This window comes from Bufo gargarizans, chromosome 5, assembly GCF_014858855.1.
Source record: "Bufo gargarizans isolate SCDJY-AF-19 chromosome 5, ASM1485885v1, whole genome shotgun sequence".
NCBI lineage: Eukaryota > Metazoa > Chordata > Amphibia > Anura > Bufonidae > Bufo > Bufo gargarizans.
This window is the reverse complement of record NC_058084.1, coordinates 338,641,085-338,713,173: the sequence shown is the minus strand read 5'-3', so window position 1 is coordinate 338,713,173 and position 72,089 is coordinate 338,641,085.

The following is a 72,089-nucleotide window of genomic DNA, read 5'->3' as shown; positions in this document are numbered from 1 at the left end:
TTGTCACTCTCATTCTACTACTCCCCCCCCCCTTGTCACTCTCAGTCTACTACTCCCCCCCCCTTGTCACTCTGTCTCATTCTACTCCTCCCCCCCTTGTCACTCTGTCTCATTCTACTCCTCCCCCTTGTCAATGTCACCTCTAATATAGCGTGGCCGAGCTCTGTTCGCTCCGCTGTACAGGAGCTTTTGTTTCCTGTACCCGGCTGACAGGAAGTGCTCACATAGTGTGCACTTCCTTTCAGTCCGGCCGGGTACAGGAAACAAATGCTCCTGTACCCCGGGCCGGACCGAACAGAGCTCGGCCACGCTACATTAACAACTCAGTCTGCAGCGCAGGCAGGCTGCGCAGCACTGAGCCGGCCGCTCAGGAGGCTCAGCATGAGGGGCGCCGCTGGCCGGCCGCCCGATCCTTTACCTTCATAACCAAATTTTTTATTTTTTATTTTTTTACCTCAACGGGCGCCCCCTGCTTCTGATAGCGCCCCGGGCGGCCGCCCGTCCCGCCCGCCCCTAGAAACAGCCCTGCCTCTTGGGTATGATAGCGACCTGACATCCTTGACAGATATTCCGTTCTGCACCGCGATTTCATGTGGTGTCAGTCGGTTTTATGTCTGGGTTCAGTATGTGGGCGATCTGTTTTACAGGCTGTCCGTACTGGTCTAGATCGTGTTACCCTGATTAATGGCAGGTTTGATGTGCACATGAACTTTGGGCATTTCTCCAGATTCCAAGATGGCGCTCCGGGACGGGACGAACACTGCGCATGCGCCGCAACACACCTCGGATGTACTGAGTGGCACAGTGATGACGCAAGAGCACAGATCGACCCCGCCGAGGTCCGGCGTCCTCCAGCTGCCACCAGTCCTGGACTGATGTAACGCCTTGCCAGTACAGTGGTATGTCTATATTTTCCAGGATCGCATGGAATGTGCCCCTCTCCGTTTTGATGTGCACACTTGATCGTCCTGCTGCTCCGCCCTCGATTTATTTTAGATACTCTGGACGCAATTATCGATGGTTTATTTTTGTTTGATCGATCGATATGTCCCTTCACTCACTTTATGTATGCAAATGCCATATATATTTGACAATACCATTTGCCTGATCATGCAATTTTCTGATTGTATTTCAATTATGTATCTGTTTTCACTTGTTGTAACACGCCCACTGGGTGGGACTTGGTCACATGATTTTGCTACATGTTCTTGATTTTTTCACTAATTGACTTGCCTATATATTGGTTTTCATTTACTATGCATCTCTGCTTGAAAAAGGCTCATTTTGTGGAGCCGAAACGTTGCACCGTATGGTTGATTAAAGGAACCCTTCACTATCATCTTGTTGGAGTGCCGTCCGTTTTCTGGTTATATATATATATATAATGTCGCAAATAGTGCAGCAGCACAGTCAGATGTTGTGCACTGGGTGCAAGATTCCTCAGAGAGGCTGGCTTCTCCTCCAAAATATATATTCACCGAATGAAGAGGCAGCACTTCCAGTTATTGGTGATAGGGTGACGACCCCAAACTTTATTCCCAGCAACGTTTCGGCCTTCTCACTGAGGCCTTTGTCAAGCTACAACAGTGCTAAAATGTGGGATCTATATACCCACAATTCATTACAAATTCAGTGCAATCAGTGAAACCAAATGTTAACAATTATGTCACATGACCATCAAACATCATAATATCACATGACTTTCTATGTGCATACCTTGTTTATATCAAACGATAAAACTATCATAAAACATCCTATTGCATCAATCCATAGTGTGGATCTTACATCCTAAATATCATATATTTTATGTACGGTGAACAGATATATAATGTTCTAGACCATTACACAGCATCCAATATAACTTAAGTGAACAGAAGTGCTCTAACCATTAAGAGTTAAAATCATCAATTCATTATACAGCTGTATCATGTTACATATTAAAAACTGGTGGGACCAACCGTCATGGAGTAGCCAAGTGCGCCTGCTTCAGCGTCTCCCCATCTGCCAGGCGCATGCGCCGCGCCGTGCGTCACCCGTCCACCTCCCCACGTGGCCGCGTCATCACGCACGCACCCTGGACCGCAACGTCGCCCAGTGGAATGCATCGCAAGTACAGCGGCCCTGGGGGGAGGGAAAGGGAGGACACACGCCCGGATCGCATCACCAGGCGTCTAGGGGCGTGTCAGTGGCCATGGTAACAATGTGGATTACAATCATGGTGGGGAACAAAATAGTGACACTCCGCACAATCAGCAAACCGACCATTGACAAGGTCATGTGACATAATTGTTAACATTTGGTTTCACTGATTGCACTGAATTTGTAATGAATTGTGGGTATATAGATCCCACATTTTAGCACTGTTGTAGCTTGACAAAGGCCTCAGTGAGAAGGCCGAAACGTTGCTGGGAATAAAGTTTGGGGTCGTCACCCTATCACCAATAACTGGAAGTACTGCCTCTTCATTCGGTGAATATATATATATATATATATATATATATACATACACTATGACTGTGACTTTTCGCACGAAAAGATGCACATAGGTTTTACAGGCGGAAAATAGGATTATTATTTTTTTCATCAGGCCACAGATCAGACCCTCAATGTTAATCAGACCTCAGATCAGACCCTCAATGTTAATCAGACTGTAGATCAGACCCTCAATGTTAATCAGACCTCAGATAAGTGTCACTCTGGACAGGATACAAGATACAACAGAAAACCACAAACAAGTGTCTAGGCCAGAAGCTGGGGATAAAGGTCACCTCCATACAAATTCCTATCCAGCTCTCCCTAGACTTCTGTGCCCACGTTCAGACCCTAGAGGTGGGAATAAACATGCCCCCGTGCCTAAGGCTGAAGATTCCCTAAAATCCCTAAGATGGTGACAGGGGGAAAGAGACAGCTTGCTTCCTCAGACCTGGAGGAGGCAGGCGTCTCTCTAACAGCCTAGACAGAACACACACAAGAAAACAAAACCAACTTATCTTGTCACAGAGCAGATACAGCAAATCCTTCTTTCCTTCCTTCCTTCCACTGAGCAAGATAGAAGCTATAACCCGCACAGGACACTGGGAAGGGGCGTAATTTAAACTCATACAAACGACCCCACCCAGTGCACCTGAAGGGAGGCGGATACAGCTCAACTCCAAAACAAAAACAAAAAACTACACACGTGCTGCTAACCTGGCAGACCTCCGCACATAACCTGAGCAGGGCATGACAGTACCCCCCCTTCTACGGGTGACCTCCGGACACCCCGGCCCAACTTTATCCAGGTGGGATCTGTGAAAAGCCCTCACCAGTCGGCTGGCACTAACATCCACAGCCGGAACCCACATCCTCTCCTCAGGGCCGTATCCCCTCCAGTGTACCAGGTACTGAAGGGAACCCCGAAGAACCAGTGAGTCGAGAACCCTAGAGATCTCGAACTCTAAATTTCCATCAACCAGAACAGGGGGAGGAGGCAATGGCGATGGTTCCACCGGTTTCACATATTTCTTAAGTAAAGACCTGTGGAACACATCGTGGATCCTCCAGATCTGCGGAAGATCCAGACGAAACGCTACTGGATTGATCACCGCAGATATTTTGTAAGGTCCAATAAATCTTGGACCCAGTTTCCAAGATGGTACTTTCAGTTTAATATTTTTAGTAGATAACCACACCAGATCACCCACACACAGGTCCGGACCAGACATACGTCTCTTGTCAGCCATTCGCTTGTACCTCTCACCCATCCTCTCCAAATTCACTTGAATCTTCTGCCAGATAGAGGACAAGGCAGAAGAAAATCTCTCCTCCTCTGGCATCCCAGAGGAACTAGTCTCAGAAAAGGTACCAAACTGAGGATGAAAACCATATGCGCCAAAAAATGGCGACTTACCCGTGGACTCCTGCCTACGGTTATTCAAAGCAAACTCTGCTAGTGATAACAATGAGGACCAGTCCTCCTGGTTTTCAGCCACAAAGCACCTCAAGTCAGTCTTCAGGTTTTGATTAGTACGCTCTGTCTGTCCATTCGACTGTGGATGAAAAGCCGAAGAGAACGAAAGTTGGATACCAAGACGAAAGCAGAACGCCCTCCAAAATATGGAAACAAACTGCGTGCCCCTATCAGAAACCACATTCAAGGGAATGCCATGTAATTTCATGATGTTATCCACAAAAACCTGAGCAAGAGTCTTAGCATTGGGCAGACTAGCTAACAATACAAAGTGAGCCATTTTACTGAAACGGTCAACAACCACCAAAATCACAGTTTTCCCAGACGAACTCGGTAGATCAGTAATAAAGTCCATAGACAAGTGCGTCCAAGGACGAGATGGAATAGACAAAGGAAGAAGTGAACCAGAAGGTCGAGTGTGAGCAACCTTTGCCCGTGCACAGGTCTCACAAGCTGCTACGTAATCCTCAACACTCTTACGTAACCTGGGCCACCAGAACCTCCGGGAAATCAGATCAAAGGTGGACTTGCCACCAGGATGTCCCGCAAGGACAGTATCGTGATGTTCCTTGAATACCTTGTATCGCAATCCAGCAGGAACAAACAACCTACCTGGAGGACAAGAATCCGGAGCCTCCTCCTGGGCTCCCAATACCTCCATCTCCAACTCGGGGTACAGAGCGGAAACAACCACCCCATCAGCCAAAATCTGAGCAGGATCCTCTGAATCACCTCCCCCAGGAAAACTACGAGACAATGCATCCGCCTTGACGTTTTTAACCCCCGGGCGAAAAGTAACCACAAAGTTGAACCTAGTAAAGAACAGTGACCATCTAGCCTGTCTAGGATTCAGACGCTTGGCAGATTGCAGGTAAGCCAAGTTCTTATGATCAGTATATACCGTAACGGGATGAGACGCCCCCTCCAACCAGTGACTGCCATTCCTCAAAGGCCAATTTGATGGCCAGCAATTCCCTATCTCCTACATCATAATTCCTCTCAGCGACCGAGAGCTTCTTGGAAAAAAAAGCACACGGACACCACTTGCCAGGAGATGAACCCTGCGACAACACTGCTCCAACCCCAACCTCTGATGCATCCACCTCCACCACGAATGGCTGAGACACATCGGGCTGCATCAGAATGGGAGCAGACGCAAAACATTCCTTAATAGCCGAAAAGGCCTGCAATGCCTCATCCGACCAGACAGAGAAGTCGACGCCTTTCTTAGTCATATCGGTCAGGGGTCTTACAATGGTAGAGTAGTTCAAGATAAATTTTCTATAATAATTGGTAAACACCAAAAAAACGCATCAAAGCTTTCTGATTCTCCTGTCCCATTCCAGAACCGCCGGGACCTTTTCGGGGTCCATACGAAAACCAGAGTCAGAAAGCAGGTAACCCAGAAACGGAAGCTCCTGAACAGTAAACACACATTTCTCCAATTTAGCGTACAATTTATTCTCCCGAAGGATCGACAAAACCTGTCTCACGTGATCCTGATGAGTCTTCAGATCAGAAGAGTAAATTAGAATGTCATCCAAGTAAATTACAATGAACCTTCCCACAAAATGATGGGAAATGTCATTGACAAATCGCTGAAACACTGCTGGCGCGTTAGTTTGCCCAAAAGGCATAACTAGATTCTCGAAATGACCCTCGTGTGTGTTGAAGGCCGTTTTCCACTCATCCCCCTCCTTAATTCTGATCAGATTGTAGGCCCCTCTTAAGTCTAACTTGGAGAACACCTTGGCTCCAACAATTTGATCAAAAAGGTCAGAGATCAAGGGAAGGGGATACGGATCACGGACCGTAATGCGGTTCAATTCCCGGAAATCCAAACAGGGTCTAAGTGATCCATCCTTTTTCTTAACAAAGAATAACCCAACTGCGACCAGATATTTAGATGGCCTAATATGACCCTTTGCCAAACTCTCGAAATATACTTCCGCATGACCTCTCTTTCGGGTTGAGAAAGATTGTATAGCCGAGACTTTGGCAACTTAGCCCCTGGGATGAGATTAACCGGGCAATCATATTCACGATGAGGAGGCAATTCCTTAGCCCCACCTTCCGAAAATACATCCACAAAATCTGAGAGATACTGGGGTAAAACCATAGTAGACACCCAAGAGATAGAGGTACTAAGACAATTGTCCGAACAAAATTCACTCCAACCAATCATCTGCCCTTGCCTGCCAATCTATAGTAGGGTTATGTTTTATCAACCACGGTAACCCTAAGACCATAGGAGCGGGCAAGTTCTTCATGACAAAACAAGAGATGATCTCAACATGTGAATCACCCACCCTTAACTGAATACCATAAGCAATATGAGTGAGACTCCTTTGAGAAAGAGGGGAAGAATCGATTCAGAACACCAGAATCTTTCTTTCTAAGGTGCAAGTACTTAGGCCCAGATTTTGAAGAAAAAGATAATCAATAAGGTTTAACCCAGCACCACAATCAAGGAATACTTCAAAATTAAATTTTCTTGAGTCTAGCGCCACTATAGCTGGAAGGAGAAAACGAGTATTTCAGGGAGATTGCATACTTGCTTGCTCCGGCAGCCCATTCACACTACCAAGAGTCAAGGATGTTTTTTTTTCTCTTTATGTAAACCTCTTTGTGGTTCTTTATCATCAACATGCGATTTAACAAAAGGACAAGCATAAACAAAGTGACCACTTTCTCCACAGTAATAACATAGCTTATGCAACCTCCTAAAGTTCCTATTACCAGAACAGAACAACACCTGACCCAGATGCATGGATTCCTCCCCTACCCCAGAATTACATGTCATAATACTCTGGGGAACTGGTGGGACGAAACCACTCACAGAAGGGATCCCTCGCGTTGAGGGGACCTTACACCTCTCTCTAATGCGTCTATCTAACCGTACTGCCAAAGACATAGCATTCTCCAATGTATCCGGATACTCATGAAAAGCGAGGGCATCTTTTGATCTCTCAGACAACCCCTGACAAAACTGACTACGAAGTTCGGGGTCATTCCACCCAGACTCCATAGCCCATCTCCTAAACTCAACACAATACACCTCTGCAGAATGTTCTCCTTGTAATAAAGTACGCAACTTAGATTCTGCCATCGACACCCTATCTGGGTCATCATAGATTAATCCCAAGGCTTTAAAAAATTCATCCACAGACCGGAGGGCCAGAGAACCGGTCGGCAGAGAAAAGGTCCAGGTCTGCGCGTCCCCTCTAAGCAGGGAAATGATTATCCCTACTCTCTGACTCTCATCACCAGATGAAGACGGCCGCAGCTGAAAATACAACTTGCATGACTCTCTAAAGCAGATAAAATCATCCACACCCCCAGAAAACCGATCAGGGAGAGCAACCTTAGGTTCAAGGCTGGACTGACTCCCACCAGCAGAGCCATGAAGCAAAGAGAAACTGCATTGCGGAGGTCAGCTACCTCCTCAGTTAACTCCTGCATGCGATCAACCAACGAATCAATTGACTCCATCTCAAAGCTGCTGAGAGATGGCAGTCTAGGTTTTGGCGGGTTATAATGTCATGCTGAACAGGATACAAGATACAACAGAAATTCACAAACAAGTGTCTAGGCCAGAAGCTGGGGATAAAGGTCACCTCCATACAAATCCCTACCAGCTCTCCCTAGACTTCTGTGCCCACGTTCAGACCCTAGAGGTGGGAATAAACGTGCCCCCGTGCCTAAGGCTGAAGATTCCCTAAAATCCCTAAGATGGTAACAGGGGGAAAGAGACAGCTTGCTTCCTCAGACCTGGAGGAGGCAGGCGTCTCTCTAATAGCCTAGACAGAACACACACAAGAAAACAAAACCAACTTATCTTGTCACAGAGCAGATACAGCAAATCCTTCTTTCCTTCCTTCCTTCCACTGAGCAAGATTGAAGCTATAACCCGCACAGGACACTGGGACGGGGCGTAATTTAAACTCATACAAACGACCCCACCCAGTGCACCTGAAGGGAGGCGGATACAGCTCAACTCCAAAACAAAAACAAAAAACTACACACGTGCTGCTAACCTGGCAGACCTCCGCACATAACCTGAGCAGCGCATGACAATAAGACCCCCAAAGTTAATCAGACCTCAGCTCAGAAACCCCCAATGTTAATCAGACCTCAGATCAGACAAAAACTCACCTCTTCTGCTCCGGATGCCGCCAGTTGGGATATCCATCGTTCTTCCTGCTGCGGAGTGCTGTGACCCGATGTCGCACATCGAGCAGCGCCGGCAAAGGAAGACCAGGGAGCGGTGAGTGCTGATAGCACAAAGAGCACTGTATTCACCGCTCCCCAGTCCTAATAGAAGTGCTCATTAGTATTTGCCCTATAAAAAGACACACTGGCATTTTTCTCTCACTTTTGGGGGAAGGGGGAAGGAAGCAGTATGTCTTATAGGGTGAAAATACAGTATCAGTTTCTCTAGTTGTACAATTTCTGGCTATGTGTTTGACTAAAATGAACAGTTTTGTTTTATTCAATAAACTGGTATTTCTCCAAAATGTCAGATAAAAATATTGTATTTTTTTATTTTTTTTTATTTAGAAAACGACAACAGGTCAAAATCACAAAATAGTTCCTCGCATGCCGCCAGTCTCTCAGATCTTCTAACCTCTGTCATGGGAGGGACTGTGACAGCAGCTCCGTTTTGTTTGATGGCTTGTGACCATACATCTTCCTGTTGATCACATTCCAGAGGTTTTCAATAGAGTTCATTCTAGAGAAAAAAAATAATCATCAAAGTTGGGGAACATTTTTAGGGCAGAATAAAGCAAGTTTTCTTCCAGGATAATTTTGTACCTGGCTTGATTTATGTGTCATTCACAAAGACAAATCAATCTGATTACAGCTTTGTTGAAACACCTCAACATCATCACTGATCCTGCATAAAATTGCACAGTGGTGATGCACACAAAATTTTTCGCTAATGCAATCCATTTCCTTTTAGCCTGCTACTACAGCAGGGCACACTTCACACTCACCCCCAGCTGGATGATGGGTGTCTAACCAGTGGCGTCGCCAGGGGGGGGCCAGAGGGGGCCACGGCCCCCCCTACATCATGCTCGGCCCCCCCATGTGCCCCCCCAACTAAAATGCGCCGCCCCCCCAAAGTGAGCCGCCGCCGCCGCCGGGCACAGGGAGATGAGCGCTTCCATTGCACTCATCTCCTTACTACTGCCTGTGCCAGCGGCGGTGCAGGGGAGGGAGAGGCGTGTCCCTTCCCCTTGCTCTGATAGGCTGCCGGCACTAGGCCGGCAGCCTATCAGAGGCCGGCGCAGGTGGCGCGATGACGTCATCGCGCTGCCTGAGCCATACAGCGTGGGACACAGGCCTGTAGAGGCCTGCATCGCATCGCTGACACTGAGGTAAGTATAAGTGTTCTTTTTTTTTTTTTTTTTTTTTTTACAATAGTGATACTGAATACTGAATACTGAAGGGGGGGGGGACCTTAATAATGGCACATGATGGGGGGGGACCTTAATAATGGCACATGATGGGGGGGGACCTTAATAATGGCACATGATGGGGGGGACCTTAATAATGGCACATGATGGGGGGGGACCTTAATAATGGCACATGATGGGGGGGGACCTTAATAATGGCACATGATGGGGGGGGACCTTAATAATGGCACATGATGGGGGGGGCCTTAATAATGGCACATGATGGGGGGGGACCTTAATAATGGCACATGATGGGGGGGGACCTTAATAATGGCACATGATGGGGGGGGACCTTAATAATGGCACATGATGGGGGGGGACCTTAATAATGGCACATGATGGGGGGGGGACCTTAATAATGGCACATGACTGGGGGGACCTTAATAATGGCACATGATGGGGGGGGACCTTAATAATGGCACATGATGGGGGGGGCCTTAATAATGGCACATGCTTGGGGGGGACCTTAATAATGGCACATGATGGGGGGGGACCTTAATAATGGCACATGATGGGGGGGGACCTTAATAATGGCACATGATGGGGGGGGACCTTAATAATGGCACATGATGGGGGGGACCTTAATAATGGCACATGATGGGGGGGGACTTAATAATGGCACATGACAGGGGGGGACTTAATAATGGCACATGACGGGGGGGGGACTTAATAATGGCACATGATGGGGGGACTTAATAATGGCACATGATGGGGGGGACTTAATAATGGCACATGATGGGGGGGACTTAATAATGGCACACGACGGGGGGAACTTAATAATGGCACATGATGGGGGGGACTTAATAATGGCACATGATGGGGGGGGACTTAATAATGGCACATGATGGGGGGGACTTAATAATGGCACATGATGGGGGGGGACTTAATAATGGCACATGACGGGGGGACTTAATAATGGCACATGATGGGGGGGGACTTAATAATGGCACATGACGGGGGGGACTTAATAATTGCACATGACGGGGGGGGACTTAATAATGGCACATGACGGGGGGGGACTTAATAATGGCACATGACGGGGGGGGGGGGACTTAATAATGGCACATGATGGGGGGGACTTAAAGGGACTCTGTCACCACTTTCTAACCCCCACTTTTAAAACTATAGTTCTGTCCATGGAGCCGCTGTGATTTCAATGGTGTTGTTATAAGCGAAATCCGCAGGCTCGTTTTGATAAAAAAAACTTTTATCTAACCTGTCAATCATGTGGATAAGGTGCCCAGGGCGTTTCTCCCGGTCTGAACATGCCGCCGCCGCCGTTGGTGCCCAGCTCCTCCTCTGATCCTTTCAGCGCCGCTTGAATGTGAAGAAATACGCCTCCGGCTCTCCCTCAGTCCCCCCTCCTTTTCTAAAATTTCGCGCGTGCGCACAGGCCTGTGCCTGATGCGCCCGTGCGGACTTTTCGATTCAGCCTCATTGAGCGAAGTGCGCATGCGCATGCGCACTTCGCTCAACCTCCCGATAACGCGAACACTGCTGCACGCGCGGGATCTTAGAAAAGAAGGAGGGGGGACTGAGGGAGAGCCGGAGGCGTATTTCTTCACATTCAGGCGGCGCTAATTCAAGGCAGAGGAGGAGCTGGGCACCAACGGCGGCGGGCGGCATGTTCAGACCAGGAGAAACGCCCTGGGCACCTTATCCTCATGACTGACAGGTTAGATAAAAGTTTTTTTTATCAAAACGAGCCTGCGGATTTCGCATATAACAACACCATTGAATTCACAGGGGCTCCATGGACAGAACTATAGTTTTAAAAGTGGGGGTTAGAAAGTGGTGACAGAGTCCCTTTAATAATGGCACATGATTACTGGCACGTAATGGGGGGCTTATTACTGGCACGTAATGGGGGGCTTATTACTGGCACGTAATGGGGGGCTTATTACTGGCACATGATGGGGGGGCTTATAACTGGCACATGATGGGGGGCTTATTACTGGCACGTAATGGGGGGCTTATTACTGGCACATTATTGGTGGGCACTATAGTGGCATCTACTGAGGCAACACAAAGAAGGGGTGTTTTATATGGGGGGCTCTGTACAGTAGCATTTTATACTGGGACACATTATGGTGGGTACTATGGGGAAGGGGGGAGAGGAGTACTATGGAGTCATCTACGGGGGCACTGAGAAGGGGTAATTTATACTTGCAAAATTATGGGGGACACTGAGGGCATCTACTGGGGCATTTTATACTGGTACATTATGGGGGGCACTAGGAGGAAGGGGGAGAGGAGCACTATGGGGGCATTTACTGGGGGCACTATATAGGGGTATTTTATACTGGCACATTTTGGGGGACATTAGCTCAACTGGGGGCATAAGGGGGTATTTTTTGCACTGTCACATTATAAGGAGAATTATTACTACTGGGGGGCATTATGGTGGGGTTTATTACTTTATTAGTGTGGAAGTGGCGACCGAGACCCCCAAGGGCCAAGTCAAGTAACTGTAAGTGTTCATGTGAAATATGTTTATGTTATAGACATATAGCCTACACTGTGCCCCACAATATACAGTATACCGCTACACTGTGCCACACAATATACAGTATACCTCTACACTGTGCCACACAATATACAGTATACCGCTACACTGTGCCCCACGATATACAGTATACCTCTACACTGTGCACCACAATATACAGTATACCTCTACACTGTGCCTCACAATATACAGTATACCTCTACACTGTGCACCACAATATACAGTATACCGCTACACTGTGCCTCACAATGTACAGTATACCGCTACACTGTGCCCCACAATATACAGTATACCTCTACACTGTGCCACACAATATACAGTATACCTCTACACTGTGCACCACAATATACAGTATACCGCTACACTGTGCACCACAATATACAGTATACCGCTACACTGTGCCCCACAATATACCGTATACCTCTACACTGTGCCCCACGATATACAGTATACCGCTACACTGTGCCCCACGATATACAGTATACCTCTACACTGTGCCCCACAATATACAGTATACTGCTACACTGTGCCACACAATATACAGTATACCTCTACACTGTGCCACACAATATACAGTATACCGCTACACTGTGCCACACAATATACAGTATACCTCTACACTGTGCCACACAATATACAGTATACCGCTACACTGTGGAGTCTGTTCTATAAGCACCCTTGTTCTGTGGCGGCGGACAGAAAATAATCTGGAAGTGCCCCTCCCGAGACCAGGCTCTGGATCCGCCACTGGTCTGGACCGCTCACAGGAGTGTACATTTCTTCTAAACTGTAATCCGTATCCTCTGACCTGCAGAAATCAGCGCTTGCTCGATAACAACTAACAGGCAGTACCTGAAGGCTGTAGCCTGGCCCTGTTACCGGAGCTAGCCGAGTGGTGTAAGGTTTAGGTACTAGTAGAGATGAGCGGCTGCTGAATCCTGATTTAAAGTTACTGCAGGATATGGATTACGGTTTAGAAATGTCAAATGTACACTCCTGTGAGAGGCGGGGAGGGGGATCTGTGGATGACACATATAGCATAAGATGCTGTACACTGTATGTGTCATCCACAGATCCCCCCCATAGCAGTGTCATCCACAGATCCCCCTCTCTATAAAAGTGTCATCCACAGACAGCTGGACTTTTCTTCCCTGTTGCGGTTTTAGGTATTGGGTAAAGTATTGCAGCATTTCGAAGCGTACTTGTGTAAATTTATCGTTGTTATAGCTGCCCCCCCTACTTTTGTCCTGGCCCCCAGTGTGCCCCCCCAAATTTTGAAAGCTAGAGACGCCACTGTGTCTAACACATGGCAAAACCCACAGGATGGCACCAGGCTAAGAATTTTTTTGCTGAATGCACACAGACCCATTCATTTCTATGGGGCTGCAAAATCCATGTGCTGTCGGCAAATTATAGAATATGTCCTATTCTTGTCCATTTTGCTGACAAGAATAGTTTTTTCAATTTGTCCCACAAAAAGTGAGGGATGCACACAAGTGCTAAAAAGTGACATGACAACACTATTGTGCTGATCAGTACCATTACAGTAATACAAGTTTTACTACTTAAAAATAAAAAATTACCTTTGGAAAAAAATTAAAAATAATGCTTTGCATTGCCATTTTTGGACACTTGTAACTTTTTTACTTTTCAGTCTACAAAAAGCTGTGTTTAGGTCTTTTAGTTTTTAGTAGGGTTTTTAGTAGAACGAACTGTAGTTTTTATTGATACCATTTTACCCAAAAAATTTTGGGGGAGGACAGGGTGATCAAAATTTTTTAAATTGTACATAATTATTATTTTATTGTTACAGCAATGACTGAGCAGGTAAATTTTTTTTTTTTGCAGCATTATTAAATTGGACCTTTTTTATGGTTTTTTTTTCCCCTTATTTTTTTATGTAATTTGTTAGTCCCCTTAGGGGACGTGTACATGTCATATTCCTATCACTTGCAACACAGACTGCAATAGAAAACTATTGCAGTCTATGGGATTCTGACAGGCGGCTTACTGAGATGTGCCTTAAACACAGCTTTGAAGGCAGTTTGCTATGACAGGCCTAGGAACCCTCACATGGCTACCGGCTGTAATAGTGGACAATCCGAGCCTAGCAATTTTGCCACGGGGACTCCCTCCCTCTGTTTTACCACACAGATGCTGTGGTCGCTTTTGACAGGGGCATCTGAGGGGTTAAATGACCGGGATCAGCAATGACAGCAGTGTCTACTGTATTGAGCCCACTCCATACAACCACTTAACGCTGATCGTGCACATGTACATTTCTGTGCATTAAGGGGTTAAAGGAATTGTCCAACATAAATTTTCAGGGTGGCTGGACAGCATGTAAAATGACAAAAGAAAAAATATCTTTTCACAGTCCTGCCATAGTCCCTTCTGAATACACACGCATGTCCGCTGCCAGCCCAAAAATGCTGCAGTGATGACATTTGCATAAATGGCACTTGACCGCGAGATTAGGTGGGGACAAGAGCAATGGAGCTGGAACAGCAGGACCCTGAAAATGGTTTCTTTTGTTCTTTTACATGTTCAGTACTCTAGAAGGTCTACTGCAAAGGGTTTATTACTGCTATAAGAGCTAATGCAATCTTATTATTAATTTATCTATTAACAGCTTGCCAAATTCTGCTAGGTTGCCAGGGAGATGGACCTGGCCTGCTCCTTAGTTAGTCAGTTTTAGACTAGCGGAGCCACAGACAAGACCTAAACGTGCAAGCTCCTGAAACCTAGGCCCAAGCTGCCAAGGAAATAACTCTACCTCCAGATGATCGCTGAAGAGCAGATAAGTAGGTCCGGCACCTTATCCAGGCCGTGCACTTGATTCAGAATAGCAAGGTATTACGCTTGTTAATGGCAGTAAGACTTTGCGGCTGTGAGAGGGAATATTGCAAAAGCATCCCCCATACTGTGAGTGTTGTACAATCCCTTTTATGCATTTGAGTATTGGGGTATATAGCATATACCAACAGCCCTTTAATCCCCCAGAACTATTAATTATTTTAATACAGGAAAGAAAACTTTTGGCGCCCTGCTTGTTAAATAACGCTGTCAACGGCAGACACAGTTTTGACAAATATATGTGATTGTGTTTCTGTAACATTTATACCTTTGTTTCCCAACTTTCTCATTCATTTGGAACATTAATACAACTCAGACACCTAGAAAAGCAAGTCGCAGGTCATCAATAATAAGCAAGACTCGGGGGATCTTTCATGGTTATCAAATGCATGGAGAAATGGAGAATGTGTTTAAATTGCATTAGTGATTCTGCTGATGTAAGCTGCTGGCGTTACATTTATTTCCATGCCAAGTCTAATAGATGTTTGGCTCCTTCTGAATCGGCCTGTATAAATAAAAGCTGCTGTGATTCAGCTCAATAATTGTCAATACGTTTCTGCTCCCTGCATTACCTTTTAATTGTTAAATGAAGTTAAGAGCACTGATTTATTTATTTTACATGACCGCAAAAATACTCCCCTGGTTCATGTCTAAAACGGGCACTTCAAAAGGATGGCTAAATTTAGTGAGCGAGTTGGCATTCAAAAAGCTATGAAGAATATCTCTGGATAATATCACGCTGTAGCAGCCATACCTGCTGGCATATAACAGACTGTCCGTGGCTGACAGCATGGAGTAATAGTTAGCACTTCGGGATAAACACAGTTTTCAAATAAGTTTTACTGTTAGAATGTATTTCACTGGTAAAAATAAGAGTTTGGTTGCTTCCATAACTCCCCGTAGACTAAGGCCTCATGCATATGAACATATTTTCTTTCCGTGTCCGTTCCAATTTTTTTGCAGACTGTATACGGAACCATTAATTTCAATGGGTCCGCAAAAAAAACAGAAGTCACTCCGCGTGCAATCCGTTTCCGTATGTCCGTTCCGCAAAAAAATAGAACACGTCCTATTATTGTCCGCATTACGGACAAGGATAGGACTGTTCTATTAGGGGACAGCTGTTCCGTTCCACAAAATACGGACGTCATCCGTATTTTTTACAGATCCTTTCTTTGCGGACCTCAAAATACATACGGTCATGTGCTTGAGGCCTAATAGACAGCAGAATAAACAAGTTCACATAATGGAAGTCCTAGTACTGTGTTAGACCCATCGTGTCATAAATCCCTATGCCATCTGATGGACCCCGTGAATTCATAATGGGGTCTGTTAGGGTTTCATTGTGGTTTCCATTGTTTTGATGGCAAGAGTAGCACCGCATATGCAATGAGACCCTGAGGATCTGGAGCAGAGGATGGGAGTGGTAGTGGCCTTGATGATGATGTGTCGCAGTGTACTGCGACACATCCCTTGGGTCACTGCAGTGGAGGATGGGCACCATGGGGCAGATTTATCATGCCTTCACTTCAGAATTCTAGCTTCAAGAAGTCGCAATATAGCGCTTTTGCGACTTTTTACACTTGCTTGCACAATTTTTTTTAGACTTTTTGCTTTTTTACGCCATTCACTCAAGTTTTGAAGTACAGGTGGAAACGTGGGTGTGGTTAGCTATGTTAAGGCATTTCACTCCAGATTTATCACCGGTACTTTAAAAAAAGTCGCAATCTTAAGCAGGAGGGTGGAGTCAGAAAACTGGAGTAGCATTACTAGACAAAAGTGTTAGGTTTAAGGATAAGACAAGTTTATCAAACAACGTGAGACATTTGATAAATGTGGCATAAAATACACCAATGCAGACTCAAGCAAAGCTGACTTGAAATATTCCCCTTATGATAAACCCCCACCTCCCTGTGCTCTCTAGGGGCACTCCCTGTACCTGTGGGCTCCCTGCCTGATGGTGGTTTGGAGGCGCCCATGATGTTAAAGTCCATGTGGGTGCTAGGCAGGGCACGTGTAGGAGATGCAATGGCCAGCTGTTGGTGTTAAGAGACCAGGCCAGATGAAACTTAACAAGTCTCTCTTTACTATATGCAAGATTTAAGTTGTAGTATATCTAGCAGTAGTTTGTTTACAATACAGAGTCCTCCCAGATGTCCCAGCATGAGCTAAGCAGATGAATAGGGCATTGGCCCTCAGATTTCTCTGGCTAAAATATCTGCTTTAGGGATCTCTGGCAAACGTGGCTGTAGTGTCAACTATTATGGGGTGCATAGGGTGCCTTAACTTGTTATCCCTCTGCAGCAGCAAAGTCTGTATTGCCTGAACCTGGGTTACTAATTCACTTGAATATGATAATCTTGTAGATGTACTGCTCAAAAATGATTGTTTACTGCCTATCTGAAGTACGTTAAAAACACTTTATTTGATAATGTTAAAAATAACAAATCTCCACATGAATAGGCTGATAAGGTGAACTGGATTTTTTCAGACTAATTATATGCTGGTTCCAAGTAACACACTACCACAAGAACTCCTTTATATTTAGGAGTATATGGATAATGGAAAAAATCCTCTAGTGGTTTTACAAGGATATTTTTGCACTACATATATGGGGCTGTAAACCCTTTTGGTAAGTGCTGTATAGGATCTCACACTTTGAGGATTAATCCCTAATAGGCTCAGTATGGTAGCGAGAGTCAGTCTGCATGTATTCCTGTTTGCAGTCTAATGCTCGACGCGTTTCCCTATCCGACTGTTGTCGGTATTTCATCAGGAGCATTAGACCTAGTGCTTGGCTGACGTCATGTATTGCGACCCTGATGGTGGGTATGCAATAATTTTGCCAGGCACTTTTCGGTCTGCTGACTAGAGAGACGCTGCACGCTTCTGATATCGTGCGTACAGCAGCGAGCCTCCCGGCATTGTAGTGGCCGTAGCGCGCGCGAGATGTGCACTGTTTAAATGGAGAAAGCTCCTCCCCTTTTCCTGCCAAGCCTCTAGCAGGCCTCCAATCGGTGCACGATCGCTACATGACCGCGCCTACTCCTGTCGTCATCACCAAGGGACGAACAGCCCATTGCACAGTCATCCGCGTCGACTCCGCCTGCTCCTAACATCATTCGTCGCTATGACAAGGGGGAGTGAACGTTTGTGACGTTTGCTTGAGTCCACCATCAGGGTCGGAATACATGACATCGTCCAAGCACTAGGTCTAATGCTCCTGATGAAATACCGACAACAGTCGGATAGGGAAACGCGTCGAGCATTAGACTGCAGTACAGGAATACATGCAGACTGACTCTCGCTTCCATACTGAGCCTATTAGGGATTAATCCTCTAAGTGTTAGATCCTATACAGCACTTACCAAAAGGGTTCACAGCCCCGTATATGTAGTGCAAAAATATCCTTGTAAAACCACTAGAGGATTTTTTCCATTATCCATATACTCCTAAATATAAAGGAGTTCTTGTGGTAGGGTGTTACTAGGAACCAGCATATAAATAGTCTGAAAAATTCCAGTTCACCTTATCAGCCTATTCATGTGGAGATTTATTATTTTTAACATTATCAAATAAAGTGTTTTTAACGTACTTCAGATAGGCAGTAAACAATTAACCTGGGTTACATTGCTGTCTCACTCGCTGTAGCCATGCAAATCCTCCTCCTTTAGTTCTTGGATCTTATGCAGGTGACCAAGGTTCCAGGGCTTAGAACTGGAGTATATGGGAGCACATGAAGACTGTTCTTTCTATCTCCCTTACTCCCAGGGGTACTGCACATACTGTATAATGCATTCTGGTTGTGTCACCGACAAAAAACACAATCATGTAGTAAAGCACACTCTGATTGTGTCACAAAAAAAATAGTTTTGCTTGAATTGTTTAGTTGCTAGTTTAAAAGGGTTTTCTGACTTTTTTTATACTGATTACCTATCCCCTCGATAGGTCTTCAGTATCTGATCAGTGGGAGTCTGACATCTGGGTCCACCTACTGGTCAGCTATTTGAGGAAGCCCCAGAAGTCACAGGAGTGCAGCGGCCTTTTCGCAGCTTATTTTAGGCCAGTCATGTCAAATTCATTGGTCACGTGGCCTGGGACGAGTTCATCCCCATTCAAGTAAAAGGGACTGAGCTGTGATACCAAGCACAACCACTATACAATGTACAGCGCTGTACTTGGTAAGCTGCGAGAAGGCCACGGCACTCACAGGAGCTCCGGTGAGCACCACGGCTTCCACAAACAGCTGATCGGCAGGGGTGCCAGGTGTTGGACCCCCCACAGATCAGATACTAAAAACCCCTTTAAAATACAGCTGAAAAACAATGGCTGCTTGTTGCACAGTGCTCTCTTTAGGACCTAGTCCAAGCTAAAAATGATCCCAGCACAGAATTGCAGTGACACATAAGAGGGATGTGTTATTCGTGACTTGATGTGACACACTACTAGGTGGCTTTTCATTTCTGCTATATGCTGATGGCAAGTCTGCTAAAATTTTGCAGAACCCCTTGACTATCCAGATTCGCTTGCCTCTGCTTATTAGCATATACAGTAGGGTTTCACATCTATGTATCTTAACTGTCCCAAAGATTTATAATTGTAATACAATGGAACATTACATTGCTCTGTATTTTGTTTCAAAAAATATTTACAATTTCATTAGATTGCAGGGAGTTTGTGAATATTTAATTAAACAATGATTCCTACCCCTATTAGCATCAGCAGAACTTAAAAAGGATTGTCTACTTCCTCACTATTAATGGTCTATCTGTCACTCCTGTGACAGGTCTTAGAAGGTCTGAAAGATTATCTGCACATTAGTGATCTGACAGCCTCTTTTGGTTTTACTTTGTCTGTGTGTTGCTGGTATGTCCACACCTCCTGTTCAGGTGTGGATCATGTGACCTTTACCCATCCCTATTTAGTCTGACTTTACCCATCACTCCTTGCTCTGGATAGCTTCATTTGGTTTTGGAAGAGCTGGAGTGTGGTTCATGTTGAAGTCCTGTACATCCATCATCCTCAGAAGCTAAGTGTTCCGCTTGTTGTGTTTTGTATTTCCCCCCTGGTTGTTTACTAGGCCTCAGCGAGACGCTGGTTCCTTCACCGGAGAAGGAACGGGTTGTCTCTGCCCTGTCATTACCTTTAGGGCATCCGAGGGTCACCAGGGTTTTCTAGGTTCCTGTGTATGGGCATCTCTACCATCGAGAGGTGCCCATACGGATAGGAGTTAGGGCCAGGAGCAGGGTTTTATAGGTGTGACCCTTTTCCTTCCCTAGTGGTGAGGCCTAGTGTCTTTCCCCTTCCTTCTTGTTGTCTTTTGGTGTTCTCCCCTATTACCATCCGTGATACTATCTTCAGGATAAGCCATCAATATCCGATCAGCGGGGGTCCGACTCCCAGCACCCACGTCGATCAGCTGTTCTGGCAGTAGCTTCGGTGCTGAAAATAAAGGGAGCACTAAAGGGGTCATTCTATTTTTTGGGAGCACTTACTGGGAATAACTACTGTTAGGGGGCACTAAGGGAGTGTATTTACTTTGTGGGGGCAATAAGGGGGCATAATTACTGTATGGTGAAAATAAAGGGGTATATCTACTGTTTGGAAGCACTAAGGGAGCATATCTACTTTGTAGGGGCATTAAGGGGACATAACTACTGGTAGGGGCATATCTACTATATAGGGTACACTAAGGGGACATAACTACTGCATGGGGGCACTAAGGGAGTATATCTACTCTGTAGGGGCATTAGGGGGAACATAACTACTGCACAGGGGCACTAAGGGAACATATCTACTGTTTGGGAGCACTAAAGGAGCATATCTACTGCGTGGGGGCAATAAGGGGGCATAACTACTGTAAGGGGGAATACCTATTGTGTGGGGGCAATAAGGGGGTATATATACTGTTTGGGGGCACAAAGGGAACATCTACAGTGTAGGGGCATTCACGGGACATAACTACTGTGTAGGGGCACTAAGGGACATATCTACTGTGTAGGGTACACTAAGGGGACATAACTACTGTGTGGGGGCACTGAGGAAGCATATCTACTGTGTGGGAACAATATGGGGGAATAACTACTGTGTGGAGGCAACAAAGATACATATCTACTCTTTGGGGGGACTAAGGGGGCATGGCTACTGTGTGGGTGCAATAAGGGGCATATTTACTGTGTGGGGACAATAAGAGGGCATATCTACTGTTTGGGACCACTAAGGGAGCATCTCTACTGTGTGGGGGCAATGAGGGGACATAACTACTGTGTGTGTGGGGGCAATATGTAGGCATATCTACTATTTGGGAGAACTAAGGGGGCATGACTACTGTGTGGGGGTGCAAAGGGAGCATATATACTGTTTGGGGGCAAAAAGGGGGCATATCTACTGTGTAGGGGCACTAAGGGGAATATCTATTGCATGGGGGCACTAAGGGGCATAAAGGCTGTGTAGGGGGACATAAAGGGGCAGTTAAAGGTGTGGCTTAGAATTAGAAAAAATTTGCTGCAGCACACAACTGATAATGTCCTCCCTTGGGATTTTTAAAAGTTGGAAGATGTTAGACAGAGAAGGGAACACTTACTGGGGCAGATTTATGAAAAATGTGTAAAAGAAAAAATGTCTGTTTTCCACAGCAACCAGTCACAGCACAGCTTTCATTTGTCAAAAGTAGAGATGAGCAAAGTTTAGAAAAATTTGATTTGGCAACTTCGCCGAAATTCACCAAGAAATTCCATTTTTTTATGAATTAATTTGTCACAAATCATAAATAAATCATGTATACCCAGGCCATTCTGCTTTAGGGTACAGCCACACAGAGCGTATGTGCTGCAGGTTGGTTGCGGCCATGCTGCGGTGAAGAACTGCGTGGCCAATTATCCCTCAGCTGTCTTTTATGTAATAATGAAGACCGCACTGTATAGTCGGTCTTCATTGTTAATGGACACACAGCACCTTTAATGCACCTTTAAACAGGGGTAGGGATGAGCGAACTCGAACTGTATAGTTCGGGTTCGTACCGAATTTTGGGGTGTCCGTGACACGGACCCGAACCCGGACATTTTCGTAAAAGTCCGGGTTCGGGTTCGGTGTTCGTCGCTTTCTTTGCGCTTTTGTGACGCTTTCTTGGCGCTTTTTGAAAGGCTGCAAAGCAGCCAATCAACAAGCGTCATACTACTTGCCCCAAGAGGCCATCACAGCCATGCCTACTATTGGCATGGCTGTGATTGGCCAGAGCACCATGTGACCCAGCCTCTATTTAAGCTGGAGTCACATAGCGCCGCCCGTCACTCTGCTCTGATTAGCGTAGGGAGAGGTTGCGGCTGCGACAGTAGGGCGAGATTAGGCAGATTAACTCCTCCAAAGGACTTGATTAACTGATCGATCTGCAGCTGTGGATCATTGAGCTGCTGATCCTCAATTGCTCACTGTTTTTAGGCTGCCCAGACCGTTTGTCAGTCACATTTTTCTGGGGTGATCGGCGGCCATTTTGTGTCTTGTGGTGCGCCAGCACAAGCTGCGACCAAGTGCATTTAACCCTCAATGGTGTGGTTGTTTTTTGGCTAAAGCCTACATCAGGGTGAAGCTGTCACACCAAGTGCATTTAACCAGCAATAGTCTGTTTATTTTTTGGCCATATACTACATCAGGGGCAAGCTGCGCCTGTCACCAAGTGCATTTAACCCTCAATGGTGCGTTTGTTTTTTGGCTAAAGCCTACATCAGGGTGAAGCTGTCACACCAAGTGCATTTAACCAGCAATAGTCTGTTTATTTTTTGGCCATATACTACATCATGGGCAAGCTGCGCCCGTCACCAAGTGCATTTAACCCTCAGTAGTGTGGTTGGTCAAGCTATCACACCAAGTGCATTTAACCAGCAATAGTCTGTTCATTTTTTGGCCATATACTAAATCAGGGGCAAGCTGCGCCCGTCACCAAGTGCATTTAACCAGCAATAGTCTGTTCATTTTTTGGCCATATACTACATCAGGGGCAAGCTGCGCCCGTCACCAAGTGCATTTAACCCTCAGTAGTGTGGTTGGTCAAGCTGTGACACCAAGTGCATTTAACCAGCAATAGTCTGTTCATTTTTTGGCAATATACTACATCAGGGGCAAGCTGCGCCCATCACCAAGTGCATTTAACCAGCAATAGTGTGGTTATTTTTTGGCCATATCCCAGTCTAATTCTGTCACTAAATCCATACCGGTCACCCAGCGCCTAAATACTAGGCCTCAAATTTATATCCCGCTAAATCTCTCGTTACCGCTGTCCTGTTGTGGCTGGGAAAGTTATTTAGTGTCCGTCAAAGCACATTTTTGTTCTGGGTTGAAATACAATTCCCAATTTAGCAATTTAAAAATTTAGTGGTTTCTGCTGTATCAGAGCTATTTGAAATCTATCCCTAAAAGGGTATATAATATTCAAGGTGCACATAGGGTCATTCAGAATAACTTCACACACCCGCTACTGTGCATTTCCAAGTCTAATTCTGTCACTAAACCCATACCTGTCACCCAGCGCCTAAATACTAGGCCTCAAATTCATATCCAGCTAAATCTGTCGTTAGTGCTGTAGCTGGGCGAGTTATTTAGTGTCCGTTCAAGCACATTTCTTGTTCTGGGTTGAAATACAATTCCCAATTTAGCAATTTCATAATTTAGTGGTTACTGCTATATCAGAGCTATTTGAAATCTATCCCTAAAAGGGTAGATCATATTGAAGGTGCACATAGGGACATTCAGAATAACTTCACACACCCGCTACTGTGCATTTCCAAGTCTAATTCTGTCACTAAACCCATACCTGTCACCCAGCGCCTAAATACTAGGCCTCAAATTTATATCCAGCTAAATCTGTCCTTAGTGCTGTAGCTGGGCGAGTTATTTAGTGTCCGTTCAAGCACATTTCTTGTTCTGGGTTGAAATACAATTCCCAATTTAGCAATTTCATAATTTAGTGGTTTCTGCTATATCAGAGCTATTTGAAATCTATCCCTAAAAGGGTAGATCATATTGAAGGTGCACATAGGGACATTCAGAATAACTTCACACACCCGCTACTGTGCATTTCCAAGTCTAATTCTGTCACTAAACCCATACCTGTCACCCAGCGCCTAAATACTAGGCCTCAAATTTATATCCAGCTAAATCTGTCCTTAGTGCTGTAGCTGGGCGAGTTATTTAGTGTCCGTTCAAGCACATTTCTTGTTCTGGGTTGAAATACAATTCCCAATTTAGCAATTTCATAATTTAGTGGTTTCTGCTATATCAGAGCTATTTGAAATCTATCCCTAAAAGGGTATATAATATTCAAGGTGCACATTGGGTCATTCAGAATAACTTCACACACACCCGCTACTGTGTATTTCCAAGTCTAATTCTGTCACTAAACCCATACCTGTCACCCAGCGCCTAAATACTAGGCCTCAAATTCATATCCAGCTAAATCTGTCGTTAGTGCTGTAGCTGGGCGAGTTATTTAGTGTCCGTTCAAGCACACTTCTTGTTCTGGGTTGAAATACAATTCCCAATTTAGCAATTTCATAATTTAGTGGTTTCTGCTATATCAGAGCTATTTGAAATCTATCCCTAAAAGGGTAGATCATATTGAAGGTGCACATAGGGACATTCAGAATAACTTCACACACCCGCTACTGTGCATTTCCAAGTCTAATTCTGTCACTAAACCCATACCTGTCACCCAGCGCCTAAATACTAGGCCTCAAATTTATATCCAGCTAAATCTGTCCTTAGTGCTGTAGCTGGGCGAGTTATTTAGTGTCCGTTCAAGCACATTTCTTGTTCTGGGTTGAAATACAATTCCCAATTTAGCAATTTCATAATTTAGTGGTTTCTGCTATATCAGAGCTATTTGAAATCTATCCCTAAAAGGGTATATAATATTCAAGGTGCACATTGGGTCATTCAGAATAACTTCACACACACCCGCTACTGTGTATTTCCAAGTCTAATTCTGTCACTAAACCCATACCTGTCACCCAGCGCCTAAATACTAGGCCTCAAATTCATATCCAGCTAAATCTGTCGTTAGTGCTGTAGCTGGGCGAGTTATTTAGTGTCCGTTCAAGCACATTTCTTGTTCTGGGTTGAAATACAATTCCCAATTTAGCAATTTCATAATTTAGTGGTTTCTGCTATATCAGAGCTATTTGAAATCTATCCCTAAAAGGGTAGATCATATTGAAGGTGCACATAGGGACATTCAGAATAACTTCACACACACCGCTACTGTGCATTTCCAAGTCTAATTCTGTCACTAAACCCATACCTGTCACCCAGCGCCTAAATACTAGGCCTCAAATTTATATCCAGCTAAATCTGTCCTTAGTGCTGTAGCTGGGCGAGTTATTTAGTGTCCGTTCAAGCACATTTCTTGTTCTGGGTTGAAATACAATTCCCAATTTAGCAATTTCATAATTTAGTGGTTTCTGCTATATCAGAGCTATTTGAAATCTATCCCTAAAAGGGTATATAATATTCAAGGTGCACATTGGGTCATTCAGAATAACTTCACACACACCCGCTACTGTGTATTTCCAAGTCTAATTCTGTCACTAAACCCATACCTGTCACCCAGCGCCTAAATACTAGGCCTCAAATTCATATCCAGCTAAATCTGTCGTTAGTGCTGTAGCTGGGCGAGTTATTTAGTGTCCGTTCAAGCACATTTCTTGTTCTGGGTTGAATACAATTCCCAATTTAGCAATTTCATAATTTAGTGGTTTCTGCTATATCAGAGCTATTTGAAATCTATCCCTAAAAGGGTAGATCATATTGAAGGTGCACATAGGGACATTCAGAATAACTTCACACACCCGCTACTGTGCATTTCCAAGTCTAATTCTGTCACTAAACCCATACCTGTCACCCAGCGCCTAAATACTAGGCCTCAAATTTATATCCAGCTAAATCTGTCCTTAGTGCTGTAGCTGGGCGAGTTATTTAGTGTCCGTTCAAGCACATTTCTTGTTCTGGGTTGAAATACAATTCCCAATTTAGCAATTTCATAATTTAGTGGTTTCTGCTATATCAGAGCTATTTGAAATCTATCCCTAAAAGGGTATATAATATTCAAGGTGCACATTGGGTCATTCAGAATAACTTCACACACACCCGCTACTGTGTATTTCCAAGTCTAATTCTGTCACTAAACCCATACCTGTCACCCAGCGCCTAAATACTAGGCCTCAAATTCATATCCAGCTAAATCTGTCGTTAGTGCTGTAGCTGGGCGAGTTATTTAGTGTCCGTTCAAGCACATTTCTTGTTCTGGGTTGAAATACAATTCCCAATTTAGCAATTTCATAATTTAGTGGTTTCTGCTATATCAGAGCTATTTGAAATCTATCCCTAAAAGGGTAGATCATATTGAAGGTGCACATAGGGACATTCAGAATAACTTCACACACCCGCTACTGTGCATTTCCAAGTCTAATTCTGTCACTAAACCCATACCTGTCACCCAGCGCCTAAATACTAGGCCTCAAATTTATATCCCGCTAAATCTCTCGTTACCGCTGTCCTGTTGTAGCTGGGAAAGTTATTTAGTGTCCGTCAAAGCACATTTTTTGTTCTGGGTTGAAGTACAATTCCCAATTTAGCAATTTCATAAATTTAGTGGTTTCTGCTATATCAGAGCTATTTGAAATCTATCCCTAAAAGGGTATATAATATTCAAGGTGCACATTGGGTCATTCAGAATAACTTCACACACACCCGCTACTGTGTATTTCCAAGTCTAATTCTGGCACTAAACCCATACCTGTCACCCAGCGCCTAAATACTAGGCCTCAAATTTATATCCCGCTAAATCTGTCCTTAGTGCTGTAGCTGGGCGAGTTATTTAGTGTCCGTTCAAGCACATTTCTTGTTCTGGGTTGAAATACAATTCCCAATTTAGCAATTTCATAATTTAGTGGTTACTGCTATATCAGAGCTATTTGAAATCTATCCCTAAAAGGGTAGATCATATTGAAGGTGCACATAGGGTACATTCAGAATAACTTCACACACACCCGCTACTGTGCATTTCCAAGTCTAATTCTGTCACTAAACCCATACCTGTCACCCAGCGCCTAAATACTAGGCCTCAAATTTATATCCAGCTAAATCTGTCCTTAGTGCTGTAGCTGGGCGAAGTTATTTAGTGTCCGTTCAAGCACATTTCTTGTTCTGGGTTGAATTACAATTCCCAATTTAGCAATTTCATAATTTAGTGGTTTCTGCTATATCAGAGCTATTTGAAATCTATCCCTAAAAGGGTAGATCATATTGAAGGTGCACATAGGGTACATTCAGAATAACTTCACACACACCGCTACTGTGTATTTCCAAGTCTAATTCTGTCACTAAACCCATACCTGTCACCCAGCGCCTAAATACTAGGCCTCAAATTTATATCCAGCTAAATCTGTCCTTAGTGCTGTAGCTGGGCGAGTTATTTAGTGTCCGTTCAAGCACATTTCTTGTTCTGGGTTGAAATACAATTCCCAATTTAGCAATTTCATAATTTAGTGGTTTCTGCTATATCAGAGCTATTTGAAATCTATCCCTAAAAGGGTATATAATATTCAAGGTGCACATTGGGTCATTCAGAATAACTTCACACACACCCGCTACTGTGTATTTCCAAGTCTAATTCTGTCACTAAACCCATACCTGTCACCCAGCGCCTAAATACTAGGCCTCAAATTCATATCCAGCTAAATCTCTCGTTACCGTGTCTGTTGTAGCTGGGCGAAGTTATTTAGTGTCCGTTCAAGCACATTTCTTGTTCTGGGTTGAAATACAATTCCCAATTTAGCAATTTCATAATTTAGTGGTTTCTGCTATATCAGAGCTATTTGAAATCTATCCCTAAAAGGGTAGATCATATTGAAGGTGCACATAGGGACATTCAGAATAACTTCACACACCCGCTACTGTGCATTTCCAAGTCTAATTCTGTCACTAAACCCATACCTGTCACCCAGCGCCTAAATACTAGGCCTCAAATTTATATCCAGCTAAATCTGTCCTTAGTGCTGTAGCTGGGCGAGTTATTTAGTGTCCGTTCAAGCACATTTCTTGTTCTGGGTTGAAATACAATTCCCAATTTAGCAATTTCATAATTTAGTGGTTTCTGCTATATCAGAGCTATTTGAAATCTATCCCTAAAAGGGTATATAATATTCAAGGTGCACATTGGGTCATTCAGAATAACTTCACACACACCCGCTACTGTGTATTTCCAAGTCTAATTCTGTCACTAAACCCATACCTGTCACCCAGCGCCTAAATACTAGGCCTCAAATTCATATCCAGCTAAATCTGTCGTTAGTGCTGTAGCTGGGCGAGTTATTTAGTGTCCGTTCAAGCACATTTCTTGTTCTGGGTTGAAATACAATTCCCAATTTAGCAATTTCATAATTTAGTGGTTTCTGCTATATCAGAGCTATTTGAAATCTATCCCTAAAAGGGTAGATCATATTGAAGGTGCACATAGGGACATTCAGAATAACTTCACACACCCGCTACTGTGCATTTCCAAGTCTAATTCTGTCACTAAACCCATACCTGTCACCCAGCGCCTAAATACTAGGCCTCAAATTTATATCCCGCTAAATCTCTCGTTACCGCTGTCCTGTTGTGGCTGGGAAAGTTATTTAGTGTCCGTCAAAGCACATTTTTTGTTCTGGGTTGAAATACAATTCCCAATTTAGCAATTTAAAAATTTAGTGGTTTCTGCTGTATCAGAGCTATTTGAAATCTATCCCTAAAAGGGTATATAATATTCAAGGTGCACATAGGGTCATTCAGAATAACTTCACACACCCGCTACTGTGCATTTCCAAGTCTAATTCTGTCACTAAACCCATACCTGTCACCCAGCGCCTAAATACTAGGCCTCAAATTCATATCCAGCTAAATCTGTCGTTAGTGCTGTAGCTGGGCGAGTTATTTAGTGTCCGTTCAAGCACATTTCTTGTTCTGGGTTGAAATACAATTCCCAATTTAGCAATTTCATAATTTAGTGGTTACTGCTATATCAGAGCTATTTGAAATCTATCCCTAAAAGGGTAGATCATATTGAAGGTGCACATAGGGACATTCAGAATAACTTCACACACCCGCTACTGTGCATTTCCAAGTCTAATTCTGTCACTAAACCCATACCTGTCACCCAGCGCCTAAATACTAGGCCTCAAATTTATATCCAGCTAAATCTGTCCTTAGTGCTGTAGCTGGGCGAGTTATTTAGTGTCCGTTCAAGCACATTTCTTGTTCTGGGTTGAAATACAATTCCCAATTTAGCAATTTCATAATTTAGTGGTTTCTGCTATATCAGAGCTATTTGAAATCTATCCCTAAAAGGGTAGATCATATTGAAGGTGCACATAGGGACATTCAGAATAACTTCACACACCCGCTACTGTGCATTTCCAAGTCTAATTCTGTCACTAAACCCATACCTGTCACCCAGCGCCTAAATACTAGGCCTCAAATTTATATCCAGCTAAATCTGTCCTTAGTGCTGTAGCTGGGCGAGTTATTTAGTGTCCGTTCAAGCACATTTCTTGTTCTGGGTTGAAATACAATTCCCAATTTAGCAATTTCATAATTTAGTGGTTTCTGCTATATCAGAGCTATTTGAAATCTATCCCTAAAAGGGTATATAATATTCAAGGTGCACATTGGGTCATTCAGAATAACTTCACACACACCCGCTACTGTGTATTTCCAAGTCTAATTCTGTCACTAAACCCATACCTGTCACCCAGCGCCTAAATACTAGGCCTCAAATTCATATCCAGCTAAATCTGTCGTTAGTGCTGTAGCTGGGCGAGTTATTTAGTGTCCGTTCAAGCACACTTCTTGTTCTGGGTTGAAATACAATTCCCAATTTAGCAATTTCATAATTTAGTGGTTTCTGCTATATCAGAGCTATTTGAAATCTATCCCTAAAAGGGTAGATCATATTGAAGGTGCACATAGGGACATTCAGAATAACTTCACACACCCGCTACTGTGCATTTCCAAGTCTAATTCTGTCACTAAACCCATACCTGTCACCCAGCGCCTAAATACTAGGCCTCAAATTTATATCCAGCTAAATCTGTCCTTAGTGCTGTAGCTGGGCGAGTTATTTAGTGTCCGTTCAAGCACATTTCTTGTTCTGGGTTGAAATACAATTCCCAATTTAGCAATTTCATAATTTAGTGGTTTCTGCTATATCAGAGCTATTTGAAATCTATCCCTAAAAGGGTATATAATATTCAAGGTGCACATTGGGTCATTCAGAATAACTTCACACACACCCGCTACTGTGTATTTCCAAGTCTAATTCTGTCACTAAACCCATACCTGTCACCCAGCGCCTAAATACTAGGCCTCAAATTCATATCCAGCTAAATCTGTCGTTAGTGCTGTAGCTGGGCGAGTTATTTAGTGTCCGTTCAAGCACATTTTCTTGTTCTGGGTTGAAATACAATTCCCAATTTAGCAATTTCATAATTTAGTGGTTTCTGCTATATCAGAGCTATTTGAAATCTATCCCTAAAAGGGTAGATCATATTGAAGGTGCACATAGGGACATTCAGAATAACTTCACACACCCGCTACTGTGCATTTCCAAGTCTAATTCTGTCACTAAACCCATACCTGTCACCCAGCGCCTAAATACTAGGCCTCAAATTTATATCCAGCTAAATCTGTCCTTAGTGCTGTAGCTGGGCGAGTTATTTAGTGTCCGTTCAAGCACATTTCTTGTTCTGGGTTGAAATACAATTCCCAATTTAGCAATTTCATAATTTAGTGGTTTCTGCTATATCAGAGCTATTTGAAATCTATCCCTAAAAGGGTATATAATATTCAAGGTGCACATTGGGTCATTCAGAATAACTTCACACACACCCGCTACTGTGTATTTCCAAGTCTAATTCTGTCACTAAACCCATACCTGTCACCCAGCGCCTAAATACTAGGCCTCAAATTCATATCCAGCTAAATCTGTCGTTAGTGCTGTAGCTGGGCGAGTTATTTAGTGTCCGTTCAAGCACATTTCTTGTTCTGGGTTGAAATACAATTCCCAATTTAGCAATTTCATAATTTAGTGGTTTCTGCTATATCAGAGCTATTTGAAATCTATCCCTAAAAGGGTAGATCATATTGAAGGTGCACATAGGGACATTCAGAATAACTTCACACACCCGCTACTGTGCATTTCCAAGTCTAATTCTGTCACTAAACCCATACCTGTCACCCAGCGCCTAAATACTAGGCCTCAAATTTATATCCAGCTAAATCTGTCCTTAGTGCTGTAGCTGGGCGAGTTATTTAGTGTCCGTTCAAGCACATTTCTTGTTCTGGGTTGAAATACAATTCCCAATTTAGCAATTTCATAATTTAGTGGTTTCTGCTATATCAGAGCTATTTGAAATCTATCCCTAAAAGGGTATATAATATTCAAGGTGCACATTGGGTCATTCAGAATAACTTCACACACACCCGCTACTGTGTATTTCCAAGTCTAATTCTGTCACTAAACCCATACCTGTCACCCAGCGCCTAAATACTAGGCCTCAAATTCATATCCAGCTAAATCTGTCGTTAGTGCTGTAGCTGGGCGAGTTATTTAGTGTCCGTTCAAGCACATTTCTTGTTCTGGGTTGAAATACAATTCCCAATTTAGCAATTTCATAATTTAGTGGTTTCTGCTATATCAGAGCTATTTGAAATCTATCCCTAAAAGGGTAGATCATATTGAAGGTGCACATAGGGACATTCAGAATAACTTCACACACCCGCTACTGTGCATTTCCAAGTCTAATTCTGTCACTAAACCCATACCTGTCACCCAGCGCCTAAATACTAGGCCTCAAATTTATATCCAGCTAAATCTGTCCTTACGCTGTCCTGTGTAGCTGGGCGAAGTTATTTAGTGTCCGTTCAAGCACATTTCTTGTTCTGGGTTGAAATACAATTCCCAATTTAGCAATTTCATAATTTAGTGGTTTCTGCTATATCAGAGCTATTTGAAATCTATCCCTAAAAGGGTAGATCATATTGAAGGTGCACATAGGGACATTCAGAATAACTTCACACACACCCGCTACTGTGCATTTCCAAGTCTAATTCTGTCACTAAACCCATACCTGTCACCCAGCGCCTAAATACTAGGCCTCAAATTTATATCCTGCTAAATCTCTCGTTAACGCTGTCCTGTTGTGGCTGGGAAAGTTATTTAGTGTCCGTCAAAGCACATTTTTTGTTCTGGGTTGAAATACAATTCCCAATTTAGCAATTTCATAATTTAGTGGTTTCTGCTATATCAGAGCTATTTGAAATCTATCCCTAAAAGGGTATATAATATTCAAGGTGCACATTGGGTCATTCAGAATAACTTCACACACACCCGCTACTGTGTATTTCTAAGTCTAATTCTGTCACTAAACCCATACCTGTCACCCAGCGCCTAAATACTAGGCCTCAAATTTATATCCTGCTAAATCTCTCGTTAACGCTGTCCTGTTGTGGCTGGGAAAGTTATTTAGTGTCCGTCAAAGCACATTTTTTGTTCTGGGTTGAAATACAATTCCCAATTTAGCAATTTCATAATTTAGTGGTTTCTGCTATATCAGAGCTATTTGAAATCTATCCCTAAAAGGGTATATAATATTCAAGGTGCACATTGGGTCATTCAGAATAACTTCACACACACCCGCTACTGTGTATTTCTAAGTCTAATTCTGTCACTAAACCCATACCTGTCACCCAGCGCCTAAATACTAGGCCTCAAATTTATATCCTGCTAAATCTCTCGTTAACGCTGTCCTGTTGTGGCTGGGAAAGTTATTTAGTGTCCGTCAAAGCACATTTTTGTTCTGGGTTGAAATACAATTCCCAATTTAGCAATTTCATAATTTAGTGGTTTCTGCTATATCAGAGCTATTTGAAATCTATCCCTAAAAGGGTATATAATATTCAAGGTGCACATTGGGTCATTCAGAATAACTTCACACACACCCGCTACTGTGTATTTCTAAGTCTAATTCTGTCACTAAACCCATACCTGTCACCCAGCGCCTAAATACTAGGCCTCAAATTTATATCCTGCTAAATCTCTCGTTAACGCTGTCCTGTTGTGGCTGGGAAAGTTATTTAGTGTCCGTCAAAGCACATTTTTTGTTCTGGGTTGAAATACAATTCCCAATTTAGCAATTTCATAATTTAGTGGTTTCTGCTATATCAGAGCTATTTGAAATCTATCCCTAAAAGGGTATATAATATTCAAGGTGCACATTGGGTCATTCAGAATAACTTCACACACACACGCTTACTGTGCATTTCCAAGTCTAATTCTGTCACTAAATCCATACCGGTCACCCAGCGCCTAAATACTAGGCCTCAAATTTATATCCTGCTAAATCTCTCGTTACCGCTGTCCTGTTGTGGCTGGGAAAGTTATTTAGTGTCCGTCAAAGCACATTTTTTGTTCTGGGTTGAAATACAATTCCCAATTTAGCAATTTCATAATTTAGTGGTTTCTGCTATATCAGAGCTATTTGAAATCTATCCCTAAAAGGGTATATAATATTCAAGGTGCACATTGGGTCATTCAGAATAACTTCACACACACACGCTTCTGTGCATTTCCAAGTCTAATTCTGTCACTAAATCCATACCGGTCACCCAGCGCCTAAATACTAGGCCTCAAATTTATATCCCGCTGAATTTGAATACAATACATTGGGCCAAATAATATATTTGTTGTTGTGGTGAACCATAACAATGAGAAAAACATCTAGTAAGGGACGCGGACGTGGACATGGTCGTGGTGGTGTTAGTGGACCCTCTGGTGCTGGGAGAGGACGTGGCCGTTCTGCCACATCCACACGTCCTAGTGTACCAACTACCTCAGGTCCCAGTAGCCGCCAGAATTTACAGCGATATATGGTGGGGCCCAATGCCGTTCTAAGGATGGTAAGGCCTGAGCAGGTACAGGCATTAGTCAATTGGGTGGCCGACAGTGGATCCAGCACGTTCACATTATCTCCCACCCAGTCTTCTGCAGAAAGCGCACAGATGGCGCCTGAAAACCAACCCCATCAGTCTGTCACATCACCCCCATGCATACCAGGGAAACTGTCTCAGCCTCAAGTTATGCAGCAGTCTCTTATGCTGTTTGAAGACTCCGCTGGCAGGGTTTCCCAAGAGCATCCACCTAGCCCTTCCCCAGCGGTGAAAGACATAGAATGCACTGACGCACAACCACTTATGTTTCCTGATGATGAGGACATGGGAATACCACCTCAGCATGTCTCTGATGATGACGAAACACAGGTGCCAACTGCTGCGTCTTTCTGCAGTGTGCAGACTGAACAGGAGGTCAGGGATCAAGACTGGGTGGAAGACGATGCAGGGGACGATGAGGTCCTAGACCCCACATGGAATGAAGGTCGTGCCACTGACTTTCACAGTTCGGAGGAAGAGGCAGTGGTGAGACCGAGCCAACAGCGTAGCAAAAGAGGGAGCAGTGGGCAAAAGCAGAACACCCGCCGCCAAGAGACTCCGCCTGCTACTGACCGCCGCCATCTGGGACCGAGCACCCCAAAGGCAGCTTCAAGGAGTTCCCTGGCATGGCACTTCTTCAAACAATGTGCTGACGACAAGACCCGAGTGGTTTGCACGCTGTGCCATCAGAGCCTGAAGCGAGGCATTAACGTTCTGAACCTGAGCACAACCTGCATGACCAGGCACCTGCATGCAAAGCATGAACTGCAGTGGAGTAAACACCTTAAAACCAAGGAAGTCACTCAGGCTCCCCCTGCTACCTCTTCTGCTGCTGCCGCCTCGGCCTATTCTGCTGCTGCCGCCTCGGCCTCTTCCTCCGCCTCTGGAGGAACGTTGGCACCTGCCGCCCAGCAAACAGGGGATGTACCACCAACACCACCACCACCACCTCCGTCACCAAGCGTCTCAACCATGTCACACGCCAGCGTTCAGCTCTCCATCTCACAAACATTTGATAGAAAGCGTAAATTCCCACCTAGCCACCCTCGATCCCTGGCCCTGAATGCCAGCATTTCTAAACTACTGGCCTATGAAATGCTGTCATTTAGGCTGGTGGACACAGACAGCTTCAAACAGCTCATGTCGCTTGCTGTCCCACAGTATGTTGTTCCCAGCCGGCACTACTTCTCCAAGAGAGCCGTGCCTTCCCTGCACAACCAAGTATCCGATAAAATCAAGTGTGCACTGCGCAACGCCATCTGTAGCAAGGTCCACCTAACCACAGATACGTGGACCAGTAAGCACGGCCAGGGACGCTATATCTCCCTAACTGCACACTGGGTAAATGTAGTGGCAGCTGGGCCCCAGGCGGAGAGCTGTTTGGCGCACGTCCTTCCGCCGCCAAGGATCGCAGGGCAACATTCTTTGCCTCCTGTTGCCACCTCCTCCTTCTCGGCTTCCTCCTCCTCTTCTTCCACCTGCTCATCCAGTCAGCCACACACCTTCACCACCAACTTCAGCACAGCCCGGGGTAAACGTCAGCAGGCCATTCTGAAACTCATATGTTTGGGGGACAGGCCCCACACCGCACAGGAGTTGTGGCGGGGTATTGAACAACAGACCGACGAGTGGTTGCTGCCGGTGAGCCTCAAGCCCGGCCTGGTGGTGTGTGATAATGGGCGAAATCTCGTTGCAGCTCTGGGACTAGCCAATTTGACGCACATCCCTTGCTTGGCGCATGTGCTGAATTTGGTGGTGCAGAAGTTCATTCACAACTACCCCGACATGTCAGAGCTGCTGCATAAAGTGCGGGCCGTCTGTTCGCGCTTCCGGCGTTCACATCCTGCTGCTGCTCGCCTGTCTGCGCTACAGCGTAACTTCGGCCTTCCCGCTCACCGCCTCATATGCGACGTGCCCACCAGGTGGAACTCCACCTTGCACATGCTGGACAGACTGTGCGAGCAGCAGCAGGCCATAGTGGAGTTTCAGCTGCAGCACGCACGGGTCAGTCGCACTACAGAACAGCACCACTTCACCACCAATGACTGGGCCTCCATGCGAGACCTGTGTGCCCTGTTGCGCTGTTTCGAGTACTCCACCAACATGGCCAGTGGCGATGACACCGTTATCAGCGTTACAATACCACTTCTATGTCTCCTTGAGAAAACACTTAGGGCGATGATGGAAGAGGAGGTGGCCCAGGAGGAGGAGGAGGAGGAGGAAGAGGGGTCATTTTTAGCACTTTCAGGCCAGTCTCTTCGAAGTGACTCAGAGGGAGGTTTTTGGCAACAGCAGAGGCCAGGTACAAATGTGGCCAGCCAGGGCCCACTACTGGAGGACGAGGAGGACGAGGATGAGGAGGAGGTGGAGGAGGATGAGGATGAAGCATGGTCACAGCGGGGTGGCACCCAACGCAGCTCGGGTCCATCACTGGTGCGTGGCTGGGGGGAAAGGCAGGACGATGACGATACGCCTCCCACAGAGGACAGCTTGTCCTTACCCCTGGGCAGCCTGGCACACATGAGCGACTACATGCTGCAGTGCCTGCGCAACGACAGCAGAGTTGCCCACATTTTAACCTGTGCGGACTACTGGGTTGCCACCCTGCTGGATCCACGCTACAAAGACAATGTGCCCACCTTACTTCCTGCACTGGAGCGTGATAGGAAGATGCGCGAGTACAAGCGCACGTTGGTAGACGCGCTACTGAGAGCATTCCCAAATGTCACAGGGGAACAAGTGGAAGCCCAAGGCCAAGGCAGAGGAGGAGCAAGAGGTCGCCAAGGCAGCTGTGTCACGGCCAGCTCCTCTGAGGGCAGGGTTAGCATGGCAGAGATGTGGAAAACTTTTGTCAACACGCCACAGCTAACTGCACCACCACCTGATACGCAACGTGTTAGCAGGAGGCAACATTTCACTAACATGGTGGAACAGTACGTGTGCACACCCCTCCACGTACTGACTGATGGTTCGGCCCCATTCAACTTCTGGGTCTCTAAATTGTCCACGTGGCCAGAGCTAGCCTTTTATGCCTTGGAGGTGCTGGCCTGCCCGGCAGCCAGCGTTTTGTCTGAACGTGTATTCAGCACGGCAGGGGGCGTCATTACAGACAAACGCAGCCGCCTGTCTACAGCCAATGTGGACAAGCTGACGTTCATAAAAATGAACCAGGCATGGATCCCACAGGACCTGTCCGTCCCTTGTCCAGATTAGACATTAACTACCTCCCCATAACCATATATTATTGGACTCCAGGGCACTTCCTCATTCAATCCTATTTTTATTTTCATTTTACCATTATATTGCGAGGCTACCCAAAGTTGAATGAACCTCTCCTCTGCCTGTGTGCTAGGCCTAAATATATGCCAATGGACTGTTGCAGTGGTGGCTGACATGAAGCCTGATTCTCTGCTATGACATGCAGACTAATTCTCTGCTGACATGAAGCCAGATTGTCTGTTACGGGACCTCTCTCCTCTGCCTGGGTGCTGGGCCTAAATTTATGACAATGGACTGTTGCAGTGGTGGCTGACGTGAAGCCTGATTCTCTGCTATGACATGCAGACTGATTCTCTGCTGACATGAAGCCAGATTGTCTGTTACGGGACCTCTCTGCTCTGCCTGTGTGCTAGGCCTAAATATATGCCAATGGACTGTTGCAGTGGTGGGTGATGTGAAGCCTCATTCTCTGCTATGACATGCAGACTGATTCTCTGCTGACATGAAGCCAGATCGTCTGTTACGGGACCTCTCTGCTCTGCCTGTGTGCTAGGCCTAAATATATGCCAATGGACTGTTGCAGTGGTGGGTGACGTGAAGCCTCATTCTCTGCTATGACATGCAGACTGATTCTCTGCTGTCATGAAGCCAGATTGTCTGTTACGGGACCTCTCTGCTCTGCCTGTGTGCTAGGCCTAAATATATGCCAATGGACTGTTGCAGTGGTGGGTGACGTGAAGCCTCATTCTCTGCTATGACATGCAGACTGATTCTCTGCTGACATGAAGCCAGATTGTCTGTTACGGGACCTCTCTCCTCTGCCTGTGTGCTAGGCCTAAATATATGCCAATGGACTGTTGCAGTGGTGGCTGACGTGAAGCCTCATTCTCTGCTATGACATGCAGACTGATTCTCTGCTGACATGAAGCCAGATCGTCTGTTACGGGACCTCTCTGCTCTGCCTGTGTGCTAGGCCTAAATATATGCCAATGGACTGTTGCAGTGGTGGGTGACGTGAAGCCTCATTCTCTGCTATGACATGCAGACTGATTCTCTGCTGTCATGAAGCCAGATTGTCTGTTACGGGACCTCTCTGCTCTGCCTGTGTGCTAGGCCTAAATATATGCCAATGGACTGTTGCAGTGGTGGGTGACGTGAAGCCTCATTCTCTGCTATGACATGCAGACTGATTCTCTGCTGACATGAAGCCAGATTGTCTGTTACGGGACCTCTCTCCTCTGCCTGTGTGCTAGGCCTAAATATATGCCAATGGACTGTTGCAGTGGTGGCTGACGTGAAGCCTCATTCTCTGCTATGACATGCAGACTAATTCTCTGCTGACATGAAGCCAGATTGTCTGTTACGGGACCTCTCTCCTCTGCCTGGGTGCTGGGCCTAAATTTATGACAATGGACTGTTGCAGTGGTGGCTGACGTGAAGCCTGATTCTCTGCTATGACATGCAGACTGATTCTCTGCTGACATGAAGCCAGATCCTCTGTTACGGGACCTCTCTCCTCTGCCTGGGTGCTGGGCCTAAATTTATGACAATGGACTGTTGCAGTGGTGGCTGACGTGAAGCCTGATTCTCTGCTATGAACATGCAGACTGATTCTCTGCTGTCATGAAGCCAGATTGTCTGTTACAGGGACCTCTCTGCTCTGCCTGTGTGCTAGGCCTAAATATATGCCAATGGACTGTTGCAGTGGTGGGTGACGTGAAGCCTCATTCTCTGCTATGACATGCAGACTGATTCTCTGCTGACATGAAGCCAGATTGTCTGTTACGGGACCTCTCTCCTCTGCCTGTGTGTGTGCTGGGCCTAAATATATGCCAATGGACTGTTGCAGTGGTGGCTGACGTGAAGCCTCATTCTCTGCTATGACATGCAGACTAATTCTCTGCTGACATGAAGACAGATTCTCTGTTACGGGACCTCCCTCCTCTGCCTGGGTGCTGGGCCTAAATATATGCCAATGGACTGTTGCAGTGGTGGCTGACGTGAAGCCTCATTCTCTGCTATGACATGCAGACTAATTCTCTGCTGACATGAAGACAGATTCTCTGTTACGGGACCTCCCTCCTCTGCCTGGGTGCTGGGCCTAAATATATGCCAATGGACTGTTGCAGTGGTGGCTGACGTGAAGCCTCATTCTCTGCTATGACATGCAGACTGATTCTCTGCTGACATGAAGACAGATTCTCTGTTACGGGACCTCTCTCCTCTGCCTGTGTGTGTGCTGGGCCTAAATATATGCCAATGGACTGTTGCAGTGGTGGCTGACGTGAAGCCTCATTCTCTGCTATGACATGCAGACTGATTCTCTGCTGACATGAAGCCAGATTCTCTGTTACGGGACCTCTCTCCTCTGCCTGTGTGTGTGCTGGGCCTAAATATATGCCAATGGACTGTTGCAGTGGTGGCTGACGTGAAGCCTCATTCTCTGCTATGACATGCAGACTGATTCTCTGCTGACATGAAGCCAGATTCTCTGTTACGGGACCTCTCTCCTCTGCCTGTGTGTGTGCTGGGCCTAAATATATGCCAATGGACTGTTGCAGTGGTGGCTGACGTGAAGCCTCATTCTCTGCTATGACATGCAGACTAATTCTCTGCTGACATGAAGACAGATTCTCTGTTACGGGACCTCTCTCCTCTGCCTGTGTGTGTGCTGGGCCTAAATATATGCCAATGGACTGTTGCAGTGGTGGCTGACGTGAAGCCTCATTCTCTGCTATGACATGCAGACTGATTCTCTGCTGACATGAAGCCAGATTCTCTGTTACGGGACCTCTCTCCTCTGCCTGTGTGTGTGCTGGGCCTAAATATATGCCAATGGACTGTTGCAGTGGTGGCTGACGTGAAGCCTCATTCTCTGCTATGACATGCAGACTGATTCTCTGCTGACATGAAGCCAGATTCTCTGTTACGGGACCTCTCTCCTCTGCCTGTGTGTGTGCTGGGCCTAAATATATGCCAATGGACTGTTGCAGTGGTGGCTGACGTGAAGCCTCATTCTCTGCTATGACATGCAGACTAATTCTCTGCTGACATGAAGACAGATTCTCTGTTACGGGACCTCCCTCCTCTGCCTGGGTGCTGGGCCTAAATATATGCCAATGGACTGTTGCAGTGGTGGCTGACGTGAAGCCTCATTCTCTGCTATGACATGCAGACTAATTCTCTGCTGACATGAAGACAGATTCTCTGTTACGGGACCTCTCTCCTCTGCCTGGGTGCCGGGGCCTAAATATCTGAGAATGGACTGTTCCAGTGGTGGGTGACGGGAAGCCAGATTCTCTGCTATGGAACCTCTCTCCAATTGATTTTGGTTAATTTTTATTTATTTAATTTTTATTTTAATTCATTTCCCTATCCACATTTGTTTGCAGGGGATTTACCTACATGTTGCTGCCTTTTGCAGCCCTCTAGCTCTTTCCTGGGCTGTTTTACAGCCTTTTTAGTGCCGAAAAGTTCGGGTCCCCATTGACTTCAATGGGGTTCGGGTTCGGGACGAAGTTCGGATCGGGTTCGGATCCCGAACCCGAACATTTCCGGGATGTTCGGCCGAACTTCTCGAACCCGAACATCCAGGTGTTCGCTCAACTCTAAACAGGGGCTGTTTCTGGTATGGGGTGTGGCAGGTTAGGTGGGGGGACAATATGCATATTGCTGTTCTTGCCTGCAATCTCCTGTAGGTTATTTAACAGTAAACACAGAATATTACTCAGCTCTGGCATACCCGCTTCTCCAAACCCAGCGGTCTCCTGCCCTACAGGTGGGAGCCCTTATTTTGCCATCTGCTTTTCTTCCTTTTCCACATCATCTAATATCGATGGGAATATGTCATCAGGAACATCCAGCTCCTCCCCTCTCTGCATCTTGCTGACTTTTCTAGGACATGGAAATGCTTGACAAAGGCTCCTTAGCCAAAACGTTGCATCTGGAATAATATCCAACTATAGGACATGCTGTCTCCATCCTTTTTATTTTTTCTACATTATTATTATTATTATTATTAAAGCACCATTCATTCCATAGCGCTGTACATAGGATAAGGGGTATACATATGCAACACCCCAGAGTGGTGTTACCACTCCTGCACCATGCTACTATCTCTAATGGGCTAACAAAACATCATCTTATGTATTTTGTTCAGGTCCCCCACAATGTGCATTCCTAATATCTTTATGCAATTAATACGGAAATATGTCGCACTAGAGTGGGCGGGGATCTCTCAGAGGTGCTCCCACTGACAGACAACACCCAGTCTGACAAAGTGCGGATAAATAAATGAATAAATAGTAGTGGGGCACTCTCTTTAGTAAAGGGATCTTTATTGATAAAATTAGTTTGGACAATAAATAGTTAATTCAAAGGTCAATAGTATAATGTGGTTCAAATTGGATAACAACAATAAATAACAGTGTTAATGCACTAAGAATAAACTCTAAAATAAAAACAATGCAATATATGGATCCCAGTTGATAATGTTATTCCTAAAAACCAAGTGTGTGGAATCTCAGATGGTTTAAAAGGAATCGCACTAAGACAAGTGGTAAAATGATCGACCAGATGCGGTACTCGATATAAATATTCGAAAATTGAGTAAAATTCGGTATAGTAACAAAATTCAATATGATAAAATTCGATATGATGAAATTTCAGTTTTTTTGAGTATTCAAACAATGTGCCAGGTGCTATCCGATTTTTAGCACAAATCGAAATCAAAAGTCAGATGTTATTCGATACAATAAAATTTCATGAGGAAATAAAACATCAAGTTTTTCGAGTATTTAAAACAATGTGCCAGGTACTGTCCGATTTTTAGCACAAATCGAAATATTATTCACTGAAAGTCAGCAGCATATGGAGCGGCGTCCCACTCACTGAATGCAGACAGCGGCGTCCCGCTGTATTTTCAACAGAAATGTGATCGCTTGATTTTGAAAGGAATTAGCACAGTCTTACTGGGAGGTCTTTTAGATGGACTTCGTGCCCTCGACGCGGTTTCCTTTTCTTGAGGATTAGGGTTCCGGTCTCAAGGGCTGTTTGGTTTGATTTTGAATTTCGCGCCAAGCCTCTGAGTACACGTGGTCCTGTAGTGACTCTGGATGTCGTTCGTGCAGCAGAGGTTTCTCCTTAGGCGATTCTTTGTTTCATAAGATAGTGTCCATACCTGCCTCGGTCTGTCAATGTGCTTTCCAAATGGGGGTAGTAACAGACGCGTTTCGGGGTTTTAGAGCATTGACCCCTTCATCAGTGAGGTCACTGCTCTAAAACCCCGAAACGTGTCTGGTACTACCCCCATTTGGAAAGCACATTGACAGACCGAGGCAGGTATGGACACTATCTTATGAAACAAAGAATCGCCTAAGGAGAAACCTCTGCTGCACGAACGACATCCAGAGTCACTACAGGACCACGTGTACTCAGAGGCTTGGCGCGAAATTCAAAATCAAACCAAACAGCCCTTGAGACCGGAACCCTAATCCTCAAGAAAGGGATACCGCGTCGAGGGCACGAAGTCCATCTAAAAGACCTCCCGGTAAGACTGTGCTAATTCCTTTCAAAATCAAGCGATCGCATTTCTGTTGAAAATACAGCGGGACGCCGCTGTCTGCATTCAGTGAGTGGGACGCCGCTCCATATGCTGCTGACTTTCAGTGAATAATATTTCGATTTGTGCTAAAAATCGGACAGTACCTGGCACATTGTTTTAAATACTCCAAAAACTTGATGTTTTATTTTCTCATTAAATTTTATTATATCGAATAACATCTGACTTTTGATTTCGATTTGTGCTAAAAATCGGATAGCACCTGGCACATTGTTTGAATACTCAAAAAACCTGAAATTTCATCATATCGAATTTTGTTACTATACCGAATTTTACTCCACTTTCGAATATTTATATCGAATACCGCATCTGGTCGATCATTTTACCACTTGTCTTAGTGCGATTCCTTTTAAACCATCTGAGATTCCACACACTTGGTTTTTAGGAATAACATTATCAACTGGGATCCATACAGTCATGTGAAAAAATTAGGACACCCGTTGAAAGCATGTGGTTTTTTGTAACATTTTTAATAAAAAGTTATTTCATCTCCGTTTCAACAATACAGAGAGATTAAAGTAATCCAACTAAACAAAGAAAACTGAAGAAAAGTCTTTTCAAGATCTTCTGTAAATGTCATTCTACAAAAATGCCTATTCTAACTGAGGAAAAAGATAGGACACTCTCACATGTATTCCCTCTTAAATTGGCTCAGATCTCACACAGGTATATCACACCAGGTGCACATAATTAGTAGATCGTTACTCTGCATGTTGAATGAGGCTTGCCCTATTTAAACCTCAGACATTTAGTTTGGTGTGCTCCTGACTGTTGAAGTGAGAGTGAGCACCATGGTGAGAGCAAAAGAGCTGTCAGAGGACTTCAGAAAAAAGATTGTAGCAGCCTATGAGTCTGGGAAGGGATTTAAAAAGATCTCAAAAGATTTTGAAATCAGCCATTCCACTGTCCGGAAGATAGTCTACAAGTGGAGGGCTTTCAAAACAACTGCCAACATGCCCAGGACTGGTCGCCCCAGCAAGTTCACCCCAAGAGCAGACCGCAAGATGCTAAAAGAGGTCTCCAAAAACCCTAAAGTGTCATCTCGAGAACTACAGCAGGCTCTGGCTACTGTTGATGTAGAAGTACATGCCTCTACAATCAGAAAGAGACTGTACAAGTTTAACTTGCATGGGAGGTGTGCAAGGAGGAAACCTTTGCTTTCCAAGAGAAACATCGAGGCCAGACTGACATTTGCCAGAGATAAAGTTGACAAAGACCAGGACTTCTGGAATAATGTTCTTTGGACAGATGAGTCCAAAATTGAATTATTTGGACACAACAGCAGAGGACATGTTTGGCGTAAACCAAACACAGCATTCCAAGAAAAGAACCTCATACCAACTGTGAAGCATGGAGGTGGAAGTGTCATGGTTTGGGGCTGCTTTGCTGCAGCAGGACCTGGTCAGCTCACCATCATAGAATCCACGATGAATTCTACTGTGTATCAGAAGGTGCTTGAAGAACATGTGAGACCATCAGTTAGAAAATTAAAGCTGAAGCGGAACTGGACCATGCAACATGACAATGACCCAAAACATACTAGTAAATCAACCAAAGATTGGCTGAAAAAGAAGAAATGGAGAGTCCTGGAATGGCCAAGTCAAAGTCCAGATTTGAATCCCATTGAGATGCTGTGGGGTGACTTGAAAAGGGCTGTACGTGCAAGAAACCCCTCAAACATCTCACAGCTGAAAAAGTTCTGCATTGAGGAGTGGGGTAAAATTTCCTCAGACCGATGTCGAAGACTGGTAGATGGCTACAAGAACCGTCTCACTGCAGTTATTTCAGCCAAAGGAGGTAACACTCGCTATTAGGGGCAAGGGTGTCCTATCTTTTTCCTCAGTTAGAATAGGCATTTTTGTAGAATGACATTTACAGAAGATCTTGAAAAGACTTTTCTTCAGTTTTCTTTGTTTAGTTGGATTACTTTAATCTCTCTGTATTGTTGAAACGGAGATGAAATAACCTTTTATTAAAAATGTTACAAAAAACCACATGCTTTCAAAGGGTGTCCTAATTTTTTCACATGACTGTATATTGCATTGTTTTTATTTTAGAGTTTATTCTTAGTGCATTAACACTGTTATTTATTGTTGTTATCCAATTTGAACCACATTATACTATTGACCTTTGAATTAACTATTTATTGTCCAAACTAATGTTATCAATAAAGATCCCATTACTAAAGAGAGTGCCCCACTACTATTTATTCATCTTTATGCAATTGTTCATATATAATGTGCCTGGTTCACCAACAGGTGGCAGTGTTTCTGGCAGAGCTATCTTAGACCGAATGGAATTCACCATTCCATTCTTCCCCCTTTTGGGCAGAAGTGGGCCAGTCCTGCTTGCTACCAGAAGGAGGTGGGGCAGTTCTGGTTTGTTCTGGTTGAGACTCCATGTTGGAGCTGCCAGGATTCTATCCTACTTTTTGGCTGAACATAGGTCCCACTACATAAGTGAAGTGCAGCATAAAGAGGAAACAAAGACACCAAGTTAGCTTGTCAGTACAGCAGAGTTGAGAGAAAGATATAGCAGAGTTGAATTTGCCTGCCAGTTTAATGCTAAAGCCTGCTGGAACCAAGACAAAGTCTGAAACTTCATCTCAAGGTCTGGACTCAAGTATTTTCTTCAAATCTCTCATTATTCCCCCTATTTATTGCTTCGGAGACAAAGCCTGGGGTCCAGCCGTATCCAGGTAGGAGCACCGTGACATTTAGAAAAAAAGAGACATTTAGGCCGCACTTCGCCACTCGGCATTCCTACACCCTACACCTGGGACGCACGATAGAGAGGGCCCTGGGGGGAGGTGCCAGTTGCACATACTGTATATAATACAGACAATTGCACTAAGCATGAACAAGACGAGTTACAAACTGGTACAGAAGGAGAGAGGGCCCTGCCCGTGAGGGCTTACGATTAACATGGTATGGGAGAAGGACACAGTAGGAGAGGGTAAAGTTGGTCATGGCAGTATAGAGGCAGCAGGGTCACTGCTTGTAGGCTTGTCTGAAGAGGTGGGTTTTTAGGTTTCCTTTGAAAGATTCCACTGTAGGTGAAAGTCTAATATGTTGGGGTAGCGAGTTCCAGAGTGTGGGGGATGCACGGGAGAAATCTTAGAGGTGATTGTGGGAAGAGCTGATAAGAGGAGAGGAGAGAAGGAGGTCTTGTGAGGATCGGAGATTGCGTGTGGGAATGTAACAGAGAGGGAATGAGACGAGGAGGTGGTGTGAGAGTGGGAGAAGCTAAATGTCTGCTCTGTGAGGTATGATGTGATCCAGGAGAGGGCCAGGTCAGTGATGCCAAGAGATGAGAGAGATGGAAAATAAACCTAAATATCATAATCTGACCCTAGAAGAAAAAGCAGCTCTCAAAAGTCTTGAATCTTACCCAAATATAGTTATCAAGACAGCTAATAAGGGGGGAGGGGTGGTAGTTATGGATAAAGAAAAATATGAGGGTGAATTACTGAGATTACTCTCTGATGAAGAAACATATCTTGTTCTTAATAAAGATCCTACAGTGAAATTTAAATTGAAAATGGGTAAATTGCTCCAAGAAGGATATAATAACGGCATTTTAAACAATAAAGAACTCAACTATTTGAAAGTGAAGTTTCCAGTGATCCCAGTAATATATCAGTTACCTAAAATTCACAAACGCCTGACCAATCCGCCCGGGAGGCCTATTGTGTCCGAAATAAATTCCTTAACCAGTAGACTCACGGAATATGTGGATTTTTTTCTCCAAAAGTATGTAATAAAAGTCCCCTCTTATTTAAAAGAAACAGGGAGTGTTATTGACCTAATTAGAAACCTAGTGACTGGCTACAGTTGATGTGGCAACAGAAGAACTTAATAATGATCCACAAATTTCGGATAAACAAGGACACTTTATTATTAAATGCTTAGATTTTTGCCTTAGCCACAATTATTTTTGGTTTCAAAAAACCTTTTATTTACAGCAGACTTGAACAGCGATGGGGGCGAAATTCCTCCAGGGCATATCTATCTACCACTGTATATCCCTAATGATGTTCAGTTCAGTGAAACTTCCATAGATGCATAGATGCTGATTAACCCATTAAATATTTTTTTATCTCTTTTTAAATGGCTCCTCACCGTCTGATAGATACAGCAGGATGGCCGTATCACCTCGAGTCTCTGCTTATCACAATTGTGATGTTCTCTCCCTACAAATCAAACAGATCACCACTGATAGATCTAATTGCAGTTTAGGCACATGTTTTATTGAAAAGGGATTATAGCAAAAGTATATCATGGGCTTTTTTCTGCAAAGTGTTTGCCTAAGTTAATAAAAGATGAAAATCTCTTAGGATAAAATGGGGATATTTATTAACAGACCTACACAGTACTGCCGCCAGGGTAGAGTAGTCAAATATTTTACATTTCTTTTAAGAAAAGGACGTTACAGTGAAATAAAAATGATCTATTTAACGGGGTTCTCCTGGATTTTTACATTTATGGACAATCTTTAGGATAAGCCATTGATATCATAAGGCTTGGGGTCTCTTTGCTCCATCATTTTAATGGGATTAGCGCCGCAGTAACAAACTTCATCCACTACACAATGGATGGTACTGGAGCTACAGAAATAGGTACTGTCGGCAGGGCTGAGTGGTGCTGGAACCCCCGCCAGATATTGATGTAGGCCATCAATATAACAATCCCGGAGATCTCTTTAAGGTTTAAGGTCCTGGTTCAGAAATTGAATGTCTGGCAGGCCAGCAGTGTACACCCGGGACACCAGCTTTCATGTGTTATGTCTACCTTGTCTGGTATTCTGGTATTCTTACGGTCTATTTTTTGCTCCTCCGTCTTGTTTACTGTCTGTGTTAATGGCTCCTCACTTTGGGAACAGTGATGGAGCAGGGAGGACGGGAGGAATGTCAGTGCAGACGTATACTGAGTCTGTCACTGACATGCAGTTCAGATGGCCATACCAGTTCGCCCCTGCTCTTGTGTATGCCTTGTTTATACCTGTTATATTTGATGTGCCATTTGTGGGTTGTCTGCCATCTTGATTCCTTGTTCCCCCCACATTTGGTTCTCCTAATGAATCTTACATGCCTAGTTTTGCAGAGATAGTGGGACAGAGTCTAATCACACTGCACCGTTCTGAGCCCTGTCTAAGGGTACCAAGTAACAGATCAGCCACAAAGAAGTTCTGTCCCCTTATACTGCAGAGTCTCAAAGCTTCTTTAAGAATGAATTGACATCTGAGTGTTACCATTTGGGGGTGACCCTACATTCTCTAACACTGTCTAATCGGTGCTGCTGACAAACATTTCTAGCAGGAATAAACTTAGGCAGGGTGCAGAATCTCCATAAAGACACCAGCTCAGTAGGGAGACTTATTAGCAATACTCCATGGGAAACAAATATGCAAAGAGATATTCCCAAAGAAATAGAAACATCTTCCTAATGCCACCTATTGGAAGTGGCTCCCTATGAGTCAATAGCCAACTTTCCAACAAGCCTTGGGATTTGACGAGGGAATATGGCCAGGCCAGACCAGATCTCCATCCATCCACAGCTGTTTCAGGCTGTTGGCCCTCATCATTATGGAGTAGGATTATGACTGGCTCAGTGCGATGCCTTGGAAGTGGCTTAGGCAGGGTGCTGAATCTCCTCAAAGAGACCAGTCCTGTATGGAGACTAACTGGAAGTGCTCCATGGTATGGAGAATTATTGACAATGCTCAATGGGAAATGAAAAATTAATATGCAAAGAGCTATCTCCCAAGAAAGAGGACCATCTCACCAGTGCCACCTATTGGAAGTGGATCCCTATGATTTAAGATCTGACTTGGGAGAATACTACTCCATATTGATGAAGGGCAAGCGGTCTGAAATAGCTGTCTACAGATGGATATCTGGCCTGGCTATATTCGCTTGTCAAATTCTTAAGACTTTTTGAAAGTTGGATCTTGGCCAGGGGTGCACCTATGCACCTAGCCTTTTTTCTCCATGAGGCAAAAACTGAAACAGCGTCCCCCCCAATGCCAATTTCTTAACCAAACCCCTTTGCCAAAATGAGGACGCTCATTGCTCATGGCTCTTCCGCTGCCCCCCTTTTGCCCCTACCTGGTGCTGCTTGAGGCCTCACCTGGCCTCATTGATGGTGCACCCCTGATCTTGACTCATAGGGAGTCACTTCCAAAAAGTGGAGCTGGTGAGATGGTTGCTTTTCTTGGGCTACTTTCGCATCAGCATTGGGCTGGCCGGTTTGAGATCCGGCAAAGGCTCTCAAAACAGCAGCACAGTGCTTTAGTTTTGTCCCCATTCTCCTGGAACAGAGTGTACCAGAATGCATTCCGTTCCGGTTTGTTGCGTTCCCATGCCGGACAAAATCTCTGCAAGCAACATTTTTGTATGTGGCATGGGAAACTGAACAAGCCGGATCTGGCACCAAAAAACATGTAATTCAATGGCGCTGGATAATTTTTTTTCGGACATGGTTTCTTCATTTTCAATATAATACAACCAGAGGCGTTTTGCAGTGGTTTTGACATCCCCTGCAGGATCTCAAAACTGTACAGCAAAAACGCTGATGTGAAGGTAGCCTTAGGAGATGTCTTTTTTCATAATTAGATTAATAAAAGGGGCAGCACTATGCAGATTTCTACAAAGAGATGCTCCAGAATTATAACATGGGGAATGCAAGTATTTACTAAAACAGATTTTTTTAGGAGAGCTGACAAGTTCTCTTTCAGGGTATGTCCACTTGGAACATAATTTCTGTGGAAAAATAAATCCACAATAAATGAGTAAGAGCTACATGTGTACAAACCGGATTCCAAAAAAGTTGGGACACTATACAAATCGTGAATAAAAACTGAATGCAATGATGTGAAGGTGCCAACTTCTAATATTTTATTCAGAATAGAACATAAATCACGGAACAAAAGTTTAAACTGAGAAAATGTACCATTTTAAGGGAAAAATATGTTGAATCAGAATTTCATGGTGACAACAAATCCCCAAAAAGTTGGGACAAGGCCATTTTCACCACTGTGTGGCATCTCCCCTTCTTCTTACAACACTCAACAGACATCTGGGGACCGAGGAGACCAGTTTCTCAAGTTTAGAAATAGGAATGCTCTCCCATTCTTGTCTAATACAGGCCTCTAACTGTTCAATCGTCTTGGGCCTTCTTTGTTGCACCTTCCTCTTACGCCAAATGTTCTCTATAGGTGAAAGATCTGGACTGCAGACTGGCCATTTCAGTACCCGGATCCTTCTCCTACGTGTACTGATCCTGATGTTGTGATTGATGCAGAATGTGGTCTGGCATTATCTTGTTGAAAAATGCAGGGTCTTCCCTGAAAGAGATGATGTCTGGATGGGAGCATATGTTGTTCTAGAACCTGAACCTGAATATCAATCTGCATTGATGGTGCCTTTCCAGACATGCAAGCTGCCCATGCCACACGCACTCATGCAACCCCATACCATCAGAGATGCAGGCTTCTGAACTGAGCGTTGATAACAACTTGGGTTCTCCTTGTCCTCTTTGGTCCGGATGACATGGCGTCCCAGATTTCCAAAAAAAACTTTGAACCGTGACTCGTCTGACCACAGAACAGTCTACCATTTTGCCACACTCCATTTTAACCACTTCAGCCCCGCTAGGTGAAACCCCCTTCATGACCAGAGCACTTTTTACACTTCGGCACTACACTCCTTTCACCGTTTATCGCTCGGTCATGCAACTTACCACCGAAATGAATTTTACCTCCTTTTCTTCTCACTAATGGAGCTTTCATTTGGTGGTATTTTATTGCTGCTGACATTTTTACTTTTTTTGTTATTAATCAAAATGTAACGATTTTTTTGCAAAAAAATGACATTTTTCACTTTCAGCTGTAAAATTTTGCAAAAAAAACGACATCCATATATAAATTTTTCGCCAAATTTATTGTTCTACATGTCTTTGATAAAAAAAAAATGTTTGGGCAAAAAAAAAATGGTTTGGGTAAAAGTTATAGCGTTTACAAACTATGGTACAAAAATTTGAATTTCCGCTTTTTGAAACAGCTCTGATTTTCTGAGCACCTGTCATGATTCCTGAGGTTCTACAATGCCCAGACAGTAGAAAACCCCCACAAATGACCCCATTTCGGAAAGTAGACACCCTAAGGTATTCGCTGATGGGCATAGTGAGTTCATAGAACTTTTTATTTTTTGTCACAAGTTAGCGGAAAATTATGATGATTTTATTTTTTTTATTTTTTCTTACAAAGTCTCATATTCCACTAACTTGCGACAAAAAATAAAAAATTCTAGGAACTCACCATGCCCCTCACAGAATACCTTGGGGTGTCTTCTTTCCAAAATGGGGTCACTTGTGGGGTAGTTATACTGCCCTGGCAATTTAGGGGCCCAAATGTGTGAGAAGAACTTTGCAATCAAAATGTGTAAAAAATGACCGGTGAAATCCAAAAGGTGCACTTTGGAATATGTGCCCCTTTGCCCACCTTGGCATCAAAAAAGTGTCACACATCTGGTATCGCCGTACTCAGGAGAAGTTGGGGAATGTGTTTTGGGGTGTCATTTTACATATACCCATGCTGGGTGAGAGAAATATCTTGGCAAAAGACAACTTTTCCCATTTTTTTATACAAAGTTGTCATTTGACCAAGATATTTTTCTCACCCAGCATGGGTATATGTAAAATGACACCCCAAAACACATTGCCCAACTTCTCCTGAGTACGGCGATACCAGATGTGTCACACTTTTTTGCTGCCAAGGTGGGCAAAGGGGCACATATTCCAAACTGCACCTTTCGGATTTCACCGGTCATTTTTTACACATTTTGATTGCAAAGTTCTTCTCACACATTTGGGCCCCTAAATTGCCAGGGCAGTATAACTACGCCACAAGTGACCCCATTTTGGAAAGAAGACACCCTAAGGTATTCCGTGAGGGGCATGGCGAGTTCCTAGAATTTTTTTTTTTTGTCGCAAGTTAGTGGAATATGAGACTTTGTAAGGAAAAAAGAAAAAAAAAGAAAAATCATCATTTTCGGCTAACTTGTGACAAAAAATAAAAAATTCTAGGAACTCGCCGTGCCCCTCACGGAATACCTTGGGGTGTCTTCTTTCCAAAATGGGGTCACTTGTGGCGTAGTTATACTGCCCTGGCAATTTAGGGGCCCAAATGTGTAAGAAGTACCTTGCAATCAAAATGTGTAAAAAATGGCCTGCGAAATCCGAAAGGTGCACTTTGGAATATGTGCCCCTTTGCCCACCTTGGCTGCAAAAAAGTGTCACACATCTGGTATCGCCGTACTCAGGAGAAGTTGGGCAATGTGTTTTGGGGGGTCATTTTACATATACCCATGCTGGGTGAGAGAAATATCTTGGCAAAAGACAACTTTTCCCATTTTTTTATACAAAGTTGGCATTTGACCAAGATATTTTTCTCACCCAGCATGGGTATATGTAAAATGACACCCCAAAACACATTCCCCAACTTCTCCTGAGTACAGCGATACCACATGTGTGACACTTTTTTGCAGCCTAGATGCGCAAAGGTGCCCAAATTCCTTTTAGGAGGGCATTTTTAGACATTTGGATCCCAGACTTCTTCTCACACTTTCGGGCCCCTAAAAAGCCAGGGCAGTATAAATACCCCACATGTGACCCCACTTTGGAAAGAAGACACCCCAAGGTATTCAATGAGGGGCCTGGCGAATTCCTAGAAATTTTTTTTTTTTTGCATAAGTTAGCGGATATTGATTTTTTTTGTTTTTTTCTCACAAAGTCTCACTTTCCGCTAACTTAGGACAAAAATTTCAATCTTTCATGGACTCAATATGCCCCTCACGGAATACCTTGGGGTGTCTTCTTTCCGAAATGGGGTCACATGTGGGGTATTTATACTGCCCTGGCTTTTTAGGAGAAGAAGGGGCTTTTTAGGAGAAGAAGTCTGGAATATAAATGTCTAAAAATGTTTACGCATTTGGATTCCGTGAGGGGTACGGTGAGTTCATGTGAGAATTTATTTTTTGACACAAGTTAGTGGAATATGAGACTTTGTAAGAAAAAACAAAAACAAACAAAAAATTTCCGCTAACTTGTGCCAAAAAAAATGTCTGAATGGAGCCTTACCAGGGGGGGGGGTGATCAATGACAGGGGGGTGATCAATGACAGGGGGGTGATCACCCATATAGACTCCCTGATCACCCCCCTGTCATTGATCACCCCCCCCTGTAAGGCTCCATTCAGACATCCGCATGATTTTTTACGGATCCATGGATACATGGATCGGATCCACAAAACGCATGTGGACGTCTGAATGGAGCCTTACAGGGGGGTTATCAATGACAGGGGGTGATCAGGGTAATCAGGGTGATCACCCCCCTGTCACTGATCACCCCCCCTGTAAGGCTCTATTCAGACATCCGCATGATTTTTTACGGATCCATGGATACATGGATCGGATCCACAAAACGCATGTGGACGTCTGAATGGAGCCTTACAGGGGGGTTATCAATGACAGGGGGTGATCAGGGTAATCAGGGTGATCACCCCCCTGTCACTGATCACCCCCCCTGTAAGGCTCCATTCAGACATCCGCATGATTTTTTACGGATCCATGGATCCATGGATCGGATCCACAAAACGCATGTGGACGTCTGAATGGAGCCTTACAGGGGGGTTATCAATGACAGGGGGTGATCAGGGTAATCACCCCCCTGTCACTGATCACCCCCCCTGTAAGGCTCCATTCAGACATCCGCATGATTTTTTACGGATCCATGGATACATGGATCGGATCCACAAAACGCATGTGGACGTCTGAATGGAGCCTTACAGGGGGGTTATCAATGACAGGGGGTGATCAGGGTAATCAGGGTGATCACCCCCCTGTCACTGATCACCCCCCCTGTAAGGCTCCATTCAGACATCCGCATGATTTTTTACGGATCCATGGATACATGGATCGGATCCACAAAACGCATGCGAACGTCTGAATGGAGCCTTACAGGGGGGTTATCAATGACAGGGGGGTGATCAGGGAGTGTATATGGGTGATCACCCGCCTGTCATTGATCACCCCCTGTAAGGCTCCATTCAGACGTCCGCATGTGTTTTGCGGATCCGATCCATGTATCCATGGATCCGTAAAAATCATGCGGACGTCTGAATGGAGCCTTACAGGGGAGTGATCAATGACAGGGGGGTGATCAATGACAGGGGGTGATCAGGGAGTGTATATGGGTGATCACCCGCCTGTCATTGATCACCCCCCTGTAAGGCTCCATTCAGACGTCCGTATGCTTTTTGCGGATCCGATCCATGTATCCGTGGATCCGTAAAAATCATACGGACGTCTGAACGGAGCCTGACAGGGGGGGTGATCAATGACAGGGCGGTGATCAATGACAGGGGGGTGATCAGGGAGTTTATATGGGGTGATCAGGGGTTTATAAGGGGTTAATAAGTGACGGGGGGGGGGGTGTAGTGTAGTGTGGTGTTTGGTGCGACTGTACTGACCTACCTGAGTCCTCTGGTGGTCGATCCTAACAAAAGGGACCACCAGAGGACCAGGTAGGAGGTATATTAGACGCTGTTATGAAAACAGCGTCTAATATACCTGTTAGGGGTTAAAAAATTCGGATCTCCAGCCTGCCAGCGAGCGATCGCCGCTGGCAGGCTGGAGATCCACTCGCTTACCTTTCGTTCCTGTGAGCGCGCGCGCCTGTGTGCGCGCGTTCACAGGAAATCCCGGCCCTCGCGAGATGACGCGTATATGCGTGACTCTGCGCAGGGCTGCCACCTCCGGAACGCACATCTGCGTTAGGCGGTCCGGAGGTGGTTAAATGATCCCTGGCCCAGTGAAAACGCCTGAGCTTGTGGATCTTGCTTAGAAATGGCTTCTTCTTTGCACTGTAGAGTTTCAGCTGGCAACGGCGGATGGCACGGTGGATTGTGTTCACTGACAATGGTTTCTGGAAGTATTCCTGAGCCCATTCTGTGATTTCCTTTACAGTAGCATTCCTGTTCGTGGTGCAGTGTCGCTTAAGGGTCCGGAGATCACGGGCATCCAGTATGGTTTTACAGCCTTGACCCTTACGCACAGAGATTGTTCCAGAGTCTCTGAATCTTCGGATGATGTTATGCACAGTTGATGATGATAGATGCAAAGTCTTTGCATTTTTTCCCTGGGTAACACCTTTCTGATATTGCTCCACTATCTTTCTGCGCAACATTGTGGGAATTGGTGATCCTCTACCCATCTTGGCTTCTGAGAGACACTGCCACTCTGAGAAGCTCTTTTTATACCCAATCATGTTGCCAATTGACCTAATTAGTGTTAATTGGTCTTCCAGCTCTTCGTTATGCTCAAATTTACTTTTTCCAGCCTCTTTTTGCTACTTGTCCCAACTTTTTGGGGATTTGTTGACACCGTGAAATTTTGAATCAACGTATTTTTCCTTTAAAACTATACATTTACTCGGATTAAATGTTTGATCTGTCATCTACGTTCTATTACAAATAAAATATTGACATTTGCCATCTCCACATCATTGCATTCAGTTGTTTAGTGTCCCAACTTTTTTGGAATCCGGTTTGCATTTGTTTTGCTTTCACTCCATGCATTTTAAAGTTTGAAATCTGCAGGGAAAATGTACAGCGTAAATTGACATGGTGCAGATTTAAATTTCTGTGCAGATTCCACTTGGGTTTTTTTCTGCAGTTTTTGGATGATATTTCGTAAAATCGCATCCACTTTGCTGCCACTATAAAGGCAGAATGGGAAAGATTATATTCAATAAATGTTTACAGCTCAGATAGTAATACGAACACATTAACAGCATTCAACCATTACAAGACAGTAATTACAATCACTGTAATCTGCTCCTCCAGCTCCAAACAAATCACAAAACTTTTATGGACAGTTGGAAACTCTGGGTTAATGTGATTTGAGGGGTTACATTTTATATTTACTGTAATCTAGGTTGCTGATATTACGGTATTTCAGTGGTGGGCTAAAGGTTTATACATTTATGTAGTGTCCCACTAGGTAAATGTGGGCACTACACAAGGGACAATTGGGCCACGTTGTCCTCCTACTAAGTGACAGTGGCAGTGTATTTCTCAGTCCATTTTAATGCATTTCAATATGTATTCATGTTTATTTCTTCCCTGTGATGTGTGTAGAAGGCCTATTAGGGTGTAGTTTAGCATCCTAGACACTAGAGGGAGATAGGGAGCCCCTAGTATATATATTCAATATATTTGTGTCAGAAGTTGTGCTTTTTTAGGCCTCCTGCACACGAACATGTGCTTCCCGTTGCCATATTGCGGACTTCAATGGGTCCGCAAATCTGGAGATGCGGAATGGTGCGGAACGGAAGCACGGAACGGAACCCTACGGGAGCACTACGGAGTGCTTCCATTGGGTTTCATCCTGTACTTCCGTTTCGCAAAAAGATAGAACATGTCCCCACGGACCGCAGCACGACCATGGGGTGCACACGTTCGTGTGCAGGAGGCCTTAATTTTTTGAATAATGATACAGCCATTTTATTTGATACTTTTGTGTTGATTCTTTTTTTTTCTTCTCTATATTAAGGGACACTATAGTCACCAGAACCACAACAGCTAAACGTAGTAGTTCTGGTGTCTATAGCGCGTCTCTGCAAGCTTTTTAATGTAAAGACTGCCTTTTCAGAAAAAAGGCAGTATTTACATTATTGCCAAGGAACACGTCTAGTGGCCACTCATCATTATTACAGTTTACAACTCTACGAGGTGTGTGGATTTTTTTGTGTGTGTGTGTTGTGGTGGGAAGGCGGGATCCAGGGGGCCCAAGTAAATTCTTGCCCAGTGTTCAATCAATAATAAAGACGACCCTGAGTACAGCGGCGATCTGTCAGTTTTACCAAAGTACTGCCCATGCTGCCCACCCGCTTCACTACGGGCTCCTCGGCAGTCGGCAGCCAAGTGAATCTTCCCCCGCTTACCTCAGCTGCTATTGGCTGGGGGGGAGAGGGCAGCACTGCCATTGGCTGCCTGTGTATTTCAGCCTAGCAGGGCCTGCAGAGGCAGAAAAGAATGCTGCTTGGGGATATATTAGGAAACATCGTTGTGCGCCCCTCCCCCTGCCACCACGGCTAGAGGAAGAAGGAACGAGGACAGAGCACATCAGAACTGTAAGTACCTTTTCTATCTGTGATGCACCCCTGACCAGCGCCCCCCTGCGTTACATGCACCCCTGACCAGCGCACCCTGTGTTACATACACCCCTGACCAGCGCACCCTGCGGTACATGCACCCCTGACCAGTGCCCCCTGCGTTTCATGCACCCCTGACCAGTGCCCCCTGCGGTACATGCACCCCTGACCAGTGCCCCCTGCGTTTCATGCACCCCTGACCAGCGCACCCTGTGTTACATGCACCCCTGACCAGTGCCCCCTGCGGTACATGCACCCCTGACCAGTGCCCCCTGCGTTTCATGCACCCCTGACCAGCGCACCCTGTGTTACATGCACCCCTTACCAGTGCCCCCTGCGTTGCATGCACCCCTGACCAGTGCCCCCTGCATTTCATGCACCCCTGACCGCCGCACTCTGCGTTACATGCACCCCTGACCAGTGCCCCCTGCGTTACATGCACCCCTGACCAGTTCCCCCTGTGTTAAATGCACCCCTGACCAGTGCCCCCTGCGTTTCATGCACCCCTGACCAGCACACCCTGCATTACATGCACCCCTGACCAGTGCCCCCTGCGTTACATGCACCCCTGACCAGCGCACCTTGCGTTACAAGCACCCCTGACCAGCGCACCTTGCGTTACAAGCACCCCTGACCGCCACATTCTGCGTTACAACCAGAATAAGTCGTATTAGTTGCACACACCAACAACACCCACAGGGTTAATTCACAAAAGGGTGAAGAGTTTGGAGAAGTGAACAATATAGGACAACATGGCTGATTTGAAAAAAGTTCTCCAATTCAGCTCACGTTCCTATTCAGTGATGTTCTCCTAGATTGTTAACTTCTCCAAACTCTTCACCCTTTTGTGAATAAGCCTGTGAGCGTCTGTTCATTGGTCTTCTTTAGTGACATGTTTAACATATGGGATCACACAGCCCTGGTGTTTGCTGAAACTGCTTTAAACTATAAAGAAAAGTTTGAGAGTGTTTCTCTATTTCTCAGGTCTGAAGCAAAACCGAGGAAGAAAGGAAAACTCTTGAAAGCTTGTCTTTTAAGTATTAGGTTAGTACACGGGTGTCAAACACAAGGCCCGCGTAGCCGCCGCCAGCCTTCACCCTTTATTCTCGCTTTTTTTTTTTTTGACACAAGAAAGCCGCCTCTTCAGCGCATGCGCGGCAGCCTACAAGCCAGAGAACGTCTGCCCTCTAGCGGCGCCGGCCGTTCTACACAGGAAACCTCCACTTTCAGGGGTGTGGAATTCCTATCGCCCGACGCCCGGGACATGCAGTTCCGGGCAAGTACTTTGCACAGTTGTTTAGCCCTGTGTGGGCAAGTAGCAGGGACATGTCGGTTGGGCAGTAATAGGAGCGGTCATATGCTAGCCGCGAGCTGACCGCTCCTACATCTATGTCAGCCTGCCCCTGCATCGTGCATATGAGTACCGTACATATCACTTCCTGCAGGCGGCCCCCGCTCCTCCCGGCAGATGAGCGTTCCTCCCGGAGCCTGTCCACATCGCAGCTCCCGGCCTGACCTGCAAGCGCTGACTGGGGTCACATAGCATTATACTGATTTATGATGCTATGTAACCCTTACAGTTCTAGAATGTGTTGGATAACACTGACAGCATTATGTCAGTGTTATCCAACACATTCCAGAACTGTAAGGGTTACATAGCATCATAAATCAGTATAATGCTATGTGACCCCAGTCAGCGCTTGCAGGTCAGGCCGGGAGCTGCGATGTGGACAGGCTCCGGGAGGAACGCTCATCTGCCGGGGTGTCAGAAATAAAGGTTGTGCTGTCTGTCTTCTGAGGCTCTGGCCCTGCCTGCAATCTGCACTGCACGTGGCACTTGATAAACTATAATGTCTCCCTGTTTCCCCCATACAGTATAACGTCTCCTTGTGGCTGCCCCCATACAGTATAACGTAACCTTGGGGCTGCCCCCATACAGTATAACGTAACCTTGGGGCTGCCCTAGTGCCCCATACAGTATAACGTCACCAAGCGGCTGCCCCCGCACAGTATAACGTCACCCTGTGGCCCCTGCCCCCATACAGTATACAACCGTATACATCCTACAGATACAACCGGCCCTTTGAGGGTGACCAAACTGCTGATGCGGCCCCCGATGAATTTGAGTTTGACACCCCTGGGTTAGTACAATAAAAATGTATTCCTGCAGACCGCAATACTCTCGTATTTTGTCATCTTATTTATATATACTTATTTAGTTTTTTTCAGTAGTATGATTAAGTGGTGAAAATTATTAGTGCCCCCCCATTTTTGACTGTGATATCTTATGTGACCCCCCTATATATTGTTCCTAGAGTCGCCACTGCATCTAGTGGATTACTTCCATCTTGAGAGTTCAGCACCTTTTTCAGACTGATCTTGTCTGTCTTCCTGTTTCTTTCCAGCGCTGATCATAGGGATCGGTGCAGGACAGGAGATAGTATTGTGCTGCTGTTACCTTACAATAAAATGAAAGCCTGCTGAATTTTAGATTTTTCTTTATTGCCCCTGATCCCCAGCCATTTGCTTATATTAATTCCAACTTGAGAAGTGAATGTATTCAGCCACTAGATGGCGCTGTTATACCTTTTAAAAAACCTGACAAATCCAGGATTTAGAAATTGATTTAAAGGATTTTAAATATTCAAATGTGTTCCCGATTTGAGGATAACACCTTATGAACCATTTGAGAACGGTTGCTTGAGGGCACTGTACGATGTATTACATAACATGATGCAAAAAAAGAATATGTATTTAAACTACAGTAACTATTTGGCAAAGGCCATCTGTCCCAATACAGCATGACAATATGTATCTAAAGTCATCATTTGTGGTAATCCCAGTATATAGTGTTTTGTGTGCATCTACTGCACATCTTAGAGTATACATCCTTAACGGCATTATTTGTGTGCTAGTGCAGCGGCTGGAATGGCCTCATCGGTGTAATGTCCTTAATTAAAGTTCGGAACGATGGGTTTCTCCTTGAATTTTGACATTTGATGGAATGAGATGGCTGAGGGCATGATTCAGCAGATACATACGGTGTCCCAGCGTCAATTCATCTGCATCTTCTGAGGCTGCACAACCTCACATGTATAATATTAATGAGGATCATCACTGTGCAGTTGAGCAAGAATCTGCTCTTGGATGTCACTTCAGAAGATGCTTTATACCATGTAAGGTAGCGAGGGCGACATGGTGGCACAATGTTCAGTATTGCTGATTTACTGCCCTGAGGTCCTGAGTAACCCCACCAAAACAATTTGCTATTGCGGTAGCATGCTGATGCAGAACTGCAGACCTGGAGATATCTGCAAATGTTTTATATTGTTTTATTATGTATTGTTATTCCATGTTATACCTTCCTTCCAGCAGAGGAAGTAATGGTTGGCAAAGGTTGGCAGGAACAGGGTTAACCACCCCCGTTCCTCCCCTCTTGGTAGTTCCTGAGAAAGCAAAGAGAGATGAAGCTCATGTTTGAGCTCTGACTCCTAGGATCCCTATCCAATTCTCCTGTGAGACTATCATCACAGACCATCAGAGTTAAAGGGAACCTGTCACCAGTTTTATGGTGTCCTAACTAAGGGCAACATAAATAAGTGACTGATTTGCTTAGCAAAATGCTGGGTCACTTTCTTTAATTGACCCAGTCGATCTGCCAACAACTTGTATTGAAAAGCTCCAGCTGATAATGATGACAGTTTGTTTCCATAGGAATCAGCAGCAGGTGGGCAGGGGAGTGGCTATAGCTCTGAATAAAATATACGCTGGACTCAATGACATCACGCTGGACTCGAATCAGCTCATTAGCATGTGGCATGCGGCATCTTTGTGTGTATATTATGAGGTAACCATCTGTCACACCAGTAAGTGAATACATCTAAGGTACTTTTTAGTAGTTAATGATTGCATATAATTAGTTAGATTATAATCAAATATCCACATGACAGGTTCCCTTTAAGAACAGAAAGCATGAGCGTGCCAAGACAGCAAAGCGAAATAATAGCTTTACAGACACTGCCTCCAGTGAGGGACTGTGTCTCAGACATCACCACCTAAACCACCACGAGGCCAGACTAACATCATAGAAACTAGAGATGAGCGAATCGAAGGAAAAATTTGATTTGCACCAAATTCGAATTTCCTCACGCTTCGTGGTAACGAATCAATTTTTTTTTCCTAAAATGGCTGCTGCACGTGTTAGGACATGGAGCAAGGAACTGGGAACGAGGGATCACCCACAATGCCATGCAGGCAGCCAATCAGCAGCCAGACAGCCCCTGTGATGTCACAGCCCTCTAAATACCCTCAGCCATTTTGGATTCTGCCATTTTCCAGTGTACTTAGTGCAGGGAGAGACGTCAGCAGGCGCTAGGGACAGTGCTAGGAAAGACTTCATTGTGCTAAAAAACAATTTACAAGTTCCGGGAAAGATTAGTCAAGGTGTAGGGAAAGGATAGGGAGGCCTTATCTACGCTATGAAAAGAAAACAGAGTGCAATAGGAGCGATTCTTTTACAGCTTGCTGCACTTATTGGGGATCCAAATTGCTTTTAGGTTGTTTGCACTATATGATACATCACTAATTCCAGCAAACCTTGCTTGTGATTGGGGTGCAAGTTCTGTGATACATCCATTTACGGGGTGTATTAATAGGATAGATACGTATGTCCTATTAGCCGTTCTGCGTTGATTTTACATTATTTTACCTTTTTGGGGGAATGTATTAAGAGGGAAAAAAATAAAACAATAAATAAATAAATATATATATATTGTTAGCATTTGCTCAGGTATGCAGGGTAAGCAGGAGCAGTACAGAGGCAAAACAAGTTTGCAAATCAAAATGTCCGTGTTTATTCACACAAAAGGTAAAAGAAAAACGACTCATTACAGTCCTGGTGTTAATTCACACAATAAAAAGTCCATAGAAGAGACACGTCACTTTGCTAGCCGTTTTATCCCCGGCAGTCCACAGCAGGCTTTAGGGGGCCTGTTTCCCAGCATGCAGCCCTCATGTGGCTCTGAACCCTCCAGCATGCAGCCCTCATGCGGCTTTGAACCCTCCAGCATTCAGCCCTCATGCGGCTCTGAACCCTCCAGCATGCAGCCCTCATGCGGCTCTGACCCCTTTAGCATGCAGCCCTCATGCGGCTCTGAACCCTCCAGCATGCAGCCCTCATGCGGCTCTGAACCCTCAAGCATGCAGCCCTCATGCGGCTCTGAACCCTCCAGCCTGCAGCCCTCATGCGGCTCTCAACCTTCCAGCACAGCACCATGCTTCAGATCCCAAGACAGAGACTCAGCTGCTGAGCCCAGCTGCCTATTTAAAGGACAGCCAGGTGCTGCCTAAACCCGGACCGGCACTTAAACTCCGGTCCGGTATTTGATCTCACCTGGCTGGAAATCAGCCCTGCCACCCATGTTAGGAGGAAAATACCTGCCTTCCCAAACAAAACCTCTTGCTATGTCACATACCCCCCTCCCTTTGTTCAACCCTGAGGGGGTGAACACACGCCAGACAGTGTACTCGGGACAGGGCATCCGTTTTTCCCTGTAACCGGCCTGCCCTGTGTTCTACTGTAAACTTAAAGTTTTGCAAGGACAAGAACGATCTGGTGACCCAAGCATTCCTCTCTTTGAACTGTCTCATCCACTTGAGAAGGGAGTGATCGGTCACCAGACTGAACTTTCTCCCCAACAGATAATAACGGAGAGACTCGAGTGCCCACTTGATGGCCAGGCACTCTCTCTCCACTATACTGTACCGGGTCTCGGCTGGAGAGAGCTTATGGCTGAGGAAGACAACGGGATGCTCCTCCCTGTTGACTTCCTGAGACAGTACAGCACCGGGGCCTACTTCAGAGGCATCGGTCTGTACTATAAACTACCTTTTGAAGTCGGGCGTCACCATAACCGGGGACCCACACAGGGACGACTTCAAAGCAGAGAAAGCCTCTTCCGCCTGGTCATTCCAGCAGACCATCACTGCTTCCGTCCCTTCAAGAGCCCTGTCAATGGCACTGCTAAAGTGGCAAAATGGGGAACGAACCTCATATAATAGCCCACCATTCCCAGGAATGACTTTACTTGTCTAGAGGTGACAGGTCGGGGCCAATTCCTTATCGCCTATATTTTGTTTACTTGGGGTTTGATGACTCCGCGCCCAATGACATACCCTAGGTATTTGGTCTTCTCTAACCCGATTGCACATTTTTTGGGTTAGCCTTTCAAATGGAATCCACTACAGCCTGTACTTTGGGCAGGTGACTTTCCCAGTCGGCACTGTGAATGACAGTATCATCCAGGTAAGCCGAGGCGTACCGCCGATGTGGACGAAGCAAAATGTTCGTAAGACGTTGAAAAGTGGCAGGGGCGCCATGCAGACCAAAGGGTAAAACCTTTTTATGGTACAGCCCCTCTGGTGTGATGAAGGCAATTTTCTCTTTGGCAGACTCCATCAAGGGTACCTGCCAGTACCCTTTGTTGAGGTCCAAAACAGAAAAATACCGGGCTTGGCCTAACCTTTCAATAAGCTCATCCACCCGAGGCATGGGATATGCATTGAATTTAGATATTTTGTTCAGCTTACGAAAATCGTTACAAAACCGTAACATTCTGTCCGGCTTGGGTATTAAGACTATAGGACTGGCCCACTCACTTTAAGGCCCCCTGCACACGATCAGGATTGCGTGCGGATTTTCCGCGCGGATTTGCGTGCGGAAAATCCGCACCGTAGGTCATGTACATTGTATTCTATGAGAATTTGAAATTCTCAATGCACACGATGCAGATTTTTTCCGTGCGGATTTTGACCTGCGGTGCGGATTTTAAAATCCGCGACATGTCAATTAATTTTTTTTTTCCTGACCGGATTTTCTTAAGTCACTTAGTGAAATCCGCATGCAGAAAATCCGCACCGAATCCGCACGCAAATCCGCATGCAAATCCGCACCAATTAATGCGGATTGACCGCACGGATTTGCCAGTGAACACCTGCGGATTTCAGTGCGGATTCTCCGCACATGAATCCTGAACGTGTGCATGTAGCCTTAGACTCCTCGATGACGTCTAGCCGCAGCATGAGCTGCACTTCCTCCGAGATGGTTTTTCTCCGAGCCTCGGGCACCCGGTATGGCTTTAACCAGACTTTTGCCTGAGGCTCAGTGACAATGTCATGCTGGATTGTGGAAGTGCGTCCAGGGAGGTCAAAGAACACATCCGTGTTCCGACTAACAAACTCCCTGGTCTCCTGAGCCTGTTTAGAGGAGAGGCTATCAGCAATTCTTACTGTGGCAACCGCTTCTCTTGCATCATACATAGAAGCCGAAACCTCTTCCCCTAGAAAGCACAGCCGCGGGCTGTCTTCAGTACAGGTCTCCCTATCTTTCCAAGGTTTAAGTAAATTAACATAATAAACCTGCTCCGGCTTCTGCTGCCCTGGCTGGTGTACCTTGTAATTTACCTCTCCAACTTTCACGAGTACCTCGTAGGGCCCCTGCCATCTAGCCAGGGACTTACTGTCCACGGTCGGTACCAGAACCAAAATCCGATCACCCGGGTTAAAGATCCGGACCCGAGCCTGCCGATTATAGATCCGGCTCTGGGCTCGCTGAGCGGCCTCCATATGCTCCCTGTCAAGAGGCAAAACGGTCTCTATCCGCTGTTGATAACATACTTCAGGACACTTTTATACGGAGTGGGTTGCTGTTCCCACGCCTCTTTTGCCACGTCCAACAGACCTTGAGGATGTCTGCCATAAAGAAATTCAAAGGGCGAGAACCCAGTAGAAGCTGGGGTAACTCTCGCACAGCAAACAGGAGATAGGGCAGAAGGAGGTCCCAATCCTTCCCATTTTTAGACACCACCCTTTTTTAACATCGTTTTTAGAGTTTGTTAAACCTTTCAACCAGTCCGTCCGTTTGCGGATGGTACACGGACGTCTGTAACTGTCTAAAATGCAGCAACTTACAGAGTTCCCTCATGACCTTGGACATAAAAGGGGTCCCCTGGTCAGTCAGCACCTCTTTAGGTAGCCCCACTCGGGAGAACATCTCCATTTGCTCCTTAGCTATAAGATTCGACGATGTATGTCGCAGTGGCACTGCCTCCGGGTACTGAGTGGCGTAGTCCAGGACAACCAAGATGTGTTGGTGTCCTCTAGCAGACTTCGGTACTGGGCCTACGAGGTCCATAGCGATTCGCTCAAACGGCACCTCGATGATCGGGAGGATTACCTACCAAGGGACTGCGAAAAAGGTGCTGGGGGCTATTTGCCTGGCAGGTCGGGCAAGACTTACAGAATTCTTCCACCTCCCTAAACACACTGGGCCAGTAAAACCGTTGTAGTATCCGGTCCTGTGTCTTCTGCATTCCCAGATGACCCCTGAGAACATGCTGGTGGGCTCACTCTAACACAAGTTTGCGATTAACCTGGGGCACCACCAACTGTTCAATTGATTCACCTTGCAGATGGTTTAACCGATTCAACATATCCTGATGAATCACAATACGGGGGAAAACCGACTCTGCCCCTGGTTGTTGTGGTTCACCATCTACTATTAATACATTTTCCCAGGCTCGGGATAGGGTTGCATCCCGGTGTTGGGCGGTACCAAAATTATCCCCAGAGACATTGAGGTCTGCCAGCTCAGGACCCGGCGGCAAGTCCTCCATGTCTCCCACCATCACACTTAGTGGGGTTGTCTCCCCCTCTTCCACCAAAGTGGCGGTCACCCCTACCACTGGCTCTTAGGTCTCAGGTTCCCAGGGTTCTGGTCTCCCCCCCTGAGCCGGGCCACTTTGCTAGGGTTACCCCTGTCCATTGGTATCAGTCCATTCTTTTAGCATGCCACAGTTCTGGGAAGCCCGGGAAGTCTCTCCCTATTATAAGTTCGTAGTGTAGATTGGTGGCGACAGCCACCTCGTGGGTCCACCTGCCGGCAAACCGTGGATAGAGACACCATAGCAGTGGGGTAGTCTTTTAAGTCTCCATGAATACACATGACCCCGACTTTCCGGCCAGTATACTCAGTGGACCATACCAGGGGAGCCCTTACCAGGGTCACCAGACTCCCTGAGTCCAACAGAGCCTCCGCTGGAGTGTCTCCCACCTCGACTAGACACAGGTAATTCAGACTCTCCAGGGCACCCGCTGCACACAGCTTCCTAGCATAACTCTGATGAAAGCCATAGTTCATGTCCATGGGTTCCACCTGATGTGGGCAGTCAGCTCGTATATAGCCAGACTATCGGAGCTGGGTCCACAGGGGGTACATCCCAGGTGGGTTTGGTGGGCACAAACCGCTGGGTCTGGGGTGGAGAGTTATGGGATTTGACTACCCCCTCCCAAAATAACCCCCCTGTAGATTACAGGTAGCCTCATAGAGCTCCACTAGGTTGACCATCTCGAGAGCATTACCTGGAGAGACCTAGCTGATCCATTGCTGGAGAGGGGGTGGCAAAGCCCTCCAGAACATAGCCAACAGACAGTCCAGCATAGCAGTGGGGCTCAGCACGTCAGGCTATAGCCACTTTTGCAAGAGGTTAAGTAAGTTATAATACTGGGTCTTACGGGCTCAGCTGGCTTAAACCCCCACTGATGTACCCACTGGGCCTGGACCAACACATTCACCTCCAGTCTTGCCAGAATCTCACCCTTGACTTTCTGGTAGTCAACCGCTTGATCGTCTGGCAAGTCGAAGTACACCCGCTGGGAATCGGATGTCAGGAACGGAGAGACGACCTCAGCCCACTGATCTCAGGGGAGATTCTCCCTTGTGGCCACCTTCTCGTACATCGCCAGGTAGGTTTCAATGTCATCTGATGGTGTCATCTTGTGGATTGCCGCACGGACCCCTTCCGGACATCATGGACAATCTGGGACCGTCCTGCTTTATGTAAAGCCATAACGTGTTGTCACAGCAGCTGGTTTGTTTCTTGCTGTTGTTGGTTAGCCTCCACGAGTGCTTTCATTACAGCCTCTATTTTGTCACATGACACAGGTTTGAATTTAGCTAGTTTAATCCAGGACATGCAGCTGTACCCGAAAACTAAAATATTTTGGTATTTTGGTGTTTACGCCAGCCTCCTTGCGTGTTCCCGCTCCAAGCCACCAATTGTGAGGATTTGCTCTGGTAGGCAGGGTAAGCGGATGCAGTACAAGTTTGTAAATCAAAACAAGTTCGTAAATCAAAATGTCAGTGTTTATTCACACAAAAGACAAAAGAAAAACGACTTATTACAGTCTTGGTGTTAATTCACAGAATGAAAAGTCCATAGAACAGACACGTTACTTTGCTAGCCGTTTTATCCCCGGCAGTCCACAGCAGGCTTTAGGGGGCCTGTTTCCCAGCATGCAGCCCTCATGCGGCTCTGAATCCTCCAGCATGCAGCCCTCATGCGGCTCTCAACCTTCCAGCACAGCACCATGCTTCAGATCCCAAGACAGAGACTCAGCTACTGAGCCCAGCTGCCTATTTAAAGGACAGCCAGGTGCTTTCAAAACCCGGAACGGCACTTAAAGGGACACTGACAGGCCGAATAAGCATAATTAGCTGTATATATGCGTGCACAGGTCTATTGTGTAATAAAAACATATAAGTCTAACCCCTGTCCACCTTATGAATACTGTAAAATGATGTTTTATAACCTGATAGAATTGCTGGTCTTTCTGCCCAAGGGGCGGCGTTTCAGCTTTACTTCTGCCCAGGCAACCTCCCCCCAACCGCCGCTCTGAAGCGCCGCCCAGCTCATCAATATTCACTTCGCTGGGCGGCTTCTGTGCTGCTGAGAAAAGTGCCCGGCGCAGGCGCAGAACGCAGAGGCTGAAGCGGCCTCAAAGCAGAGGGGACGCAGGCGCGATGTGATCCCGGCCAGTGAGGGTGCCGGGCGCATGCGCCGGATCTCGGAGCGGCGGGAACAGCAGAATCCGCCCAGCGAAGTGAATATTGATGAGCTGGGCGGCGCTTCAGAATGGCGGTTAGGGGACGGCTGCCTGGGCAGAAGTAAAGCTGAAACGCCGCCCCTTGGGCAGAAAGACAAGCAATTCTAGCAGGTTATAAAACATCATTTTACAGTATTCATAAGGTGGACAGGGGTTAGACTTATATGTTTTTATTACACAATAGAAGACCTGTGCATGCATATATACAGCTAATTATGCTTATTCGGCCTGTCAGTGTCCCTTTAAACTCTGGTCCGTTATTTGATCTCACCTGGCTGGAAATCAGCCCTGCCGCCCATGTTGGGAGAAAATACCTTCCTTCCTAAACAAAACCCCTTGCTATGTCACAATATACAGTACAGACCAAAAGTTTGGACACACCTTCTCATTTAAAGAGTTTTCTTTATTTTCATGACTATGAAAATTGTAGATTCACACTGAAGGCATGAAAACTATGAATTAACACATGTGGAATTATATACATAACAAAAAAGTGTGAAACAACTGAAAATATGTCATATTCTAGGTTCTTCAAAGTAGCCACCTTTTGCTTTGATTACTGCTTTGCACACTCTTGGCATTCTCTTGATGAGCTAGTCACCTGAAATGGTTTTCACTTCACAGGTGTGCCCTGTCAGGTTTAATAAGTGGGATTTCTTGCCTTATAAATGGGGTTGGGACCATCAGTTGCGTTGTGGAGAAGTCAGGTGGATACACAGCTGATAGTCCTACTGAATAGACTGTTAGAATTTGTATTATGGCAAGAAAAAAGCAGCTAAGTAAAGAAAAACGAGTGGCCATCATTACTTTAAGAAATGAAGGTCAGTCAGTCCGAAAAATTGGGAAAACTTTGAAAGTGTCCCCAAGTGCAGTCACAAAAACCATCAAGCGCTACAAAGAAACTGGCTCACATGCGGACCGCCCCAGGAAAGGAAGACCAAGAGTCACCTCTGCTGCGGAGGATAAGTTCATCCGAGTCACCAGCCTCAGAAATCGCAGGTTAACAGCAGCTCAGATTAGAGACCAGGTCAATGCCACACAGAGTTCTAGCAGCAGACACATCTCTAGAACAACTGTTAAGAGGAGACTGTGTGAATCAGGCCTTCATGGTAGAATATCTGCTAGGAAACCACTGCTAAGGACAGGCAACAAGCAGAAGAGACTTGTTTGGGCTAAAGAACACAAGGAATGGACATTAGACCAGTGGAAATCTGTGCTTTGGTCTGATGAGTCCAAATTTGAGATCTTTGGTTCCAACCACCGTGTCTTTGTGCGACGCAGAAAAGGTGAACGGATGGACTCTACATGCCTGGTTCCCACCGTGAAGCATGGAGGAGGAGGTGTGATGGTGTGGGGGTGCTTTGCTGGTGACACTGTTGGGATTTATTCAAAATTGAAGGCATACTGAACCAGCATGGCTACCACAGCATCTTGCAGCGGCATGCTATTCCATCCGGTTTGCGTTTAGTTGGACCATCATTTATTTTTCAACAGGACAATGACCCCAAACACACCTCCAGGCTGTGTAAGGGCTATTTGACCATGAAGGAGAGTGATGGGGTGCTGCGCCAGATGACCTGGCCTCCACAGTCACCGGACCTGAACCCAATCGAGATGGTTTGGGGTGAGCTGGACCGCAGAGTGAAGGCAAAAGGGCCAACAAGTGCTAAGCATCTCTGGGAACTCCTTCAAGACTGTTGGAAGACCATTTCAGGTGACTACCTCTTGAAGCTCATCAAGAGAATGCCAAGAGTGTGCAAAGCAGTAATCAAAGCAAAAGGTGGCTACTTTGAAGAACCTAGAATATGACATATTTTCAGTTGTTTCACACTTTTTTGTTATGTATATAACTCCACATGTGTTAATTCATAGTTTTGATGCCTTCAGTGTGAATCTACAATTTTCATAGTCATGAAAATAAAGAAAACTCTTTGAATGAGAAGGTGTGTCCAAACTTTTGGTCTGTACTGTATATACAGTGGGATGCGAAAGTTTGGGCAACCTTGTTGATTTTCCTGTATAAATCGTTGGTTGTTACGATAAAAAATGTCAGTTAAATATATCATATAGGAGACACACACAGTGATATTTGAGAAGTGAAATGAAGTTTATTGGATTTACAGAAAGTGTGCTATAATTGTTTAAACAAAATTAGGCAGGTGCATAAATTTGGGCACCACAAAAAAGAAATGAAATCAATATTTAGTAGATCCTCCTTTTGCAGAAATTACAGCCTCTAAACGCTTCCTGTAGGTTCCAATGAGAGTCTGGATTCTGGTTGAAGGTATTTTGGACCATTCCTCTTTACAAAACATCTTTAGTTCATTCAGGTTTGATGGCTTCCGAGCATGGACAGCTCTCTTTAAGTCACACCACAGATTTTCAATTATATTCAGGTCTGGGGACTGAGATGGCCATTCCAGAACGTTGTACTTGTTCCTCTGCATAAATGCCTTAGTGGATTTTGAGCAGTGTTTAGGGTCGTTGTCTTGTTGAAAGATCCAGCCCCGGCGCAGCTTCAGCTTTGTCACTGATTCCTGGACATTGGTCTCCAGAATCTGCTGATACTGAGTGGAATCCATGCGTCCCTCAACTTTGACAAGATTCCCAGTCCCTGCACTGGCCACACAGCCCCACAGCATGATGGAACCACCACCATATTTTACTGTAGGTAGCAGGTGTTTTTCTTGGAATGCTGTGTTCTTTTTCCTCCATGCATAACGCCCCTTGTTATGGCCAAATAACTCAATTTTAGTTTCATCAGTCCACAGCACCTTATTCCAAAATGAAGCTGGCTTGTCCAAATGTGCTTTAGCCCACCTCAAGCGGCACTTTTTGTGCTGTGGGCGGAGAAAAGGCTTCCTCTGCATCACTCTCGCATACAGCATCTCCTTGTGTAAAGTGCGCCGAATGGTTGAACGATGCACAGTGACTCCATCTGCAGCAAGATGATGTTGTAGGTCTTTGGTGCTGGTCTGTGGGTTGACTCTGACTGTTCTCACCATTCGTCGCTTCTGTCTATCCGAGATTTTTCTTGGTCTGCCACTTCGAGCCTTAACTTGAACTGAGCCTGTGGTCTTCCATTTCCTCAATATGTTCCTAACTGTGGAAACAGACAGCTGAAATCTCTGAGACAGCTTTCTGTATCCTTCCCCTAAACCATGATGGTGAACAATCTTTGTCTTCAGGTCATTTGAGAGTTGTTTTGAGACCCCCATGTTGCTACTCTTCAGAGAAAATTAAAAGAGGAGGGAAACTTACAATTGACCCCCTTAAATACTCTTTCTCATAATTGGATTCACCTGTGTATGTAGGTCAGGGGTCACTGAGCTTACCAAGCCAATTTGAGTTCCAATAATTAGTTCTAAAGGTTTTGGAATCAATAAAATGACAACAGTGCCCAAATTTAGGCACCTGCCTAATTTTGTACAATTATAGCACACCTTCTGTAAATCCAATAAACTTAATTTCACTTCTCAAATACCAATGTGTGTGTCTCCTATATGATATATTTAACTGACATTTTTTATCGTAACAACCAACGATTTATACAGGAAAATCATGACGATTAACAAGGTTGCCCAAACTTTCGCATCCCACTGTACATACACTCACCTAAAGAATTATTAGGAACACCATACTAATACGGGGTTAGACCCCCTTTTGCCTTCAGAACTGCCTTAATTCTACGTGGCATTGATTCAACAAGGTGCTGATAGCATTCTTTAGAAATATTGGCCCATATTGATAGGATAGCATCTTGCAGTTGATGGAGATTTGAGGGATGCACATCCAGGGCACGAAGCTCCCGTTCCACCACATCCCAAAGATGCTCTATTGGGTTGAGATTTGGTCACTGTGGGGGCCATTTTAGTACAGTGAACTAATTGTCATGTTCAAGAAACCAATTTGAGTTGATTCGAGCTTTGTGACATGGTGCATTATCCTGCTGGAAGTAGCCACCAGAGGATGGGTACATGGTGGTCATGAAGGTATGGACATGGTCAGAAACAATGCTCAGGTAGCCCGTGGCATTTAAACTATGGCCAATTGGCACTAAGGGGCCTAAAGTGTGCCCAGAAAACATCCCCCACACCATTACACCACCACTACTAGCCTGCACAGTGGTAACAAGGCATGATGGATACATCTTCTCATTCTGTTTACGCCAAATTCGGACTCTACCATTTGAATGTCTCAACAGAAATCGAGACTCATCAGACCAGGCAACATTTTTCCAGTCTTCAACAGTCCAATTTTGGTGAGCTTGTGCAAATTGTAGCCTCTTTTTCCTATTTGTAGTGGAGATGAGTGG